The sequence below is a fragment of the Delphinus delphis genome, chromosome 13, assembly GCF_949987515.2.
Source record: "Delphinus delphis chromosome 13, mDelDel1.2, whole genome shotgun sequence".
NCBI classification, from domain to species: Eukaryota; Metazoa; Chordata; class Mammalia; order Artiodactyla; family Delphinidae; genus Delphinus; species Delphinus delphis.
Genome location: NC_082695.1, coordinates 13918791 through 13989755, shown reverse-complemented (window position 1 = coordinate 13989755; position 70965 = coordinate 13918791). Strand labels below are relative to the sequence as shown.

General features: G+C 48.6%; 1 protein-coding gene across 2 annotated transcripts; it reads right to left on the bottom strand.

Annotated features, from left to right (window-relative positions):
- Positions 1–43768: 43768 nt before the first annotated feature.
- Positions 43769–68972, bottom strand: TBX3 (T-box transcription factor 3). 2 transcript variants are annotated; one of them, XM_060028117.1, is made up of 9 exons: positions 68661–68972; positions 56637–57598; positions 54703–54970; positions 53732–53791; positions 53323–53469; positions 51270–51346; positions 49780–49937; positions 47656–48332; positions 43769–45815 (listed from the first exon to the last, which is right to left on the bottom strand). In XM_060028117.1, the coding sequence occupies exons 2-9, from the start codon at positions 57023–57025 to the stop codon at positions 45354–45356; spliced, it is 2238 nt and encodes a 745-aa protein (XP_059884100.1). In that variant the 5' UTR covers positions 57026–57598; positions 68661–68972; the 3' UTR covers positions 43769–45353. The 2 variants fall into 2 exon arrangements, with proteins under 2 accessions (XP_059884100.1, XP_059884101.1); XM_060028118.1 differs by lacking the exons at positions 53732–53791; positions 68661–68972 and having other exon boundaries at positions 56637–57535.
- Positions 68973–70965: the final 1993 nt, after the last annotated feature.

Here is a 70965-nt window from a genome sequence, read left to right as displayed (position 1 = left end):
AGTAAGAACTGCCCCCATGAGCCATCCGGAATACCTGACCCGCAAGGTGGAGAGCAAAATAAAATGGTTGTTCCAAGCCACTATGTGTTGGGCTGCCTTGTTACACACCAAACAAAGTGTGTAAGTAACTGGCTCAAGACATCTGTGGGTAACAGCTGTGGGTAGCAGCAGGACCTGACCTTTAGACGGAGTTTTGCCTGCCTGCTCCGATGCCAAGCTGCACCTGTTTCTCAGGCTTTCCGGAGATGCCTCCCCAGGGAGTATTCTAACCAGGACGGGAGGTGTCGAGCTCTCTGACAGACTTCTGTGCACGATGCCGGGGAACACAGAAGAAAAGCCACATGCCAGGGAGAAGAGGCAAATCTCCCGGCAGAAGAATTCCAAATAATTTATGTAGCTGCGCTGCCATTGAGGCAGTGGAGCACGACTCCGTCCCTTAAGTGTGGTCTGAGCGTAGTGACTTGCTTCCAGAGATGACAGTAAGGGACAGGGAACAAAGGGTGACTCTCCAGGGGAGAACCCGACAAGTAGCACCTCAACCAAGCGATCTGGGTTCATCACCAACAATGGAAGTCGTGGGTGTACTTTTCTTTCTTGTCCACTTTATTTTATTTATTTATTATTATTATTATTATTATTTGCGTTATGCGGGCTCTCACTGTTGTGGCCTCTCCCGTTGCAGAGCACAGGTTCCGGACGCGCAGGCTCAGCGGCCATGGCTCACGGGCCCAGCCGCTCTGCGGCATGTGGGATCTTCCCGGACCGGGGCACGAACCCGTGTCCCCTGCATCGGCAGGCAGACTCTCAACCACTGCGCCACCAGGGAAGCCCTTTATTTTTAATTTTTATTAAAATTAAAAAAAAAATTTTATATAGGGGCTTCCCTGGTGGTTCAGTGGTTAAGACTCTGTGCTCCCAATGCAGGGGGCCCAGGTTTGATCCCTGGTCAGGTAACTAGATCCCACATGCCGCAGCTAAGAGTCCACATGCCGCAACTAAGGGTTCACATGCCACAACTAAGGAGCGTGCGAGCCACAACCAAGACCTGGTGCAACCGAATAGAAAAAAATTTGTATACAATTTAAAGATTACTTTCCATTTACAGTTATTACAGAATATTGGCTCTATTCCCCATGTTGTACAATACCTCCTTGTAGCATATCTTACACCTCCCCCTCCCCCTTCCCTATATTGCCCCTCCCCTTCCATACACCCAATGGTAACCTCTAGTGTGTTCTTTACATCTGTGAGTCTGCTTCTTTTTTGTTATATTCACTAGTTTGCTGCATTTTTTTAGATTCCACTTGTAAGTGATATCATACTGTACACCCTTAAGAAAAAAATCAGCCTTTGCCAACATGGAGCTTGTAGTCTAGTAAAAGAGAACAGACATTAAATAAAGAACTCCATTGAAAAAAAAAAAGAACTCCACAAACATATAAATATATAAATAAGGTTTAAAAATAAATATAGAAACTAGGCCTCAATCAAGGGTGCGTTTGCCTCCCAGGCGACATTCAGCAACGTTTGGAGACATTTTGATTGTCACAGCTAGGGGGAGAGGCAAGTGGTACCAGGATGTAGTGGGCAGAAACCAAGGATGCGGCCAACATCTTAAGATGCACGGAACGGGCCCCACATCATCAAAGAATTATCCAGCCCCAAACGTCAATAGTCCTGATTACACATTAATATTATATTGTCGTATGGAAAAGAAAGAGGTTACAAGACAGTATTACAGCACGATTTCACTGTTTTTAAAAATATTTATTTATTTATTATTATCATAATCTTAGCAATGAAGTCATAAATAACGATCAGGACCAGAGCTGGGCCAACTTGGCTTTCCTGATAACCTCGGCTCCGAGAACGTCAAAGCCCTTCCCACACAAAAGTTTGCTCATCCTTACATCTTTTGGCCGGAACCCGGCTTAGGGCTGCAGAAGCAGCCAGGGCTACCCTGGTTCTTGGGGAATTCTTGTTCTTTTTCTACTCTGCTTCTATTTTCGCAATGTGCTCCCTCATTATCCAGTAAGACCTCCCATTTTCTGGCTAAGGCAAGTCAACATTTAAAAACATTTCCAGATACAAACATCTCGAGACAATGGCAAGGCGCTGAGTTCTGGTCCCAGGAGTCAAATCATACCTAGGTTTGAAAGAGGATCACCAACTCGTCCCAGTTTGCAAGGATCTCTACTGCTTTTAACGTTGAAAACTTGGCATGTGCGGAGAACTCCCTGGCGGTCCAGTGGTTAGGACTCCACGCTTTCCCTGCCAGGGGACCCGGGTTGGATCCCTGGTTGGGGAACTAAGATCCTGCAAGCTGTGTGACGTGGCTAAAAAAAAAAAAAAAAAAAAAAGTTCAGCATGTGGGAAAACTCAGTCTCTGGCAAACCAGGACGACGGGTCACTCCAGCTTTGAATCTGGTCTCTTTCATTTAGGAACACATTTCACCTATTCAAGACTGAGTTATCTCAGTCTTGAAAAGGATACACCTTTCCGGGGCCTCGAGGATATAGCAGGACATAAAAAGACCTGATGTCTTCTTTCCTAGGGTTTTCAGTCTAATGGAAAAGCAGACATTAAACCAATAACTATATAAGCAGGATATCGGTGGGGGGATAGCATTGGGATTGGCGTGGGCAGAGAAGTCAGAAAAATAACACTTCAGCTGGTACTTGAAGGACAGGGGCCAAAGCTAATACTTCCTGGGTGCTTACCACGTTAAACACTTTACACACATTATTGCATGGAAGTATCCCAATGACTCTTTTCGGAGAGATGCTTATATATCCCCATTTTAAAGATTTAGAGGTACTTCCCTGGTGGTCCAGTGGTTAAGACTCAGAGCTTCTACTACAGGGGGCGTGGGTTCGATCCCTGGTCGGGCAACTAAGATCCCGCATGCTGCACAGCTAAAACAAAAACAAAACAAAACTTAAAGAAAAATAAAGATTTAGAAAACTGAGTGTAAGGGTGGGATGAAGTAAATTTCTCAATATCACAGAGCTAGAAAGTGACCGATAGAAGATTTGAAAACAGGCAACCTTACTCCAGTGTTTGTAGAAAAAAAAATTTTAATTTAGTAAAGTAACATATCCGTAAGGTTAAAAAGCTAGAAACAGTGCCGCGAAAAGAGGAGAGAGGCAGTCCCTGCCCACAACTCTCTCACCCCTCTGCTTTTTCCGGGGCAATGACCTTCACAACTTTTAGCTGCTTTTTCATCAACTTTTCACAGTGTTTAGGAAGCACTATTTTAGGCTATATAGAAGGAAACTCAAAGTGAATTTTAGAGAGCCGCAGTTGTGAGTTTGTAATTTGCCTACATGTGCAAGGGCTTGACTTTTGACTCCGTGAGGGCAGGGATAGTTGCCCTATTGGTTTATTGCTCTATTTTCGGTCCTTAGGTGGGTGGCACGTGGTAGGCACTCAAATACTTATTGCATGAATTCGTGAGATAGATGTACCAAAAGCCTGCATTTTTCAATTGAGGTATAGTTGATTTACAATATTGCGTTAGTTTCATGTGTACAGCAAAGAGATTCAGTTATATATTTTTTCTGATTCTTTTCCATTATAGGTTATTACAAGATGTTGAACACAGTTCCCTGTGCTCTACAGTAAACCCTTATTGTTCACCTATTTTATATATAGTGTGTATCTGTTAAAAAGCACCCGTTTTTGAAAAAATAAATCTGACACGAAAAAGCACTTCCTTACAGAAATAGCCAATCATTTCTCAAACATATATGTGTGAACACAGACAACATCCCAGGCTCTATAAATAGTATAGTGATAAATACTCAGTAAAATAGAGCATGGATTTGTTTAATGCTCTCTTTTAAATGTTATTCTCATCTATTCCTTCCAATAATTCCTCCAGGTAGGAATGCCCATCCCCTGCCCCTTATTCCGTCTGATGAGGAAACCTTGACTCTGAGCGTTTGTCCTTTAGCAGTAAGTGGCAGAAATCTCAACCCAGGTACTTTGAGACCAGACAAGAGATAGGGCCTCATTTAGAGCTTTGCTCAGACATCAGGGCGCTGTATGTAGCCAACATCAAATTCATACTCATCACTGTTTTCTTTCGCACAATACAATACAACCCTCCATACAACCTCATGGAATTATCATAAGACACCAGCTGGACAGCTACTAAAGTGTTAGGCGCTGTATGGAAATTCACAGGTAAATAAGACACGACCTGAACTCTTAAGATGACTTATAGACAAGCAGTAGACCCAACAGGTCCAAGTCAAATTTGCCAAAGGCTATACAGACATATCCGTATGCAGAGACAAGTGAATGTTGCTTGGTGTTTCTGAGCAGTGTCTCTGAGGTTAGACAGCTCTGTGACCTCGGGTGAGAAACTCAACCTCTCTGAACCTCAGGAGATGGGGCTTTTCATAATGCATAACCTCTGTGGGTCATTGGGCTGATTCTGTGACCCATTCATTATATGAGCCGATGCATGTGACGTGCTGGACACAGTACCGGCTCTTATAAGCTTCCCAATAAATAGTGTGGGGAAGGAAGTCCTCTTTTTTTTCTCCCCATGAACCTAGTATATAAATATTAGGTTGAACTCTATTTTTTTTTTTTTTTTGCAGTACGCGGACCTCTCACTGTTGTGGCCTCTCCCGTTGCGGAGCACAGGCTCCGGACACGCAGACTCAGCGGCCGTGGCTCACGGGCCCAGCCAGTCCGCGGCATGTGGGATCTTCCTGGACCGGGGCACGAACCCGCGTCCCCTGCATCGGCAGGCGGACTCTCAACCACTGCGCCACCAGGGAAGCCCACACAGCACTGTTTTTAGTGCCACTATAATATTCCTTATAAAAGTACTATAATGTTTCAACTCATCCCCTCCTGCTGGACATATAGGTTATTTTCATGCTGCCCATTTTAAGTCACCCATGAATGAAATTATTCCTCAACTCAATGGTTTCTTCTTACTGTTCCTAAGTAATTCCAGAAGGTTAGGTAGAGTTACAAGGACCCTGTATGGATGTAAATATTGAATGAATTAAGACTTTGGGCTCTGGTCCCACGAGGGCCTCCCTACCATCAGTTTGGAAAGGTTTCCTCCACTCTCTGAGCTCATTGCTGTTGTAAACATGGGAGGTCTTAGGGAATTCCCTGGTGGTCCAGTGGTTAGGACTCAGCGCTTTCACTGCCAGGGCCCAGGTTCAATCCCTGGTAGGGGAAATAAGATCCTACAAGCTGCATGGTGCGGCCAAAAAAAAAAAAAGAAGAAGGGAGGTCAGAAAGAGGTCTTGAGAAGGCATGAGATGATAATATACCTGTAGGGTCCTGTTGACTTCTAAAGAAAAGAGAAGGGGTCATTATTCACCAATAACCTATCATTTCATGGCAATTCCCAGCACCCTGTGGTACGACCCTGGTTCAATGGCCCCTGATATTTCATATAATGAAGAGTCTTATGGCCCCTGAGGTTGCATCACACAGGAAGAAAGCAAACCTGTGTGCAAACAGGAAGATTTTATTTTTCTCAGTGATTCACTCCCCTATTTTCCTCTTGTTTGCTAGGCTCCCAGTGCCAGAAAATCTCCCACCTCCTTGTCGCTGGGTAGCCCTTTGTCAGGTTTCACAGGTTCACGATCACCCAGTGTTGTGCCTTCCACCACTAGAGCTTTCAACGCCCCGCCGCAAACACACTTTGACCCACTTCCCAGGCAGCAGCCTGAGCCAGGAATGAAGTGTCCATCCACGTCAGACACCGAGATGAATGTATTCATCACACGCTAATGTACTAAGTGCCTTACAGAGAACATCTTGGTGGCTTTTTAAAAAAATTTTTATTGGGGTATAATTGCTTTACAGTATTGTGTTAGTTTCTGCTGCACAGCAAAGTGAATCAGCTATACGTATACTATACCCCCTCCTTTTTGGATTTCCTTCCCATTTAGGTCACCACAGAGCACTGAGTAGGGTTCCCTGTGCTGTACAGTAGGTTCTCATTAGTTATCTATTTTATACATAGTAGTGTATATATGTCAATCCCAACCTCCCAATTCATCCCACCACCACCACCCCCCCCGGGTTTTTTGGTTTGTTTTGTTTTTTTCTTTCTTTCTTTCTTTCTTTCTTTTTTTTTTAACCATATGATATCACTTATATGTGGAATCTAAAAAGTACAAAAAACTAGTGAATATAACAAAAAAGAAGCAGACTCTCAGATATAGAGAACAAACCAGTGGTCACCGGGGGGGAAGCAGAAGCGCGGAGGGGCAATATAGGGGGAGGGGAGGAAGAGGTACAAACAATTAGGTATAAAATGATCTACAAGGGGCTTCCCTGGTGGCGCAGTGGTTGAGAGTCCGCCTGCCGATGCAGGGGCCACGAGTTCGTGCCCAGGTCCGGGAAGATCCCACATGCCGTGGAGCGGCTGGGCCCATGAGCCACGGCCGCTGAGCCTGCGCGTCCGAAGCCTGTGCTCCGCAACGGGAGAGACCACAACAGTGAGAGGTCCGCGTACCGCAAAAAAAAAAAAAAAAAAAAAAAAAATATCTACAAGGATATACTGTACAACATGGGGAATATAACCAATATTTTATAACAGAACATCTTGTTTTATGTGCACAAGAATCCCAAGAGGAAAGCATTACTATTCTCGTTTTACAAAAATAGGGGGTGAGGCTCAGAGAGTCCTGATACCCCAACAGTTAGTAAGTGGGGAGTAGGTTTTGAATCCCCAGTCTGCCTGATCCGTCTTTTCTCTTCGTCGGCCTTTTTAATGATGTAAATCTTTCTACTCTCTCTCGACCTCCAGTTTTAACTCCCAGCGATTGTCAAAATCTGAAACTCAAAAGCAGGGAGAGGAAGAAAGCCTGAACCAAACATGTCCTTGGAAGGATTTCCCTGGTGGCGCAGTGGTTAAGAATCCACCTGCCAACACAGGGGACATAGGTTCAAGCCCTGGTCCGGGAAGATCCCACATGCCACGGTGCAACTAAGCCCATGTGCCACAACTACTGAGCAGGCGCTCTAGAGCCAGCAAGCCGCAACTAGTGAGCCCATGTGCCACAACTACTGAAGCCTGAGTGCCTAGAGCCCGTGCTCTGCAACAAGAGAAGCCACTGCAATGAGAAGCCCACGCACAGCAACGAAGAGCAGCCCCCACTCACCTCAACTAGAGAAAGCCCCCGTGCAGCAACAAAGACCCAATGCGGCCAAAAACAAATGAATTAATTAATTAATTTAAAAAAAAGAAAAGGATACTAGGAGAAAATTAGGAAGGGGACATTTTCCAGCACCTCGGGTACAAACAGAGGTATTATTCTCCCTCATAAAATTCCAGTTCTCCGCTGCGCTCCAATTCTGATGAGATAGGTGAGAAATGCTGACCCTTCTGTGGCCCCAGCATCCCCTGCTTCCCGTCCCCCACCCCCTGCCTAAGAGCAGACATCCCGGGCGCTTCTGCTGGACCTCAACAAGCCGTCTGCTCTGTCACAGGACACAGCCACAGACCCCTTCCCGCTCGCGCTGTGGCAGGTTAATTGCTGGTCCCCTGGCAATAATTACACCCACAGTCGGAACATGGAGCAAAGCAACAAGTTTCAACATCACAGGGTGGAGAGGGCAAGGGAACCAAAAAACCTTCCAAACCAAAGGTCTCAGTTCTGGAAATTTATGGTGCAGTGACTGTCTCCGTCTGGAGGGGCTACTGAAGCCTTAGGAGAGAGATGATGGAGACACCAAAGACCTCAGAGGCCTGTTTCTCTCCACATGCGGTCATGGTCCCCAGGAGACCTCTCAAGACGCCTCAGTTCTGGGTATGACCCCCTGTCCCCAGAGATGACTCCAGCCCAGGGATGTTGGTGGTTGAGAATAGCTCTACTCTCTTTCCTTCTGAGCCTGCTGTTGCAGAAAGTTTCCACTATTGTGATTATTATCATTAGTAATAGTAGTAGTAGTATTTAATATCTGTCGAGATTTGCTTCAAAATAATCTGGATGGGAGGGGTTCATCTATTTTTTTTAAACTCTTCTCGACATTTTATTCTATACCTTTCTAACTTTCTCCATATACGCTTATAATTTCTTCTTTTACTAAAATGGGATTTTACTTTTAAAATTTTTTTTAATTTTTATTTTCTATTGGAGTGTAGTTGATTAACAGTGTTCTGTTAGTTTCAGGTGTACAGCAACGTGATTCAGTTATCCACATGCATGTATCTATTCTTTTTCAAATTCTTTTCCCATTTAAGTTATTTCAGAACACTGAGCAGGGTTCTCTGTGCTATACAGTAAGTCCTTGTTGGTCACCTATTTTAAATATAGCAGTGTGTACATGTCAACCCTAAACCCCTTGGTGGAGTTCTAGATAACCACAGGATTGGCCATGAGTTAATAATTTATGACTGGTGGGTACAGTTAAACTTCAGCCTTTGCCTCCCTGGCACCAGGTGCCCATCCAGTCTCAGCTTTTAATCACGTTTTCTACATTGGCTTCTGTTTCTTGCCCCTATAGATTTAGTATTTTCCATTGGGTCACACTGTAAAATTTTGTACTGAGTGGGCAACAACTTCTATCACTAAGAAGCAGTGCCGTGTTACATTTGAAAGCGTTCATGCCCAAGTCACACTGTCTAGGTTTGAATCCTGGAAATCCTACTAACCTACTGTGTGACACTTAGGCAAGTCATTTACCCTCTCTGAGCCACAGTCCCTTTATCTGTAAAATGGAAATAATAGTACCACTTACCTCATAGGGTTGTTGTGAGGATGAAATGAAATAAAACACAATGAAGTGTTCTGAAGGGAGTGCCTGGCACCTGGCAATGGCCGAATTCATATGAGTTAATATTATAATGACCCATTTATTGAACACCTACTACATAGCAGGAAATCTTCATATACCGTTTGCAGTTTTTTCAACTTTTCCACAAAGTAGGAGTCATTTAATCCTGTCTTACAGATTAGAGAATATACATGTAAGGCTCAAAGAGGGAGAGAGCTGAAGACTTGCTCTTTCTTTAGCACTTACTAGATGAGGCAATCTGTATTTGTCCCCCAAAAGCCATAGCAATATTTCTGGTCTCATATTCTCTTCCAGAGTCTTGACATCCCCCTCATCAAGAGGTAGAACTATTTCCCCTCCCCTTGAACCCAAGCAGCCTTTCTTGCTTTTGGAAACCCACCCTTAAAACCTAGCTGTCGTGTTGCAAGGAAGCCCAGGCCACACCAAGAGGACACGTGGAGGTGTCTTGGCCAATGACCTCAGTTACAGAACCAGCCGCAAGCCAGCACCAATCACCAGGGACGTGAATGAGTGAGTCAGCTGATAATCCCAGCCCCCAGACTTCCAACCACCCAACTGATGCTCTGTGGAGCGTAGACAAGCTGTCCCCACCAAGCTCTGCCACACTGCATAGCTGAGAGCAAAATAAATGTTGCTGTTGTTTTAAGGTACTAAGTTTTCAGGTGGTTTGTCCCAAAGCTATACATACCTGGAACACAAGGTATCAAAGCACTTGGCAAAGGTATCATCTAATTTAATCTTTAAACGACAGCTATGAAAGGTATGTATCCCTGTGTTATAGATGTAGAGGTAGGACTTGAGGGGGTAAGATGAGAACTGATATTACATAGCAAGGAAGTGGAGAAGCCAGAATTCCTGCCCAGGTCTCTCTGGCTGCAGAACCCACATGCTTTCGATGAGGATCACCTACCCAAGAAGAGGCTGGGAAGTATCAAAATTATTCAGCAGCCATCAGAGCTGTGGTACCCAAAGGAGAGTCTCCCAATCTAACTAAGCGGACGTGGACGTTTCACGTTATGAAGACTTACCTTCCAAAATAAGAATCCAGCGCAGAGCATCTTGCAAAGTATCCCTCCGCAGTGGGACTCATTCATGTCCTTCCGCCGACAACTGTATTCCTTGGAGAGGCCCAAGATTGTGGGAATGGGATGTGCTGAGTGTGGGAAGATGTCTGTTTGGAGACCTAAGGTTTTATGGGAATTCCTTCATCTCTGGGGATAAATGGGGGCTTACGCTGAGCCTCTGATATATACATGCTGATTAACCTAGATTGAGGTTTATGATGGGAACATTCAAACAGAGTGTTTCTTCCAAACCTCCCCCCCATTGAACCTTGACCACAACCTCAAACACCACCAAGAAATAGCCTCATAAGATAAAGTATTATTAAAGAATTCACTAACAGTTATTGTGAACTTAACACTTGCCATGATTTAATTTGATCACATTAATCTTGTGTAGCCTGTACCACTATTATGCCCAACTTGTGGATGAGAAGTCTGAGGCTCAGGAAGGTAAGGGATTTGACTCTGGTCAAAGAGTCAAATAGAAGGAGGTGGAATTTCTGTCTGATTCGGAAGCTGCTGTCCTTTATAACTGCAGGGCTAACTCCCTCTAAATGGGGAGGAGAGGGCAAACCAGGTGGAAGAAATCGTGAGCAGAAGCAAGAAGACATAAAAGTCAAGGCACATCTGACCTTACAATTCTATAGAATAAAAAACATAATGATGACATAAGATGCATTTATTATAAAGTGACTAATTTCACTTGGGGAATCCAGGAAGGGTTTGCAGAGAGGATGATGTTTACATCTTGAAGACTGTCTGAAACAGCTCAGGCTGCTATAACAAAATCCATAGACTGGGTGGCTTAAATAATAGACATTTGTTTCCTGGAGATCTGGAGGCAGGAAAGTCCAAGATCAAGGTCCTGGCAGAGTCAGATCTTGGCGAGGGCTCTCTTTCTGGCTTGCAGATGGCCACCTTCTCGCTGTGTCCTCACATGGCCTTTCCTGGGTGTGTATGCACGGAGAGAGAAATCTCTCCATCTTCCTCTTCTTAAAAGGGCAAAATTCCCACCATGGGGTCCCACCCTCATGACCTCATCTAAACCTAATTATCTCTCAATAGCATCACATTGGGTGTTAGGGCTTCAAAATACGAATGACACAAAGGGGGCTGGGGAGGGACACATTCAACCCATCACAAAAATGTCAAATACCACCACACACGAAGCCATAAAGATCAATATTATTATATTGGTGGTCATAACTTTTACTATTATTTCTGTATGTGCATTGGGTGAGGACCATTTTGTTGTAAATGACAGAATCCCAACAAATAGCTTAAGAAAAAAATAGGATTCACTGGTTCCTGTACTTGGAAGAGAAAAAGTGGACACAGAAATGCAAACAACATTAGCTGGTCTCAACTCTCTTCCATTGCTCTTCTCTCTGCACTGGCCTCGTTCTCATGCAGTTTACCTGGCTTCTTCCAGGGCAAGCATCACCCACCCCAGACAGCCTTAGGCTGGGCTGACATCACCTCAGCCCTTGGGAGCTAAGAGAATTTTTTCTTTTTCTTCCAGCATCCAGGTACACAATGCCAGGGAAGGAAATGATTGGTTAGACTTGGGTCATATGGTCTTCCCTGAGCCAATCACTGTGGCCGGGATATGGACAACTGTGATTGGCTAGATCTGTATCACATGCCCCCCTCCTCATTCATATCACCAAATAAAACGGCCTCCTTCCTAAAGCTGATGTGAGCATCAAATGGGTCGTTTGTGAGCACAGAGAAGAGTGCTCGGCAAATATTAAGCATTCAGAAAACATTTAGTCATCAGTTTATGTCTTTTTGCTCCCTCAGGAGGTCTCAAGCCCCCTGACTGCTGAGAATCCTCATACGCCCCTTTCATTAACAGAACGTTCACGTAGGTAGCACCAGTGTAGTTGCTGCCTGGTAAGAACACTGTGAAAACTTGTCTATTTCTTGTCTCTGCTTGCGAGGTGAGGAAACTGTGAGGCTCAGCATCAGATTCAAGGCCAAGAGCAGGGGCTGCAAATCGATAAATAGTCTTTGCAAGAATGTCTTGGATGGAGGAGGAAACAGAGTTTCTGAGAGCAAAGGGACTTGCTCCCATCTTGTCAATATCAGAGCTAGGACGTGAATCCAGACTGCCGATTCTCACCATTTCACATCCAGGACTCTGATCCCCGGTCTTTGCACTACTTTGATATAAAGCTCTAATTTATTGACTGCTTCTTAAATACCAGACCTCGAGCTTTACTTGCACTACTCACTCAGTGGGAGGATTAAGATTTAGGATTGTCAGGGCTTCCGTGGTGGCGCAGTGGTTGAGAGTCCGCCTGCCGATGCAGGGGACGCGGGTTCGTGCCCCGGTCCGGGAAGATCCCACATGCCGCAGAGCGGCTGCACCCGTGAGCCATGGCCGCTGAGCCTGCGCGTCCGGAGCCTGTGCTCCGCAATGGGAGAGGCCACAACAGTGAGAGGCCCGCGTACCGCAAAAAAAAAAAAAAAAAAAAAAAAAAAAAAAAAGATTCAGGACTGTCAGACCCTGGAACCCATACTCTAAATCTCTGTACTATACTGCTTTGGGGGCAAATTAAATTTACCAAAGGGTTTCAAGGATGTTGATTTGTACCAGATTGGGAGAAGTACGGGGATCCCTTAAGCACCAGCGAAAACTAGGATTGGATTAGTTTTGTCATTAGAGAGCCACATGACCTTGACCAGTTAACCTCTGAATCCTAGTCCCTTCTCTATGACACGGGGATAATCACCACGTTGCAAGATTGGATTGATAGTGTATGTAAGTCTCAGTGCAGGGTCCTTGAAAATATTTACTTAATGACTATAGTATTGCTAGTGATCTTGTCTAAAGGGTGTGAATTCAACTACAACCGGCCCCGGCTGAGAGACTGACCATCTAAGCAATGAAAGGGCATTGCCACCAGGGGGCAGCAGAGCTCCAGCAGAAGCTGAGGGCCTCGCCACCACCACCATCAGGATTCTGGTCACGCCGGTTTGGGAACGGCAGTCGAATCAGCCTTTCTTTTGCGTGGTTTGATCATAGAAGGAAATTGCAGGTGCATCTTACTTTTAATTTTTTTCTTTTTTTAAAAATTAATTTATTTTATGTATTTATTTTTGGCTGCTTTGGGTCTTCACTGCTGCACGCGGGCTTTCTCTAGCTGCGGCGAGCGGAGGCTACTCTTCCTTGTGGTGCGCGGGCTTCTCATTGCGGTGGCTTCTCTTGCTGCGGAGCACAGACTCTCGGCACGCTGGCTTCAGTAGTTGTAGCACGCAGGCTCCGTAGTTGTGGCTCACGGGCTCTAGAACGCAGGCTCAGTAGTTGTGGCGCAGGGGCTTAGTGACTCTGCGGTAGGTGGGATGTTCCCGGACCAGGGCTCGAACCCGTGTCCCCCGTATTGGCAGGCGGATTCTTAACCACTGCACCACCAGGGAAGTCCCACATCTTCTTTTTAAGTAAAGTCAATTGTTTTAGACACTCAGACTCCTCGAATCAGATAAAGCTGGCTGTGTGACTTTGGATGAGTCATTAACCTTGCTAAACCTTGGTCTCATCTTTAGAATATGCATAATGACAGTACCTACCCCATGGCACTGTTGTAAAAATTAAATGAGACAATGTCAAGTAAAGAGCTTCAGGCAGATTAAGGATGCAAAACCAACAGATAGTCATTCAAAACAGCTAAGCACAGACTATAGTTAACAACACCGTATTGTATATTTGAAAGTTAAGAACATAGATCTTAAAAGTTCTCATCACAAGAAAAAAGAATGTAACTCTGTGAGGTGATGGGTGTTAATCATGTGATAATTTATACATATAGCAAATCATTATGTTGACAACCTAAAACTAATACAATGTTATATGTCAATTATATCTCAAGAAAACAGTTTTAAAATATATTGCAGGGACTTCCCTGGTGGCACAGTGGTTAAGAATCTGCCTACTAATGCAGGGGACACGGGTTTGAGCCCTGGTCCGGGAAGATCCCACATGCTGTGGAGCAACTAAGCCCGTGCACCACAACTACTGAGCCTGAACTCTAGAGCCCGCCTGCCACAACTACTGAGCCTGCGTGCCACAACTGCTGAAGCGCGCAGGCCTAGAGCCCATGCTCCACAACAAGAGAAGCCACTGCAATGAGAAGCCTGTGCACCACAACAAAGAGTAGCCCCTGCTTGCCGCAGCTAGAGAAAGCCCATGCACAGCAACGAAGACCAAACGCAGCCAAAAGTAAATAAGTAAATTAGTTAATTAAAAAATATATATTGCAATAAAAAATTAAAACAAGCACACAATGAAGAATTTGATTCAAAAGTTTTAAAACTTAAGAAAAACAGAACTTGTTTATACTGAAGAACTTACTGGGAAATAGAAGCAAAGATCAATACAAAAGGATGTTCACTGCAGTGTTGTTTATAATAGCGGCAAAACTGGAAAAATTAGAAGTCCAACAAAAGGGAAAACCAACCAAAGAGAATTGGTTAAGTAAACTAAAGAATATTCATATAATAGAACGTGCTGAACAGCCTTTAAGCATGAGGCGGCTGACCTTGACATTAACATGAAGAGAAAACAGTGTATTATTGAATAAAAAGTAATTGTTACAAGCCAGCAAGTGTAGTACAATCTCGTGCATGCAAAATTATGTGTGTGTGGGGCTTCCCTGGTGACAGAGTGGTTGAGAGTCCGCCTGCCGATGCAGGGGACACGAGTTCGAGCCCCGGTCTGGGAAGATCCCACATGCCGCGGAGCAACTAAGCCCGTGTGCCACAACTAATGAGCCTGCGCTCTAGAGCCTGTGAGCCACAACTATTGAGCCCACGTGCCACAACTACTGAAGCCCGCGTGCCTAGAGCCCACGCTCCGCAACAAGAGAGGCCACCGCAGTGAGAAGCACACGCACCGCAACAAAGACTAGCCCCTGCTCACCGCAGCTAGACAAACCCCATGCACAGCAATGAAGACCCAATGCAGCCAAAAATAAATAAAATAAATAAATTTTAAAAACAAACAAACAAAAAAACGAAAACCACAATGAGGTATCACTTCACACCTGTGAGGATGGCTGCTATCAATAAGACAAAAGGTAATAAGTGGGTTCACAGCATCCTCATGTTCATTGCAGCATTATTCACAATAGACACGGTATGGAAACAACCTAAGTGTTCATAAACAGATGAATGGATAAAGAAAATGTGGTATTTATATGCAATGAAACATTATTTAGCCATAAAAAAGGAAGAAAATTCTGCCATTTACAACAACACAGATGGACCTTGGGGGCATTATGCTAAGTGAAATAAGTCAGACAGAGAAAGACAGATACTGTATGATCTCACTCGTATGTGAAATCTTGAAAAAGCCAAACGCATAGCAGAAAGAGAGTAGACTGCTCGTTGCCAGGAGGTGGGAGGGTAGGGGAGATGGGGAGATGTTGGTCAAAAGGTACAAATGTACAGCATGGTGTGTGTAGTTAACAATACTCTGTTGTATACTTGAAAGTTGCCAAGAGAGCAGATCTTCAACGTTCTCGGCACAGACACATACAAATGTAACCATGAGATATGATACATGCATTAACTAACCTCATTATTGTGGTAATTCTTTTGTAATAGATACATGTATCAAATCATCACCTTGTGGGATGTGAGCTTTTACAATGTTATATGTCAATTGTGTCTCGATAAGCCTGGAAGAAAATTCAAATTTGACAGAGAAGCTGTGGGTACAGTGCAAAGAACTCCCATACGCTCTGTAGCCAGATTCAGCACTGATGACGTTTTGCCACATTTGCTTTATATCTATGAGTATGCCTATACTTGTATCTATATTCATACCTACCTCTATGTCCATCCCTGTTATGGTTGTTATTTTTGTGGGACCATTTGAAAGTAAGTTTCTGATATCAGGGTGCCTTACATCTTAATTCTTCATATATCTCCTAAGAGCAAAGATATTCTGTTGCATTATCACGAGAAAGTACTTTCTATTATCTAATATGCCATCCACATGCAAATTTTACCAATAATGTGTATGTATACACACACACACACACACACACACACACACACACATATTTCTAAATGGCAACAATTTTTATTTCCCTTTTTATACTTTTTGGAATTCTGATTTTTTCTTCTTCCTGAGATTGTAAAAATCAACTTCATAATTAGAAAGGACCATCAGTATTTCCATGAGGGAAAAATGATAAAATACAATGCAGAAACTCGATGAGTCCTCTAGTGTTGAAAAAAAGCAGAAGCCCCAAAGCAATCTTCACAGCTAAGTCACCGGAGAAGCCCAAATACCAGTCCAGCCTCCCTCAGATAGGCATCAAAGGTAGGAGAAGCTCCATTCCGCTCCCTTTCCATCTCAACATGCCTCTGGCAGGTCAACAGAAAGCCCCTTGGGCAATTTGAGATTATAGACTAGAAGTCTTCTTTCTCTTTCTTCTTCTTCTTTTTTTTCCTTTATAATAGACCTTTTTGAAGAGATTGAGATAGGCTGCAGAAGAAAACTCCCAACGCCTCCTATTCTGACCCAGGAGAGGAAGAGTGCGGAAGGCTCTTATCATCACATTAGAGGACTGTTTGTTGAGTATATTCATACCCTGCACCCCAGCAGTTTCTCCCTAGAGAAACTCAGGTGCGCGCACACCAGGAGGCATAGCTAGGAAGGCTGTTCACACATCATTTGCATGATGGCTTCAAACTAGAAACGGCCCCAAGGTCCACCAAGAGCGGAATGCAGAAATGTTAGCACATCCATACGGTGAACTACACAGCAATAAAAATGGGTGGTGGGACTTCCCTGGTGGTCCAGTGGTTAGGACTCCGTGCTTCCACTGCAGGGGGCCCGGGGTTTGATCCCTGGTTGGGGAACTAGGATCCTGCAAACTGCACGGCACGGCCAAAAAACAAATACACAAACAAACAAGCCAAAAAATGATGTTACACAGTGACCTGCACACACACGGATGCGTCTCACAGATGGAATGTCGAGGGAGAGAAGGCAGACCCAAGAAACCCATAGAGCACGATTCCATTTATGTAAAGTTCAAAAGCGAAAGAGGCAATATTAAACTACATTGCTTAGGGAGGCATACGTAGGGGTTAGCGCAATAAAAACAAGAGAAGGATTATCCCAAAAGCCAGCGTGGTGGTTACTTGTTCCGGGAGATGCGGGGTGCTATGTCCTGCCTGTTGCTAACACTGGTGTTTCCTTTATGAGAATCTGTTAAACCATGTGTATCCTATGCAGTTATGACTCACAAAACAAACATAAAAACGAAACACATGTTATAAAATAAAAGACATAAAGCGTCCCATGGAGGCTGGTTCTTGCAGCACCACGAGGCTTCACATCAATTGCCCAGCTGTAAGAAGCAGCACTGAAGAGTTCTTTTAAGTTAATTCAACAAACCATTACCGGGTTCCAGATCTAGGGCTAAGTGCCTAAACTTCCATGAATGAGGAAGACATGATTTCTGTCCTCGAGGTGCTTAAAATCTAAAAGGGGACAAGTAAGCAGGCAGGCACCACAGCGTCACGTGATGCGACAAGCTCAAAGGGCTGGAACACTTCCTTGGAGAAGCAGCAGCTAAATGAGAAGCAAAGGTCAGGGAACGTGAATCTGGGGATGGAGAAAAGCAAGCATGTTCCAGGCAGTGAGAATAGAACACGCAAAGCCCCAGGGGCAGGGTGCATACCAGGGAGGGCAAGTCCTTGATAAGGCTGGACCATGGAGTGTGGGCTGCAGTGAAGGAGGGAGATGAGAGATGAAGCCACAGAAGTCAGGATCCAGAACAGGATGTGCTTAACGCAGAGGCCATGTGGAACCATGGATGGATTTAGAGCAGGGGTTTAGAAAGAGCAAGAGGGAGCAGATTAAAGGCTGTTTGGGCGATTCAGATGAGACATGACAGAGGCCTGGTCAAAAGCCGTGGAGATAGGCACGGAGACAGGGGACACGGAACACAGAAAACAAAGCCAGTTCTGAGCACAGTCTATTTCAGTAGGGGAGGCGGGTTGAGAATTTACACATTCACAGACTCCCGGTGAGGTTTACTGCTGGTCTGTGGATTACACTTTGAGCAGCAGCAAGATTCCACAGGGCCCTGGGCCAGGCTGTGTCTGGCTATCCTAAAGGTGTCCTGAATCTCTGTAAATTGTCTGAATTCAATTCATACCCCGGCTGTATCATTGCCCAGCTGGTGGCCCAGGTTAAGTCTCACTGTCACCTTCAGCCTCAGTGTCGTTCCTGTAAAAGTCGTGACGAGGTGCCAGTGTCGGTAAGGTTGCTAGGCAGCTTCAGCTAGGCTAGCAGAACTCGGCCAATGAGAGCTCAGATCTTTATTTCATCTGCTCTGAAGGTCCCATCCCCAGCTGCTTCTTGGCTGCCCTAGTTGCTCCACCAGGGTTGACAAATGGTAGCAGCAGATTTCTTATCAGCCTGAGTCAAATAATTAGGTTATCAAAATATCGTGGAATTGACCTCATATAAATATCGTGGAAAAGACAAAAAATGGATTTCTTTGAGATTTTCGACTACAGGGAGATACGCTGCGGCGCTGTTTTTCCCATGAGTTGCGAGTATATTTGTAAAAGGTCTCTGGGTTTCTTAGAGCTGGCTCTGAGCCTGGGGCTAGGCAGGCTCTTCTGCTTTGGCCACTGGGCTTTCTCAGGACCTCCCCGAGGCACCAGGTGGCCCAGCTGTTGCCTGTGGAGGGGAGAACCGTGAACGGGGGAAGGGTGGTGGGGACTTTCTGATAACCTTCCCCCAGGATTTTTTTAAAGGAACATTGATTGGCTTTGCTCTTCTTTTCATGTTAAAAAGAGAAAGGGCATGTTTGATGAAAAAGATAATGACAATTGCTGCTGGAGCTCTTATTTAAGTTCTTTGTTTTCCAGTCCTTACCTCTGTCAGCCATTCCAAACCCTTATGATGAGGTCTTCCACTAGAAGATGACCTTGCTTGTCCAAGGCCATACAGCTAGTGAGCAATGGAGCCCAAGTATGACGCCGGATTGGTGTCATTCCAGAGCCTGCACAGGTACCTCTAATGCATCCCCTGAGAACCCCTGAGAGGCAGAAAAGCAAAAGGAACCCTCCCCAGGGACAACCCCTGTGACATTTCACTGTATTTTCCCCCATGTCTTTGTGTAGCTATTTTTAAAAAATTAATTTGCAAAATAGAACAAACTAGTGAATATAACAAAAAAGAAGCAGACGCACAGATATAGAGAACAAACTAGAGGTTAACAGTGGGGAGAGTGAAGGGGGAGGGGCAAATGGGGTAGGAGATTAAGAGGTACAAACTCCTATGTATAAAACATAAACTACAAGGATATATTGTACAGCACAGGGAATATAGCCGATATTTTATAATAACTATAAATGGAGTACAGCCTTTAAAAATTGTGAGTCACTGTATTGTACACCTGTAATGTATACAATATTGTACATTGACTGTACTTCAATTTTTTAAAAAATGAACAAAATTAATTTGGGAGCAACCTGTGTATCCAGCCTTATTGAAAATTTTTATGTATTTTTTATGTTATAAAAGTAGCTCATACTTTTTTTTCTTTTCGGTTCAAAGGACACACAAACATATGCAGATGAAAGGGAAAATTCAGTCGTTCCCTAACCCCGCCCTGCCCAGACGTCGTCACTGGTTACTCCCGTGTGCCTTTCTTTCCATGTGCCAAGCCTATGTTTACACCTGTTCTGTGCCAGACCCTGCACTTGGCTTTGGGATCAAAGATGTGTAAGGAGGGGCTTCCCTGGTGGCGCAGTGGTTACGAATCCGCCTGCCAATGCAGGGGACACGGGTTCGAGCCCTGGTCCGGGAAGATCCCACATGCCGCGGAGCAACTAAGCCTGCGCGTCACAACTACTGAGCCTGTGCTTTAGAGCCCACAAGCCACAACTGCTGAGCCTGCATGCCACAACTACTGAAGCCTTCACACCTAGAGCCCGTGATCCGCAACAAGAGAAGCCACCGCAATGAGAAGCCCGCGCACCACAACAAAGAGTAGCCCCCGCTCACCGCAACTAGAGAAAGCCCGTGCGCAGCAACGAAGACCAACACAGCCAAAATTAACAATAAATAAATTAATTTTAAAGAAAAGATTCAATCAATTATTGGCGCATGCTGGCTGAGAACATTTGGATCACAGCTTGGGAATGAGATGTTAGCCTAAAGTGGCCGTTCTCACTTCCCATGGAGACATCCAGCGATGTATGGAGACTTTTTTGGTTGTCAAAATAAAGGTGAGAGGGTGTTACTACTGACACCTAGTGGGTGGAGGCTGGGGGTGCTGCTAAACATGCTACAATGCATAGGACCATCCTCACCCCAAACAGATAAGAATCATCTGATCCAAAATACCGATGGCACAGAGACAGAAATTCTGGCCAGGACAGGAGAGGTGCTCCCTAGATCAGCCACTTGCTAGCTAAGGCATCTGGAGAAAATCGCTTCACCTCTCCCAGCCTCAGTTTCCTTATCTGTATAATGGGAGAGAACAGTGGTACCTACTTCATAGGTTAGTGAGAAGGATAAACTACTTGAAGAAGTGCTTGATAAATGTTAGTAGTTTTTTTTTTAAAAAAAAAAAAGGGCGGGAATTCCCTGGCAGTCCAGTGGTTAGGACTCTGAGATTGCACTGCTGAGGGTGAGGGTTCAATCCTCGGTTGGGGAACTAAGATCCCGCAAGCCGGGTGGTGCGGTCAAAAAAAAAAAAAAGAAAGAAAAAAGAAAGTGGAGGTGAGGGGGGGGTGGTTTGCAGAGGTATAAGCAACGTCTTCAAATGCCGCAGAGAAGAATCTAGGCTTTCTTCTATCTGTACATTCCAGGCCTTCAAGGTATTTGAACATTTGCAAAATTTGATATTTAAGATAATTCACCAGATTAAAAAAAAATTGCTTTAAACACACACACACAACTGTTACTCCTAGGGAGCTGGAGTATGGGAGGACTAAAGGTGGCCTGAGTTGGGGGGACGGGGGTGGATTTATTCTTTTCTTTTCTTTTCTTTCCTTTTTTTTTGGCTGAGCCAAGTGGCATGCAAGATCCTAGTTCCCTGACCAGGGATCAAACCCATGTCCACTGGAAGCGTGGAGTCTAAACCACTGGACCACCAGGGAAGTCCCTAATTTTTTTTTTTTTAACAATAAGATGTATTAGTTTTGCGGTTAAAGAATATAATTTGGAAAGTGTCCAATGATGGGCAAGATATTTAAATGGCAAAACAAAACAAAAAATAAAATAAAATCCGTTGCAAAGAAAATACAAACAGTAAAACAAATTAATCTCTAAGTTGATTCGGGCACTGAATCCATGGTTCATTTTTACAAGTTTCGGCCATTGCAAAATTGACTGGATTGCCATTTAAGAAAAAAAATCTCGCGGTTCCAGATGTTGGATATGTATATGGTGGTAGAGAGGAGAAGTGTGCATCCGTATTTCCTCAATAAACTACTTCTAGGTGGTTCTGGAGTCGCATTTGTCCAATGCAAGCCAACCATCAATGCATATGGATGAGCAGGGACCTGATTTTGCAAACCTCCCCAGGATCACCAGAATCTCTGAGTATGTGCCAAGGCCAAAGAGGCCTGCTGATCCACAAAGAGCTTGGAACCTGTTTACTCCAAGAAGCAGAACAGCTCTTTCCTGAAAGTCATGTTTTCCAGCAGCAGATTTTAAATGTAGGACAATTGGAGGTACGGGATGCCACACAGAAGACTTAGGACCAGAAGTTAGAGTCCATCTGTCATGTAGCAAGTTCTGGGTGTACTTCCTGGTTCCACCACTTAAGTGACCTTGGGTGTGTTACTTAACCTCTCTGAACCTCAGTATCTTCCTCTGTTCCGAGGGGTTTATTGCATGTCAGTCCTGGCAGGCTGTTGGACAGGTATATAGAGAGAATGGAAGCTAGAGAGCTCTGGAAGATGCCTGGTACCTGCTCTTGTAAGAGGTGATCACTGTTAACACCTTCCACCCACTTGGCCTCCTGGGCACACGTTGAGGCTTCTCAGAGGCTACGCCTTATCAGCCAGAATGCTGGGAACACCCACAAGAGCGCTAGTGGAGACTTGCCTTCACTAGCACAGCTGAATCGGCTTTGGAGGTCTGGGATGACTAGCTGATTCCTGGATTTTCTCTTGATGTCTTTGAAAGGGTTAGGAAGGGTCAAGATTAGCTGTCTGGAGCTCTGTCCTTGCATTCACACAGGTGGAAAATCCTGAGACAACCCCAATCAGATAGCTGAAGTCCGTGCCCAGAAGATGTGAGACCGGGGAGAAATCGAGAGAAACAAAGAAAGTGGACCTGGAACGTTTCCCAAGAGGCTCCCAATCCTGAGGGGCAGAGCCACTGAGAGGCTAAGGGGGTCCCAGAACCCCAAAGAGAATGCTATTTCTCAGGCGAGGAAAAGCATTCATGAACCACACTGGGCTTTCTTTATTCGAGCCAGGCCTCTCGGGAGAACCAGCCTGTGGCCTCCTTTAGAATTTGATATTTCTGATGGCTTGTTCAGCTCTACCGCCACCGGCTTTTTCCTTCTCAAAGAGAAAGTTCATCCCGATCCAGAATGGAATTGGATGTAAATATTGTGTAGGTTGGCAGCGTGTTGGAAATTGCCACAGACCAATGCAATGAGCGCTAGTTCTCTAACTAGCTGGGCACGTCCCTTCTCTCAAGACAACAAAAATAAGGAAGGTAATAATACATTTATTCTGAGGTGTCACTATGTTCGGCACATTGGAAACAGAAACAGACTGACGGGGACTTCTCTGGTGGCACACTGGTTAAGAATCCACCTGCCAACACAGGGGACACGGGTTCGAGTTCTGCTCCGGGAAGATGCCACATGCCGTGGAGCAACTAAGCCCACGCACCACAACTACTGAGCCTGCGCACCTAGAGCCCGTGCTCCACAACAAGAGAAGCCACTGCAATCAGAAGCCCGTGCACCGCAACAAAGAGTAGCCCCCGCTCGCCACAACTAGGGAAAGTCACATGCGGCAATGAAGACCCAACGCAGCCAGTAAATAAATAGATAAATAAATAAAAGAAACAGACTCACAGACATAGAGAATGGACTTGTGGTTGCCAAGGGGAGGTGGCGGAGGGATAGACTGGGAGTTTGGGATTAGCAGGTGCAAACTAGTATATATAAGATGGATAAACAAGGTCCTACTGGACAGCACAGGGAACTATATTCAATATCCTGTGAAAAACCATCATGGAAAAGAATATGAAAAAGAATATATATATATATATGTATAACTGAATCACTTTGCTGTACGGCAGAAATCAACACAACATTGTAAATCAACTATACGCTAATAAAATTTAAAAATAAATTAAAGAAATGTATTTTATTATTGAATCCTCATAAAAAAACTTCTGACTTGGTCAGTGTTATTCTCTTCAATTTAGAGATGAGGAAAAGTAGATTTGCTCCTGGAGATACTGGGAAGCCACCATAGGTTACTCAGCAGAGGAGGGGGGTGGGGGTGGGAAGGGAAGCAGGAATGGGAATTCTGGGATATGAGTTTGAACTTGGGGTGCTGGATGGATGGAGTGAGAGGGGGCAGGGGTCCAGAGTCTGGTAGATTGCATCGTGCTGGTGCCAGTGAAGCCGCCCTCTGGGAAGAGAGTTTTAGAGATGAAAAAACTGAGATTTAAACTGAAAATTGAAATGTGTTGCCTGAGGTCATAAAACCGGCAGGGTGAGCAGGAAAGTCTTGACCATTGGAGGGTAATCATCTAACCCAACAATGCAATTAAATAACTCATCTCTTTAATCTCAAGAGGACTTTTGGAGTCAGAAACTACATAAATAAATCCAAGTATTCCTTTCTGATCTCCAGACAAACAGATGGAATGAGCACATCAAAGGCTTGGGTCCCTGTACTGTAAGTAATCCCGCCCCAAGGTAGGAGGTGGGGCAGATAGAAGATCCAGGAGTTCAGAAATGGTTAACTCACTGATTTCTTGGACTTCATTCCTGACCAGCTGTGTGACTCAGGATAAGTTAATTAACATCTCTCTGCCTTAGTTTTCTCATCTCAAAAGGAGGGTAATACTAATACCTACCTCATAAACTTGTTGTCAGGATGAAATGAAAATAATGTTACCACTGTCGAACAGTTCGTATGTGCCGAACGATGTTCCAAGATCATTTTTCACATTCGCTCAACTCTCACAATAACCTATGTCTTAAGCGAGTTATTATACAAGGGAGCGGACTAGTACATAATGATTAAAACGATTATAGGAAATCTATCTAGCAACATGGGAGACACATTATGTTGAGTAATAACAATCAAATTAACAAGTAAACCCTGGCAATCCAGTGGTTGGGACTCTATGCTTTTACTGCCGTGGGCCTGGGTTTGATTCCTGGTTGGGGAACTAAGATCCCACAAGCCCCACGGTGTGGCCAAAAAAAAAAAAACAAGTAAATTTCAAAACACTGTCTGCTCTAAGCCAACGTTCAAATTCCTGAACGCAAGGATGAGAAGAGAAAGCGGAGAAGTGAACGCCAATTTTCTGGTGGAATTGTGCATGGTCCAACATGTCTTTGGTTGCTGTTACATAATTGTTTTTGCCAGAAATGAAAATTCTATATATAATACTTATCTATAAATATACAAGAGCCGTTGAATAAGGTTTGAGAAACAAACATATATACACATACATCTATAGTTATTTAATTACATATAATTGCATATATAGCTATTTCATTACATCTCTATATAAATATAGAGAGATATATGTACGCACATATATTCCTATCTCATTACATTTATTTGTTTATTTATTTATTTATTTATCTCTTAAACCCTGTTCTTATCACTTTGTACTTTGAGGAAAACTTTACCGGGAGGCCAATTCTGTGGGCAAATACTGCTGGAAGGGCTTGAGCCCACATTTCTATGAATCACAGACCCTTTGAAGATCCCAGGAATGCCTGTTATTCTCCACCCAGGGAAATGCACACACCCAGAACCCAGAGAGTAGGTGGCCTCTCATTCATGGGAACACATCGCCAGTCTCGTAACCCATCCCTTGAGCGTCTGGGGTTCACAGGTTAGGAACCCATGCTTTCATTGAAGAATGTATCCCTTTTTATTTTCCCATAAATATTGATTGAGCACCTATTATACACCAAATGGACAATGGGCCAAATCTTGGGGACCCAGTAGTGAAGGTTAAAATGTCACCTGCTAGCATTCACAGAGGATCATGTCCCTGGTTAATCCCCTTTTTATCTATTTCTGGCCTTTCCTTGTGAAAGTAGCAGTAGAGATAGAGGATTAACTCACAGCTAAGGGAGACTTTGCTCATTATAAGGGACTTTGTCACATATTTCCTGATGTACGCCTGTGACCACTGGGTAAGTAGATATTTACTATTATCTTTGTTCAACCAAAAAGAACACTAAAACTTGGAGAAGGTGAAATGGATGACAGATTTATCTGCAAGCAGAGGAGACAAAATTCTGCACCCAGGGGCTGGGTTTTAGATAGCAGAGATCACAAGAGATCTTATCAGCTACTGGATAAGACCAGAGCTTGAATTCAGACTCCAGCAGGTGCTGTGTTACCTTAGGTGAGTTATTTTACCTCTCTGAGCCTGTGTTTCCTTATGAAAACCAGTGACATCAGGGATGTAGAAAACAAACATGGGATAAGGGGGTGGGGAAGATAAATTGGAAGATTGGGACTGACATATATACACTGCTATACATAAAATAGGTAACTAATAAGAACTTGCTGTATAGCACAGGGAACTCTACTCAGTATTCTGTAATGACCTATACAGGAAAAGAATCTTAAAAACAAACAGAAAAACAAACAAGCAAACAAAACCCACAAAAGCCTCCTGACAACTTTTATCGGGATTTTCTGAATCTATATGTCATTTTAGGGAGAATTTACATCTTAACAATATTAAGTCTGCCAGTTTATAATCATGGCATGTTTCCTCATTAATTTACTCTCCTTTCATTTCTCTCAGTCATATTTTGCACTTTCAATGTAGAAGTCTTGCATACCTTTTGTTAAATTCATTTCAAATGATATTCTAGTTTTTGAAGTTGCTGTGTCAAATTTTAATTTCATTTTCCAATTATTTCTTTGTAGCTAATAGAAATTAAGTTGATTTTTGAAGAAAAGAAAAAGAAAATCAGTGACAGGAGTAACATTGACTCATCAATAAAAACAGCAAAAACAATAAGAAAAGTAACACCTACTAGCACTATGATGTTTTATGATGATTGAATGTTAATGGCAAGGACTTTCCACAATCTGGGACACACAGGGAATGCTCAAGACAGGATGGCAAAAATAAACGGGCTTGGGGGGGGGAATCTCACCTTCTTGATTTTTTTTTCCATTGGTAGGGAAATTTTTGACAATTCTTCCTCCAGACCCCCTGGACCTAAAGGCCCATTGTCATAAGAACTGTCATAAGTACAATCACTAGATCACTAGACCTTAAGGTGGTCTTTTAACAGGTGGAATGGCTCCTTTCTCTTGATCCAGGTGTCATTTTGCACATCTAAAGCAGGGCCAGTCTAACCACTGGGCATAATGGCCACCCTTCTTCAGACGAGCCCAGGGGAGTGGTTGAGGGGATGAACTTGCAAAATTAAAATTCATAAATGCTTAATGTTGACAAAATATAATTTTATGTCAACTTGCCAAAGCATAACGCAAAACTGTATTTATACGAAATTATATTTATTATGTAATGTGGGTGCATTTTAAGATATGGGGTGAGGGCTCCCCGAAAGTCAGAATGTTGACAAGGTCCTCGCCGAAAGTTTGGTAATTGTTGAAACTAGATGAGAAGCACAAGAGAGTTCGTTACATTTGGATATTTGATCTAGTTCCAGATTTCTCGAAACATCTATGTAAAGAAGCCCTCAACCCTTGAATTCCAGTTCATCGCCAAGTCATCCCTCTAAAAGACCTTCCACTTAGTAAAGTTTGAAATATTTCATTGAGTTCATTCCTCCGATCGCTAGACCTTAAAGTGGTCTGAGATCTCAGGGGACAAGAAGATGAATAAACAAATATTTGTTTTCTGCTTTTAAAATTCTGGAAGGTACGAGGCAGTACGTGAATAAATTAGTGGATCCTGGATGGGGTTTTTCTGAGACCCTGGTGCTGTGGTCCCCAATCTGTTAAACAGTCAACCCACCCTTGTTTTCAAAGAGAGGTGGTTGCATTTCAATGTCTATCATGAATCTCCCTTCCCCGGGCTGGGAGTCCTGGACCCGGTGGCGTCTAGCTGTCCTCACAAAGACAAGCGATCTTTTTTCCTAATTCCGTCCTCCCCAGCAGGCCAACTGGGATTGCCAAGGAGAGAGAAATGTCTCTTTGGATGTTCTCCTTCTGAGTTGGTGCAAGTGTGAATCGGTGAAGGTCAGTTTGGTGAAATGTATCATAAAACTTAAGAATATACTTATCTCTCCTTCTGCCCTTCCGACTCTTGGAATTTCTCCTGGGGGAAATCTAGGAGATGGGGATGCTAAGGTGAGTGTTACAAAGGTTTAAGGGAAAACAAAAATCACAAATGAAATATCTATTCGTTTGGATAGAATGGTGATATAGCCCTAAAACATAATATTTTCCAGATTTTGCAAGTATTAAAATGATGGCGGGAGAGGGGCCTTGTGGGTAGGGACTTGAAAAAATGTTCTTCCTATTCTAAAAAAATAAATTCAGTTACAAAACAATAATATTTTTGCTAAAGATAAAATTCACCAGGCTTGTGCTAAGCACTTTGGGAGTGCATTCTTCCAAGAAATCTTTTATCTTTAGATTTAAAAAAAAAAAAAAAAAGAGGGGCTTCCCTGGTGGTGCAGTGGTTGGGAGTCCGCCTGCCGATGCAGGGGACACGGGTTCGTGCCCCGGTCCGGGAAGATCCCACTTTTAAAAAAAAAAAAAAAAAAATGAGGCTTATCTACATTTCAATAACAAAGCAGCAAAGTTATTGGGAAGGGGGTCAGAAGGTCAGAAAAAGTGCTGATTTTGAGACCAGCTCTTCCCCTTGTTGTCTATTGTTTTTAGGTTTTGCTTCTAATGTCATCTCTTAGAGAGGGTCTTCTGGTCCCCCTCTTCCTAAGTGGCCCCTCTCTCACATCAGTCTGTTCAGTCTTCAGAGCACTTATCACCATTTTTATGTATCAGGTGCATTTTTTACTTGATTTTTAATCTCCCTGCCCGCTTTAGAATTTGAGCAGTGATCCTGACCATTTTATTCACAGCTGCAAGCCCCAAACAACTGTTGGTAATGTGCAAAGCGTGAGGGGCAAAGTGTTAAATGTAGAAGGAACAAATCAGTAGATGATTACATGGATGACTGAGAGTAGGAGTGAATGAATGAGGGAGTGAGTAAATGAGCAAGTGAATGATTGAGTGAGTGGATGAAGGAGTAAAGAAACGAGTGAGTGAATGAGTGAGTGAGTGAATATCTGCCTAAATGATTAAGTGGTTGAGGAAGTGAGCAAGTTGATGAATGAGTGAGTGAATGAATGGGTTAATGAGTAAAAGAGCAAATGAATGAGTGACCGAATGAGTGCAGGAATGAGTGAATGAATGAGTGAGTGTGCGAATGAAATTTGACGTTAGTGCAAGGCATTTTCTCTGTGCATGACTCAGCTTCATGGGACTCTCCCAAACGTGGTCCCCGTGTACCGTGATGGCCAGAACAGGAGAGTCACATGGGTGTCCCAGGAGTCTGGAGGCCCCACACCAACCCCTCCACTCTTTCAGCCGACCCTGCTCAAGGTTCCAGGAGTGTCAACAGAAGTGCATCTCCACTCCCAGGGGAAGCCCTCCCCTGTGTTAATTTCCTCATGGGTGTTTTGTCCACAAACTTTCCTTTGGCTTCACAACAACCCTTTGGGACCAGTCTTATTATCGCTGTTTGAACTGATGAGGAAACTGAGACCCAGACAGGTGATGTGTTTGTTCTAGTTCAGAGCACTCGGGTCAGAGGGAGAGAAGGGACTGCATTTCACAGCCTGTGTCTCATGTGAATCCCTCAACAGGATTTTCCCTTTCCAACCATATTTACCAGGGGGAGAGGGACAAAGAGGAACCAAAAAAGAAAATCTTCGGAGAAGGAGCCATAGGAAGAGACTCTAGCAATCAGTCTAGAAAATCCTCAGTACAGAATGGAAAATGAATGAATGAATGAATGGGACATGGTGAAGTGGTTAGAAGCACAGATTCCAAACTCCATCCTTCCCGCTCCCCTACTGTGTGATCATAGGCAAATGACTTTCATTTGTCCTAGCCTCAGTTTCTCCAACTGAAGAATGGGAATAAAAGCGTTTCCGGGATCATCAAATACTTCAATGACCGTTAGCGTTTAGTACAACACAGGCCACAGCATAGTGTCTGAAGCGGTTGTCAAAGCCACATCTGGGTCTATAGTAGCTCCCTGCCGTCAGTGAAACGTTTGTTATTCTCTTTAACTTGGAGGCTCTCCGTGGAAGACAGCATTGTTCAGAGATCTTTGGAATCAGGGGAATCTGGGCTCAAATCTCATTTGCTGTGACTCACTCTGTGACCTTGGGGTTGTCACATACCTTCTCCAAGTCTATTTCCTCATCTGCAAAGTGGGGTTTACTTACTCCTGATGGAAAGGGGTGATGTTTCTACGAGAAAATTTCCAAAGGACTCAGCTCGTAACCAGCTCTTAGTTAAAAGGAAGGTGCTGTTAGGTCCTCATTACAACGGAGCTGCCCAAGGGTTTTGCTAGAACCCGGGGTGGAAACATGGCACCATTCTCTAAGGATGATGGTGACGATAGTAAATTGATTGATAACAGATAGAACTGCATGTTCCCGGGAGGGCGTCTCCAGGACCGCATTTTTAATAAGCATGAAGGAAATGTGATGGGTCAGAATGGTAGCCTGTAGCCCTTGAGGGCAGGCCCTGTGGTCCTCATCTCTGAGTGCCTGGAGCAAACCATGTCTGATATTAAAACCCGAATTAATCAGTTGTTTAACAATTGCATCTCTTAGTTGAGGCCTGAAATTTGAGGATTTCAACTTAGTAGATCTAGCCGGCATAATTACCTGCAAATCCCGGAAGACAAAAACGTGATAAAGTTGATTCTGTGCCTTCCTAATGATAAAAGTAACAAACAGTGACCAAATACTAGATGCTAGATGCTCTTCTAGCCACTTTCAATGTGTTAAAGCCTCGAGTCTGTAGATAGGGTTGTAGCATAGTCTCTGCTTTAAGTGTGAAAATGCTAAGCTCAGAGAGGTTAAGTAACTGGCTCAAGGACACACAGCGAGAAAGCTGGGTTTTAGATGCAGACCTTCTGACAGAATCTATATTCTCTAGGCCAGTGTTTCTCAAACTTTTTATTATTGCACCCCTTACGGAAACTTTTTAGACATTGTTTTCCTAATGGCCCCACCCCAGGAAATGTTAATATCACAGATGCTGTGATATTAAACACCGCACATCTATGCATGTACTGCATGTGCAGCTTTGCTTTCGACATAGAGTAAGATTTTCGCCCCCCCCCTCGAATCAATCTTCGCCCCGCTTGAGAATGTTTGCTGTAAACTCCCTCCCTCAGCCAGGGCCTCCCTGCCTTCCTTTATGGTGTTAGGCTGGCTTGAGGGGAGCGGGAGTGGTCGATATTGTGGTTGCCATGTCCCCCTCCAAAATACAGACCCAGGTCATCGAAAGGTCCCATCCTGAATACATACTAAGCCATTTCTGTCCAGAAAAAGGACTCGGTCCCTAATACTGGCCAATTATTATTTCTGAGTCCGTTCCTCAATGCCTCATGTTTTGAGATTTCAAGGGTGGAATCGGGGAGCGGGGGAGGTTTTCCAAAAACAAAGTGGGCATTTTTTTTAAAAGAGTGAACAGTGTGGATGCTTCTCGATTCTGAGTTAAAACCTCATGCCCTAAGCCCTCAGGAGCCCCAGGGGGGAGTGTGCAAGCTCCCACCCACTCCCCACTTGCCTTTCGTTACTCCCTGAAGACTCAGGGGTCTGTCTGAAGTGGTTGTCAAGAGAGCCTCCCGGGAGGGAGCGCCTCACCAGGGACCCACTTGAGTCTCCCAGCCGTGGACAATGGGGCTGCATTCTTCCCTTATTTCCGCTCAGCCCGGCTCTCTATGACCCTCAAACAAGGGACCACAAACAAGGCCCTTACTGGAGGGACTGACATGGTAATGCCAGCTTTTGTGGCCTCCCCGCAGTGTCAGCAGGATCCGCCCCCGCCCCCACTCTCGGCTACTTCCTCCCCACTCCCATGAACTGATGTCAGTCCCAGAAAGAGTGGATTGTTCTCTGAGACCGCCTGGCGGCAGAGCCCATGGGTCCAAGCCTGGGAGAGAGCGGGCGTGGAATCACGGAAGCACCCGCCACCCCGAAGACGGAAAACTCATTAAACTTCTTGCCAAAGACGCCCCCATCTGCGGGCGCCAATCCTGACATTGGACAACAAAGCTGGCATTCCTGATGAGGGAGGGGATGTTTGCAGTCCCTTCTGAGCTTGTAAAACAACGAATACGGCACCGAAAGGAAATGGAACGGGGGTGGTTTTGAAGTCGAGAGGAAAGAGATGATGATGGTTATGGGGTTCCTTGGCTATAAATGTGTGCCTTCCCTATTTTCTCTGAGGTCTCATGGCCTTCAGCCAATGAAACACAGTAGCTCCTTGGGTGAGGCAGGACTTTTGTTCTAAACATGAGGAGTCTTTTAGAAAAAAAGAAGCGAACTGAAGTGGGCAAGACGTTCGGCCTTGATTCTGACTGTGATATGTTGCCGAGGGCCTTGGGAATTCCACTGGTCCATTGTGCCCATTTCACAGTGATGACTAGGGAGGTCCGGAGGAAAAGAAGGGACTTACCTGAAGCTCCTTCCTGGAGCTCACCACCTGGTAGACCCTGGGTTCCTCAGGCACATCTGCTTCCGCAACAGGCTTCTCCTGCCCAGAGCTTTCTATTGCGTGTCACATCTTCTGTGCGGAACAAACAGGGAATTCTGTTCTACAGTGACACCCAGGCATGCCGAGGAGAGCTCTGGGATTTGAATCTGCTTTGTAACCATGCGAGTTGGGACGATCCATCCGGTTGGAAGGCCGCCTGCAAGCCGAGGAGAGAGGCCTCAGAAGAAACTACCCCTGCCAACTCCTTGATCTTGGACCTCCAGCCTCCAGTGCTGAGAGATAATACATTTATGCTGTTGAAGCCCCCCAGTCGGTCCTTTCTATGGCAGCCCGAGCAAATGAAGACCTTCCGTGTTGGGCTCACTTGTCATATAATGTCAGGCTTAATCTTCCCAATGACCCTGCAAGAAGAGGATAGCACTTCTCTCTTCTAAGTGGCAAGACAGAAAATTGGTTGTCTGCCTGGAGAAGGACGGATTTTGAAATTGGCAACATGGTGATGGTTAGGGAACAAGGAAGACGCATGTACAGAGGGGTGAGGGGGACCGAAGGCTGCATCACATACAAATGGGGAAAAAGCAGGAAACTGCAAGGGTGCTGATGGGAAGAAGGCCAGGGATGCAGGGGAAGAACCAGAGGGCCGTGGGGTCATGGGAACTGAGGGGAGAAAGAGACATCGAGGAGGAATGGTCACCAGGGTCAGTGGAGCCAGGAGAACCAAAGAAGATAAGGCCGTGACCTTGAGCAGTTTTAACCCAGGTCTGAACATGACAGCAGCGGATTTAGTGCCTGAGATGGAGTTTGATCCCTCGATGATCTCTTTCCTGGAATATACTTAGTGTGACTTAATATTGCAACAGTGACTTTTAAACATTTGGGAAGAAGGGCAGGGGTACCCGCTTTGAAAATTTGATGAAAACGATGGACCATCTCCCTCGAAAAATGCCCGTCTACGCGTTATCCGTCAGCTCTGCCTACGATGCCTGGGGGTCATGGATTCACTGAAACCAGACCCTGGGGAAGAAACCTAATAACCCAAACTTTAGGCCTGGGGTTCAATGCCTTCCTTCTTGTTCTTTTCAAAGCCTCTTTTGACTCAAAAAGAAGAAAATATTAGTGTTCTTTTCTTCACTGCTAAACACGACTTACGAATGAGATTTGAGTACCCTGGAGGGATTATCAATAGCTCCCTTATCAGGGACTTCCCTGGTGGCACAGTGGTTAAGAATCCTCCTGCCAATGCAAGGGACACGGGTTCGAGCCCTGGTCTGGGAAGAGCCCACATGCCGCGGAGCACCTAAGCCCGTGAGCCACAACTACTGAGCCTGCACTCTAGAGCCTGTGCTCTGCAACAAGAGAAGCCACCGCAATGAGAAGCCCGCACCGCAATGAAGAGTAGCCCCCGCTCGCCGCAGCTAGAGAAAGACCGCACACAGCAGCGAAGACCCAATGCAGCCATAAATAAATTTATTTATTAAAAAAAAAAAGAGCTCCATTATCAGTGGTTTAGTTGTTCTTTGGAATCAGTCAGGGAGTTTTTAAGAAGTACCAAGGCCAGGGCCTGTCCCCCAAACTCTGACTCAGCAAGTCTGAGGTTGGATACAAACCTGATGCGTGTTTGGGGCGAGAACGGCTGTTCCAAATGAAAGGTTGTCATAGACACGAAGTGACTGGAGATAATATACCTGTTTGATGTTTATCGTCCCTGCAAATGTTCTGATCCACACTCAACACTTTTATCCTCCTTTTCGCTCGCTGAGTTGGCCTTGTTTTTACTGAACACTGAGTTCTCTGGCCCTGAAATGGCTTCAGGTCCTAACATAAAACCTTGACCTTCTGGGCCTTCCTTTCCTTATCTCTAACCGAGGGGTAAGCCTGCCAACCTCCTGCTTCCCCGCCTGGCATGATCAGCAGCGATAAATAAATAAGAACAGAGGCAAGAAGCTTATGTACTCGGAGCTCCTGCTTCTCCTTGATGTCATTGGGCCAAGCTTGCTTTTCTCCAGACTCTGTTTCTTTTGAACTAATCTACCACAGCCTATAAAACTTTAATGCATGGATTTCCCATTGTTCGGGTGTCCGTGGGGCACCAGCCTTCCTGTTTCGCTGTGTGTACTAGCCGACCGGGAAAGATACTGGCTGGGGGGTCTGGGAGTAGTTGCCTTGTTTCTGGAAATGTACTGGATTATGTCCACTTTAGCAGACACTATCTCAGACCTCATCCCCGATAATAAGAGCAGGCGGACATCGGACTTACTATATGCCAGTCCTGGGTTCTCCGTGGCATCTATATTATCTCCCACCAACCCCAGAAAGCAAGGGTTATTATCGGCCCTGTTTTAAGGGAGGGAAATGAAGTTTCCAGGAGCTGAAGCTTTTTTTCCTCCTAAGCAGATTGGAAGCCTGGGGGGGTGTGTGTTGGGGGGCGAAGAGAAGGAGGGGACAAAACGACTTCACGATTCACTCTCTTCTTCTAAGAAATTAGAGAAGGTTTATTTTCAGTTTTTAAAAAATTCTCCTTTATTTGCTTAATTTTCTTTTCTAACGGGCGGGCACACACGGAGATGCGCACGTGCGGTTGCTGCTTTGATGTTTGAACGTTGGAAGCAAGAGTTTTTCACTGTAGAATTGCTAGGGGTGGAGTGTGCCTCATGCATGGGGTTTTGATGGAAACACAAAGGTTATTGACCTCAAACACAAATTGGCTTGGCCCTCTAGGCCGGCCTCCTTCCCCCCCCCCCGGGTTTTGTTCTAGCCGGCTCTCCTTAGCTACTGGGCCCTGTTCAACCCGGACAAAACAAACAGGGGCTGTCGGGAGAACTGCCTCTTGAACAGAGCAGTGAGGGGGGAGGAGTGGAAACAATTACACCAATAATTCAGACCTGGATGTTAAAACACTCACAACACAACCCCAACGTTTACCTAAATTATCTGGGTAATTGCCTTCATTTCAGCTTGGATTTGGGTTCTGTACATCCTGGGGCTTCCAAAGGATAAATAAGGAGGCTCTCATGTAGGCCAAAGCTGAGAGGGAGGCGAGGCGTCCTCATAGAAAGAACACAGAAGAGAAGCCCCGTGCTTTGTGATGAAATCACGCCTTGGATGCGGAAACCTGGGCTAATCACTGAAGTTCTCAAAGCCTCAGTTTCCTCCCCTGACCCTCAGAGTGAAGGCTATTATCTGGAATAAGGTGGAAGGAAGGAAGGAAGGAGGGAAGGAGGGAAAGAAGGAAGGAAGGGAGGGAAGAAGGAAGGAGTGAGAAAAAGAGAGAGAGAGAAATGGTTGTAACCTCTTTTGTGTTTGGAATCGCTGCAAGCCTTAGAAAGGAATAAACATGAACTTCTGTCGCCTTCGTTCAGCCCAAAGCAAAGCAAGTCACAAAAAAAGTCATTCATGGCAAGCCTCAGCCTTTGTCTTGCCGCTGTGGGCATTCTGCTTTTCCTTCACTGAGTGAAGAATCTAAAACAAAGCTGATTTCACCTGGAGTCTGCCCAAGCTCGCACCATTCCCTTTCCTTAGACTCCCACAATCTGTTATTTTTGATTTTAGTCAGAGTCTTTTTAAACCGAAGCTGTCTACATCTTGCAACCAGTGCCTTTTCTGCAGGATCCTGTGCTGCTGCCCTGCGGAGGTGATCTTTTGTGAATGGCTATTTTATTGAGAACCTACTAGGTGCTGGGAGTCTTACCGCTCTGTAGCTCATTTCCATTTCAAAGCAACTTTGAAGTTGTTATCCTTAGCTTCATTTAACCCATTCTGAGTCCAACCTTCAAGCAACGGGGCCCCTGGCCTGCATTTTTTGTTTGTTTGTTTTAAAAATAGCTTTGACAATTTCTATGCTTTATTTATTTGGTCTGCATTTTTTTCTTCTCCCAAAGTCCTCCAGACTTTCTCGGGAATTGTAGCACAGTTTTCCATCTTGAAAAATGGGGTGTAGGGACTTCCGTGGTGACGCAGTGGATAAGACTGCGCTCCCAATGCAGGGGGCCCGGGTTCGATCCCTGGTCAGGGAACTAGATCCCACATGCACGCCACAACTAAGGAGCCCGCCTGACACAACTAAGACCCACCCAGTGTAACCAAATAAATAAATAACTGATTTTTAAAAATTGGGTGTAGTAGCCACTCTTTTCTTTAGATGTGAGGCCGGCAAACTTTTTCTGCAGTAGACCACATAACAAAGATTTCTGATTCTGCAAGTCATACCGTCTCTGTCAAAACAACTCACTCTGGCAGCTGGGGAGAATATGTAAGTGAATGGGTGTGGCTGGATTTCCAATACAACTTGATTTCTGAACACTAAAATGTGAGTATCAAGTCTTTTTTGCACGGCACTAAGTATCCTTCTTTTGACTTTTTTTAACCATTTAAAAATGTAAAAACCATTTCTAGCTTACAGGCCACATGAAAAGAGGTGGCAGGCTGAACCTGGCTTTCCTCTGACACCTCGATCCCGCTGTATCTTACCTTCAGGGGATGGCCATGAAACTGGCTTTACTGGACTGCAAATCTCATGAGAACAGAGACTGTGTCTCAGGTACAGTTACCTGCTGAATAAATAAATGGACAATGAATGAGTGAGTGAATGAATGAATGAGTGACCCTCTGTCTTGCCAAGTCTTGAAAAAGCCCCCTTGCAGTTCCCCATAGCACCAGCAGATGGCGGCAAAGGAACGGCCAAGCGAAGGCGAGTGAGGGCGGTTGGAACTGAGCTGCTTTTTTTTTTTCTGTATCCTCCCTCCCGTGAGCTCTGCAAAACAGGTAGCTTGAGTTTTTTTTTTTTTTCTCCCGGGAGAAACCAAGAGTTAGTGCTGATTGACTGCAGTCTCCCCTTCCTGTTTGAGCTTTCTCACCTTAGGTCTCTGTTCTAACTCAGAGACCAGTATGTGTCAAGAAATCGGGGGAAGTAACACCAGGGGGGCTTTTATGTCAAATAAAACCAGCGCAGAAATGGCCTGTTTATCGACAAATGGGGAGGGGGAGGGGGAAGCGCGCTGCGTCCTCAGCTCCCTGAGGCAGGCCCCGGCTGTCGCCAAACGCTGGTCTCACCATCCACGCTTTTCTTGTGATACATCTGCAGGAAAGTCTTGGGGGAAAGTTTGGAGTGAACTTGAGGTCGGTGGGGAATTTGTGGATTTAGGGGGGCCGAGATGGCAGCGGTGGAGAGAAGTTGGGAGCCTCTGCTTACATCACCTCGTATGAAATCCATCTTGTCCTGATGCCAGGATGAAATCCATCTCGAAGTGGCCAAGTACGACCAAAAGGGGTTCATTTAGGCAAGGCCTGGGGGGATGAGGGGCTTCCCCTGGGGTCTTACTTTATCAGAGAGGAGGAAACAAGAGAACCCTTCCCTCTTTCCTCAAACATTCTGCCCTGTTTAGGACGTTTCTTTAAGTGCTGGTAAATGTTCATGTGTGGTTGGTGTGTTTGCTTAAATAAAACAAAAGAGGGAAGCATGACAGAGAAAAACGCAGGCGACGTTTTAAAACATTTCCACTGTAACCTCAGCCTTCCAAGTTAATGGGGTTCCTAAGCATGTTTAGGCTGGCCTCACACACACTTTGGGTAGGTGCCTACTTTGTTCTAGGCTCTGCTGGGCAGTAAAGATAAAGGGAAATTTCTGCATTGGAAGAGATCCCAGCCTTCACCTTGTTCTTTTTTTTTTTTTTTCCGCCCTGGAGAAAAGGCTCAGGTGACCCTCAGACCCCAAACTGTTCCCCCTGCCAACACATACGCGTCTATCTTCCAAAATTCAGGTCCCCAATACCACCAGATGTGGTTTTAATTTTACAAACGAAGTTCTTCAGAAGATGTGAACAAAGATGAAAGCTGCCAGATCCCCATGGTGTACGTGGGGATGGCTGGTGATGCAGGGGAGCCCCTAACCCGGACCCCAAAGGTCTCTCCACAAAGGAGACTCCTCTGTGTTTCCCCTTGCCCTAGATCTTGAGGAGGAGGAGGACGTGTAGTAAAAAGCAATTTTGTTTTATGAAAAGTGGTTTCCTTTGATTACCTGTGCTAGTTGAGTGGGGTTGACCTTAGCAACAGGAAATTAACACAGAAGTCATTGGGCGTGATAATGACTGTTCATAATCATGTGGTTGATAAGTTAATATCATTAATTAGTCATCTAATTAGACAAGGCTTGAGGCTTTCCGGATCTGGAAGCTTAGCTTCAAAATAAGCAAGGAAATTGTGTCCTTGGAGAAGGTGAGAAGGGTAAGGAGAGAGCTGGAGCTAGTCCCTAACCCTAAATTCGACCTGGCCAAGACAAGGGTTTCCAGGACCCACCCTAAACTCTCCCCCCATTTCTTTTCGTCCTCAGAGCAGTGAGTGCACCTTAATTTGGTTGGGTTCAGACATGCCTGAGAAACTGAGGAAAATTGTCAGGTTCCCTCCCCCCAAATCTGCATATATGCACAGTAACAAACTTTTGTGGTTTCTGGGGATCCGCTGAAGCCAAGTGCTCTGGCCTCCAGCTGAGAGCCTTCACCCTAAAGAATGTCCATAGCTAAAGGGTGCAGGCCTTCGGGAGAGGGGCGCCTGGGACAAGGTAGCGTTGGGGTGTGGGTACACCATCCGGCAGACACACTGTAACGCTGGCTCCGTAACAGTAACAGGCTCACACCTCGGGTTGGGAGGATTGGGGCGTGGAGGCGACTAAAGTAACGAGCCGTGACAGCGGGTGCTCCCCTGGAGCTCCTGGGAAGGTGAGGGGTGCCTGGTCCCGGCACAAAAAGAAAAAAAAGTGACGTCAAAGACGCCCGCACTGGGGACTGGGGTGGGCGGCAAGGAGCGAAAGTGGCAAGAAGGAAGTCAGTGCACGAGTGTCAGTTCCGTGCCTGGGTGTCCTTGACGCTTTGGAGACCTTGAAGGGGCAGGGGGCGTACCGTCCTGGGCCCGCTGCGCCGGCGGGAAGAGCGCCTAGACAGGGGCGGGCTGGCGCGGGCCCCGGGGAAGCAGCCCCTCTCCTCCGGGTGCGATCCCCCAACCCGAAACCAGAGCCCGGGCCATTAGCGGGAGACCGAAGTGGCGCGGGGGATCGCATTTCAAAAGCTCAAATAGACTGGCTGACTCGGATCGTTGGGCTGGGGGGATGGGGGGATGGGGGGTGTGGAGAGCCGGACGGCTCGGACGGTACCAATGTCCCTTTTCTAAGTCCCTCCCCCCCTCCCCCCGCCAGGGACTGCCCCGAAGCTGCGCGATCGGACCGGCACAGGCCGCCTGACTTCAGCCCAGCCGCGGGACAGAAAGCGCCTTGCGTCTTGGGCGCAAGGAAGACGGGTCCCTATTCCCTACCCGAGCAATGTGTTGTGTCCTCCCCGTACCCCACAGCCCTCCCCGCCCAGCCTGCAGTCAGACCCGGGCCTCGGCTCCTTGGGTGCATGGGGCCTACAGTTGCCCAGGCTGGGGAACCTGGGACGCGCTGTCTCATAACCAGGCACCCCCTTTCTTGCGTGGGGCTGCGCCCTCCGTATCCCTTCTCCCGCCTCTAGCGGATCTATCTCCCCACTAGCCGAGCGCTCGGCTCCCACCTGGGGCCAAAGAGTTGAGAGAACGAGGGGCCGAGGAAACAAATTTGCTTAAGTTCCTGGAAGCTGAGAAGGGTCGAACCAGGAAGGAATAAACGATTCTTGTGCCGGCAGGGTCCCCACCTGCAGTCTCCGGCCTTCGCGCCCGGGCAGATGGAGCTCAGCAAGTGCTAGGGACGCAGGGGAGGATCGGAGGCCGGTGGTGAAAAGCCTGAGACACCCAAAGCCCGAGCCTCGCTCTCCCACCCGGCGGGAGAGGGCAACTGGAGTTAGCGTGGTCTCCCTGCTGCCCTGGCGCGCGCCCGCGCGGTTGTAACTCCCTGTCCCTAGCGACTCAGATCGGGACGAGAACACTGTATCAGCTTCCGGGCCCCGCCGCAAGTATTTGTAAGTGGGGTTTTGTCACCAGCCAACCTTCGCTTCATCCGCCTGGGAACCAGGGTCCCGAGCGTGCGGTCTCCTCCTCGACGGTACCGCACGGGAGAGAGAGGGCCGGAGAAATGTAAAATGTTCTGTAAGGACGCCGAGATAGAAACTGCACTTTCTCACTGCACGAGAGACGCCCGAAGAAATGTAAAATGTTCTCGTATGAAAAGCGCGTGAGACGCACACCGAAATCCAGAACACGCCCGTAGAGTTCTCTACGTCTTGGATATACACACCGCAGGTACGTACATCTCCACCTGAACTAGAGACAGTGGTTCCACTGGATTCTGGGGCCCACTTGGTCTCGAATCCTGGCTACACAGTGTCCCGGGTGCTCTTGGGTTAGTGATTTCACTGTTCTGAGCCTCAGTTCCCTCCTTTGTAAAACAAGGCATAAAGGTCGTCCTCACACACCATAGGGTTAATTGTGAGGCGGTGTTGAAGGAGATCTCTTTTGTGGGGTGCCTGAACCGAGTACCTAGCTTGTGCACGGGCCCCTGGTATGCTGGTATGCCAGCTCATTTTATTATTGCTGTTCCGTGTACTTTGAACGCCGACATCTGCAACATATACATGTTGATTATACGCATCTTGATTATAAAACAACCAAAGGCATCTACATCCGGAACTGTCTTGCGCAGGAACTTCGAAATACAAATTGAAAGAGACGTCTACTGGTGGAGCACGCACAAGTACGTACACGCGCGCGCACACGCATCTACTTCTAACACCTGTAGCTCCCGGCCCCAGAACGCCCAAAGAGCTACCCATAGGTATGAACTTTCTAGAGCTATGTGTATAAGAGCCAGGTCGCGATCGCGGCCTCGCATCTACACTCGAATAGCCACTCTCTTGGCTGGTTGCCGTGAGGTCAAATTTGGAAACCAGCGAGGCAGAAAAGCGCACGGACGCGAAGCGTTTGAAGCCTCTTGCAGCGCCCAAAGGCGGCTGCCTGTCTGCTGGCTTAGGGGAAAGGTCAGGACAAGGGTTTTCCTTCGTGGATGGAATTTCTGTAAGGGCCTACGCGCCGGGAACTCGCCCCACAAAGGAGGGGTGGGTTCCAGTACAGCGCAGATCCAGAGGGAGGCTCTGCACACACGCGCACTCGCACTCGCAACCCCGCGTGCGCACCCCCGGCTTCTTCGGGCTTGTCGAGACCTGGGAGGAGGGAGCGCAGGGTCGTGACCCCGGCCTCTGCCGAGCGCGCCCTTCGGCCCCTGCAATTAGCGCCGGGAGGTCAGCAGGAACCCGGACGCCTTCACCCGCGGCTCTGAGCACAGCAAAAAAAACGAGCCCGCGCCCTCCCCGCTCCGCCGGTCTCAGACGCCTGGGCGCAGCCCGGCTTGGAGACGACCTTCCCAAAGGGCGGGGGCCGGAGGGCTCAGGCCGGCACCCGCATTTGTCACCTTAAATCTACAAATCACTAAGTCGCTCGGCCCTGCAGGCTGCGGTAGCTGACCCCGGCCCGGGCCCTTTACGGACCGCTGCTCACGAGAGCCATGTGCCCTTCGTCCCTGTAGACGCGGCCAGGGTAGAAACCGAAAAAAACCAAACCAAACCAAAACAGAGTTGTAAAGAAAGAAAGAGAAAGCTAATCAGGCAAAGGGGAGTTGCATCCAGGGTCGAATCTCAGTGGTGTATATTGGGGAGGGGGAATCCTTTCTCTCGCCATCTACCCAGCATGAACTCAGGTTATCCCCTGCCCGACAGGGTCGGGGGAACTGGTAGAGGTTTCTACACGGAGCGGCAAGGTACTTGGGAGAAAATTATGAGAGAGGATCCCCCTCATTGAATTTCCGAAGGCTCTTTGGAAACCCGAAGTCGGGAAGGACTGTTTTTCTCATCTGAGGCCCAAACAGGAGTGAAAGCGATATCCAGGAAAGAGACGACGGCGGCTTCTTCCGACGTTGGGGTGAGAGGTGGGGGGTGGCGCGGGGGGCAGAGGAGGAGGGGAGCCTGGACTGGGGTTGGCGAGGATGAGAAGGGGCAAAGGTGAGACGTCCGAGCTCCGGAACCCGGGAGGCACTGGGGAGCCGAGCAAGCGGCGGCCACCGGGGCGCGTTCGCGAGCCAGACAGATAGGTGGCACTCGAAGCTCGGGGGAAAAAAAAGGCGAAGGCGCCGGCCCCAAGTGGCCTCCGCGGCGGCCGCCGCCACCATAAAGCCCGCGGCGAGATTGCGACCGGCGCCAGGTGAGTAATAGGCAACGAAATCCAGAGAGATTGCGAGCCGCTCACCCCCAGTCCATCAGCGCCACCAGAGTTACTCATTAACATCACTATATACAAATAAGATACACGGGAGATTTAAAAAAAAAAAAAAAAGGCAAGCACTGGGAGAGGCTAGATACATGTCTGAGCACCGTCCCAGAATTTGGGGGGTGAGGTGGGGAGGAGGTGAGCAAATCTGGACCGTGAAAGAAGAGCATTCCTGCCCTCCTTGAGGTTGAGGCTGTTTTCGCCCCCCCATCCCCCACCCCCCGGCTCGGGGAGAGCGCTGCCGAGCACCCCGAGCCGACTGCCACCTTCCCGGGGAGCAGGCACCGCGCGTAATCGTTGGGCCAACAACCAGTCCCAGTCGGCTGCGGCCGCTGCGCGTAGGGCGCACGCCCGGGAAATCTTCGGACCCTCCGGGGAGCTAGCGCCCCAAAGATCCCCAAGCCTTGCAAAGCTCCCCCCCACCCCTCACCTCCGACCCTGAATGTTTTCCCTCCCACCCCGGGAGACAGCGCAGGAGAGGCTATGGGGCTCCCCACGTGCCTGGTTGGAGATGGAAGGGGCTATGCCCCCCTCTCCAAAAGGTCTCGACCTCTATCCCCTTCCAAGTACAGCATGAGGGCGGGGAGGGGGGGGTCCTCCTTGTCGGCCATTCAAGGGGCCCGAAGGTGACAGGGACTTGGGGCCGGGCTGGCGGGCTCCAGGGAAGGGGAGGGAGGGCGGCAGCCGCCAGGCAGGCTCCGGCTGCGTCCTCAAGTCAAGGCCCCTGGGGCAAGCAAAGGCCTGGAGAACCTTCCCGTCCTCCCTAAATCCCCCCCCCCCCGCCCCCAACACACACACACACACACACACACACACCTCCGAGGCGAGGCTGGGGTGGGGAGGGCAGGAGACCAAAGACTGTCATGGCCTCACCATTTTTTATTGAATGTTTCAAAGATAAATCGAACTTCAAAAGGCAACTCCCCAAACAGCCTGGAGGCTGGTTGGAGGGAAGAACTGGAGGAGGGTGTCAGCCTCCTGGGTGACTTTTCCCTCGGAGGGGGTCAACTATGCGCCCTGGAATTACCTTTCCCTTGCGGGGAAAACTGCCCTCCTCCCTCCCGTGACGCAAAGTTTGCGCAGAGCTGGCCGCGCTTCGCACGCACAATTCGGGCTGAGGCCTCTGAGGGGTGTCTTGGGTCAGCCTGGTCCAATCTGAGACACCGGGGACTACAGGGGGGCGTTCGATTTCGTCCCCTTCTCCTGCAGCTTGGAGGGCTGCTGCCTTGCCAAGCCGGGGCTGGCCACGAGGAGATTCTGCTAGTTTTTGTTTGTTTGTTCGTTTTTGTTTTGTTGTTTTTTGCACACTGGGGCAGGGAGAAATTGACTTCAATTTCCCATATCGACGTGCAAAGGGAGAGCGAGCCTAAAACGAAAACGTTCGGATTCGTGCGGGCAACACTGACTTAGGGAGCGAGCATTCTTTTTCCATTAAAACTTAAGTATCTGAAATTGCTATTCTATCCAATTCTAATCAGCCCCCCTTCCGTCTCTCGTTTTGCTTCCTAATTTAAAGGAAAAGTAATTTCAGATTGAAACCGCTCCCTTCGCCGCCGCCGCCGCCGCCGCCGCCGCCACCGCCGAGTAAGGGACTTTTGTTTTTAGTTTTGTAACTTGAGTGACATCTCATTTTGGTTCAGTGGGGGCGGTCTTAATTATTTAAAGGCAAAGAGAAGGGGCTAAAGGAAGCCAGGAGAGAAAGAGGCCCACTCTCCACTTTCAGTAAAGTTCCCTAAAGAAAGCACTTAACACGAGGCCCAAAGACATTTCAATAAAAATTTATTGAAATTTCAATGATATTTTAAAGAGAGGGGGCAAAAATACAGAAAACCAAAGAACTCATCAACAATTATAACACAAAATATACCTTCATGAATATTTGTCTTTAAACCAGCTCTCAGCACCTGACTTTTGAACTGTGAATATATATCTCTATAGGCACCAATTCAAAACACCATCAACACTGAAGACAGTAAGTAGTCAATTCCACTTTGTTTTGAAGAAATCAGACTAGCAAATACAAAAAAAAATCATGAAGTCAAACCACAGCCTCCACACTCCCCACCCCACCCGCAAGCAACCTCAGAACCACTCTTAGGGATTTCAGGTGGGGCTGGGAAGCAGCCCCACCGCCCCAAGTTTTGGTAAAACAGGCAATAGCACTTTTCCCCACTTTTGGACATTAAAAAAATTTTTTTTTCTTTGCAGACGACTCTTTTGAAAAGTGTGTCGGTGTCGGTGCAGAAAGTGTGTTTTCTACTTTTAAAAGCGATCCTGTGACCTTGAAATAAAACTGACTATAGGAAAACAAAACCACAAAACCTGACAGCTGCAATCCTATTTACAGAGAGCTATGTACAATGTCAATAAATTAAAGTTTAATTTTTCGAGCATTCATATTCCACCTATTTACAAGAGTTATCAAATAATTACATAAATACTTTGTCTAATAGTCTCGTTTCTTCTTTATTATTTTTTAAAACCTTGTTATTGCATATACAGGAAAGAGAAAGAACTGTCAGAGGGACGACATGAATCCTGCTACAGAGCTTAGATAAAATAAATTCATTTTTGGTGTTTTCCCCACCCCCTTCCCTTTAAATCATCCCCCTTGGGGTTGTCGAGAATCGAGGAAAAGGGTAAGGGGTAATGTCCTTTTCTCTCTAAAAGCAAGCATTCAAAAATAAAACCCACAAATACATTACTGTGGAACATGCAAAAAGAGACCTATAGCTCTTAAAACATCACAAGAATATTAAAAAGACACAGATTTCCTTAATAGAGACTAAACAAGGATGGCAGGGACTTCCCTCCCCAAACAATGCTACCCAGTAATTTATTTAGAACTGATACGCAGGTCACTAGAAAGTTTTTAATCTTCACAAACAGAATCATATTAATGTATCCATTTGTCCCCGGTACTTTTTTTTTTCAATTTTATTTGTTTCCACTTGACACGGTGAAGGAAAAAAATATATATATATAAATCTGCACTGGGGGAGCTTTTCAACCCCTCCCCTCCTGGGGCCTGGCTACCTCGATCTTCCCACAGCTTCCAGACCAGCCTCGAAGGAGGTGCTCCGGCCGCCAAGGCATTGACTCCCACCCCCAAGAGCTCAGTGCAACCGACGTTTCTGAGCCAGATCCCGGATGTATAAACCACGCCAAGAAGAAAGGGCTTGTTTCTAGCGCATTCTCTCCAGGGAGTCCGGCACCCCTTCCCAGACAGGGCTTCACAAAGAAGGGCTGACCTCACTGCACGCCCGTGGTTTATTTGACATCCAACAAAGTGCACTGCAGACTGGACTGGACTGGACTGGAATGAAGAGACTTTTCTGGGGAGGGGTTTACGGGGACGCGCTGCGGGACCTGTCGGGCTTGGCTTCCAAGCCGCTGACCAGTCGCTGTATGTTCTGCAGTTCGCTGGTGGCCGCCTCCTTCTCCGGGCAGAGTTTGGGCGACAAGGACACGGAGCCGGAGGAGAGCGTGGAGGAGCGGCTGTTGAGTTCCGAGCCTGAGTCCACGGCCACCGAGGCCGGGCTGGCGGCCAGGGCGGCGGCCTTGCCATCGAGGGGCCCCGGGGCTGCGGCCATGGACGGCAGGGCGGTGGTGAGCAGGCTGCTGCTGTCCGGCACCGGCACGGGGATGGAGTAAGGGCTGTAGCGCAGCCGCGGGCGCACGGTGTTCAGGTTCAGGAACGGGTGGCGGTGCACGGAACTGGAGGCCGCTGCCGAGGAGGCGGCCGCCGCCGCGGCCATGTACGTGTAGGGATAAGGGAACAGGCTTCCGAAAGGCGACATGGCCAGGCCCTGGGCGAGGAAGAGAAGGCAGGGGCAGAAGAGTCAGGGCCCAGGCTCTGCGCAGTGGGGAGGAGCCAACCTCATCCCCCACCCCTCCCCCACCCGTCCCCACCTTGGGTGAGTCCTTCACCTCTCTCCCTGGGGGGTAGAGAGCAGGACACTCAAACTTATGTGTCTAGGTCTAAATCTGAGCTGTGTCAACCTAGGCCAAAGTATTCCCTCCCTGTGCCTCAGCTTTCTTATATGGCAAAACCAGGGAAAAGTTTAGTAATTCGCATACTTCTGGGGGACTTTGTGGGTATGAAATGAGCTGCTGCCTGCAATACACTTCACACAGGGTGCCTGGCCAATAGGACGGTTGGAAATTCTCCCATCAGAGTCAGTTGTTCCACCTGTTAAATGGGGCTACAGACAGTCTACCCCACAAAAGTAGCTGGGTGAAAACCAGAGGGCATAAAATATTGGACATGAATTTTTTTTCATTCTTGTCGCTCCACCCCTCCGTCCTCCTACCCCAGTCTAGAAGTTTTAAAAAAAAAAAATCTAGGGAAGATCCTTAAGCAAAAGGAAAACGGGGGTGGGCAGGATGGAGGGGGAAAGAGTAAAGGGTGTTTGCTATGAACCAAGAAATCACATAGCCCCAGATACGCTGGTGTTACAGGTGGAGAGACCGAGTTAAGGTAGGCCCCGGGTGCAGGAATTCACTCAGCTAGCAAGTGGCAGAAGCAGAATAAAAATCCGGGGACCCTGGCCCGGGTTAGTTCTCTCTGACCCACTGCCTTGGATACTATTAGTACCTGTCTGCCCAGGCAGGCCCTCGCCCGCCTATCACCTGCCCACCAATGACAGGAGGGTCTCCAGAAAGGGCTAGCACAGGAGATGGGAGGGATGGAGGAAGGGCAGAAGCCAGCCCTTTTCTCAGTCCCCTCCTCCTTCCAGAGGGGGAGGCCAGGCCTGCCTCTTGGCTCAGGGAAGGGAGATGAATGCGCTCAGACAAAACAAAAGGCAAGGGCATGCAGAAAACCCCATAGAACCTTTTCACCGGGGTTCAGAGCACTTTCAGCAGCCTGAGACTTCTCCCCAGCTGCTGGAGCCCCAACACAGCTGTCTGAGCCATACACAGGCCGCTAAGCCTGCCACAGCCCCAGCCTGTCCTTCTCTGACATTTCCCACGTGTGCACAAGCCATTAACCCTTTGGGGAACAGGCTGGCCTGCAAGGGGTGGGGGAGCAGGAAAATAGCTTCATATTGGAGGTTCAAGAATCAACTCTTCCCCAGGGAGTCACTTCCCTTACCAGGTCATGGTCTCTCCCTCCTCTAAGTCTTGGGGGAGGGTTGGCTGTGAAACATTTAAGAGACATTTCAACTCTGAAGCTAAAATCATAGTCTCTGGAAAAGGCCCTGGAATCTGACTGACTGCCTGGGGTATAGTCTCAGGTCCACCACCTACCAGCTGTGTGTCCTCGGATAAGTTACTCAACATCTCTGATCTCTGTCCTTTCATCTAGAAGGTGGAGGTGATCATAGGATCACTTAAGTCAGAATAGATCGAGTACTTAGAAGAGCACCCGGCACAAAGTAAGCGCTGTGTAGAGTTATTATCTGTTATTACCATCTAGTTACTCTGCTAGAAATAGCCCTTAACTTAGAAAAAAATTTTTTTAAGTTTTGGTGGGGAGTGTGAGGTTATGATGAATCAATAAGTCTTACACCTAGTAATAATAATGATGATGATAATAATAATTATTATTATTGAAAGCTTCTAGGCAGGGGGACTGGGTGAGTGTCTGGAATCTAAGGACAGGCAAACGAGAGTCAACGAGGGGCCGGAGAGGCGGTTGATAAATACCTGAGAGGCCAGGACGTGCTGCTGGAGGTGGAAGGGCAGGGTGGCCGCGGACGCCCCCGACAGTCCCTGCGCCGCGGCAGCCGAGGCCATGGCCGTAGAATCCAGGCCCGAGACGCCAGTGGAGGCCCCGGACACGGTGGCCAGCAGGGGCCCCATGCCGGCGGCCATGCTGGAGAAGGCACCCCCCATGGCGAACTGGCCGGGGTGCAGGAAGAGCGGGTGCCCGTTGAAGAACTGCTGGCCGGCCAGGCCGGGGGCGAAGCCGAGGCCGGGCAGGGGGCCCTGGCCCAGGTGCGCGGCGGCCGCGTCCGTCTGCACGGTGAGCGGCGCGAAGGCCTCCTTGCCCGGCAGCGCGCGCGCCTCCTCGGCCTTGGAAGGGGCTGCGCCCTCGCGGCCCGGGCTCCGGCGCTCCTCGGCTCCCAGGCCGCGGGTGCTGGACGAGATGGTGGCCGGGCTGTGGCGCGAGTCGGGCGACGCCTTGTCCAGCCGCCCGCTGTCCCGGGGCCGGCCGCCGGGCTCGGCTACGAAGAGGTGCGCCTTGATCGCCGGGCTGCCCTTGTCCCGGCACGGATCCTCCGACGTGGTGGTGGAGATTTTGGCCGCGTCGCAGGCCTCCGGGCCGTGCTCCTCTTTGCTCTCGGCCTCGGCATCGCTCTCACCCTCGCTGGGACACAGATCTGCCATAGGAGGGAAACAAAAGCCAAGCAGAAGGGCGTTAGCTCTGAAACCCGGGCCAGCAGAATTCCAGGTCCCCACTTTGAATCCCAGCTCAGCCACTTCGCAGCTGTGTAACCCCAGGAAGCCCCTTAACCTCTCTGCGCCTCAGTTTTCTCATCTGCAAAGTGGGAGTGATGATACCGCAAATTTTAGTGGAAGGATGCAACAAGCTAGTAACGAATTTCCAGTATGTAGACAGAGCGGCACCCCTCCGTCCATGGATCCTTCCCCAAATGGGTAGTGAATTTTACTATTTTACACAAGTGAGGACTGAGCTCCTACCAGGTCAGACAAAGCCTTTACTGGCCTTTTCCCCCATTCGATTGCACATTCAGTTTTTAAAAATTAAAACTGACTTACAATAAAACTCACTGCGGGAACACCTTCCAGTTACCCTCTCTTTGTTCCCTGAGTGATTGAGAGCAGCCCCTTCCACAAATTTGTGGATTTCTCTCAGAAGGATTTGTTTGGAGAGAACCCTGACATTTGAATTGGTAGTGGCAGAATTGAACACTCCTCCCCCAACACGCGTGCACACACACACACACACACTCCACTGAGCCTTCTCTGTTTCTCCTGTCTCTGCAGACAGAGATGGGTGATAAGCGGCCCACTCACTGCCTGAAGACAATCACGGATTCTCTTTTGCTCTCACCACACCCTCTGTGGGTGTCCTACCAGAAAAAAAAAAAAGAAAGAAAAAGGGATCCCGTTTTGTGTTTAAAGCTTGAATGGATTGAAGACATAAAGAACTCTCATTTTATTTCACTTAAAAAACAGGTCTCTTCCTATTGAGAGCATGTGTGTCTTTCCAAATAAATAGTTCTTGCTCTTTAAACACAGGAAACCAACTGGGGATTTGAACAGCTCCTCCTCTCCCACCCCTGCCCTCCCCAACCCAGATTCTCAGTGCTTCATCTTCTCTCACAGGTCCATGGTGGCCCTACCGCTGGATTTCTCTTGGTCACCTTCCCTGTTCCAGGTGGCAGAAAATCCCCTGACTCCTCCCACCCCCAGCCTAACACATTTTAACCTAGAGTTTGAAGATAGAGTGAAAAAAAGTCAGCTGCTGCTTGGTTGGAGGGGTGGGGTGGGGGAGTGTGGGAAAAAGAAAGAGAGAGAGAGGGATGCTCCAGGCGCCCACCCAGAGGGAATACAGGAGCTGGGACCACTCCTTCCTCCCTGCCAACTCAGTGTCTGGGCGAAAGGGGTCTGAGCTCTCAGAGGAACTTAGGGAAGGGGGACACACCTGATCACCCTTTGTGAGATCTGGCTCCTGTTTACAAACTTCTAGAAGGATCTGAAGCTTCGGAGGGGTCAGGTTCCCTGGTGGGCGCCCCCAGCCCCCAACTCTTCAGGCTTCCAAGAGCTGGAGAAATCTGAGAAATCAGAGGTGGCCAGACTTACCTTTGAGGTTGGATGTCCCTACGGTGGAGACGGCCGGAGAGGAGGACTGAGCGAAGCAGCTGAAGGAAGCCTGCTCACTGGAGGACTCGTCGGAGGTGCCGTTCTCCTTTTTGTGTCTGTCGTCGAACACCCTCATGGACTGCAGGGTGAGCTGCTTTCTGTGGCAGAAGCCCACACACACCCAGCGTTACACATCAGAACAGGATTTTCCCCTCGGGCGGCCTCACCCTCTCCAAAGAGGCGCACACACCGCCCAGGGGGACGGGAGGGGGAAAGAAGGCTTTGGGTGTATTTATTCAAGACCAGAGGGATTCATTAGGGAAGGGGTATTGGCTGGGGCAGTGAAATCTTGTTTAAAAGTAAAGAGCAACTTTGGGCCTCACTGGTTCCAGTTCTCACACCTCCCCAGGAGTTACCGATTGCTCCTTTGGGAGCTGCAGGTCCAGGTGATGGCAAGATAATGTCTTCATGAGGGGCAGGACCGTACCTGGTGACCCTGAGCCACTAGATATCAGGTTGGGCCATCTCATGATCATGCATTTGTACCTGGATTTCCCTACCCTCAGAGTTCAACGGGAAGGCAGGAGGGGTTTGAGTCTTTGTTCTTGTGAATTAGACATGAATTATGATGTCATCTTATGAAATAAACCATGATATGAAAAAAAAAAAAGTAAAGAGCAAGACGGGAGATTGGAGCCAGCCAGAGACAGCTGAGCAGCCTGCCTCACAGACTGAGGGGAACAGAGGACTCAAAGCAGTGAACACAAAGGGCGGACCAACTCCGCACGGGTTGCTAAGATTGGGAAGAAGTGGTTATTTCATGGTGCACTTTACTGTAATCGGTTCACCAACACATTAATTGAACTTAAAAAAATCTATTTTGATGTGAGAAATTATTTCTTAATGCCCAGTCCCTCCCCCAGGGGATAGGTTAAAAATTGGGGCTGATTTTCTGGATTTTCGAAATTCTTTGAACGCGGGTGGGGGAGGGGAGAGCTTCTTTTATATACCAGCCAGCTGTCTGCTTAATACAGAATGATACATGTCCCCACAGAAGGAGGGGGCCATAGATGTCTCCAGGGGCTTCAGTTCTGTCTGAGGGTATTTGCCAGACAAGACTGCAAAAATTCCAAGGCATTTTGTGAATGGCTCAGTCCTTTCCTGGGACCTGCCCAGGATGAACTTAAACTAATTAGAAATTAATAGGCATCTGCATATAATCTGTATTCCTGATACTTTTCTTGCAGAGACATCTTTCTATGGGGTGGCCTAGGTAACTTCCTTTAAGGTAACATGGAAGAGGCAGAGAAAGTGGTGTACCGACATCGGTAAGCTCTTGGTCGAGGGGCATCAGACTGTTTTCCACCCTTCCCCCGCCCTTCCCCCACCCTTCTCAAGGTAAGTGTCTGCATTCCACTTCTAACAGTTGAGTGTCCGGACCTAGACAAGCGATCTTCTAAATTATCTGAGAAACAACCGTCTCAGCTCACCTTTTTTCTCTCCTGCCATTTCCAGTGTCCCGGAAACCTTTTGCAAAAGGGTTGTTGTCTATTTTTAACTGAGTTATCTAGAGAAGGAGACACAAGCAAGAAAGAGACACTGGCTTCATTTTCTAGAATGTTCTGGGAGTGTTTCCCCCAACTCATTAAACTACTAGAAATCTGACTTCCAACCACCGGAGGAGAAGTCATTTGGATAGGCCAGGTTGAAGAGAAAGAGAGAGGGGAACACAGAAGAAGTTTGGAGGGGGCCAGGAGGAAAACCAAAGCAAACTGTGTCATGGCTGGCATCTCCCATTGGAGGCCAGGGATTCCAGGCTGAAATCCCTGGAAACCAGGGATTCCAGGCTGAAATGATCCTGCCTGGGCAGCCAACAGCCTGGGCTTAGAAATGGAAAGGCTGTCAAGGGGCAACCTGTAGATCTAAAAATTATGCTTTCCTTTAGATTTTTTATACAGTGCAATGATCATAAAATATGTTATGGTAGATTTCCTGCCCCCAAACACACGCACAAACATACACACAGCACATCCTCCAACCTTTTCTGTAAATCTAATAAAATCATTTATGGGGTTTCACTACCCTTGTGCTGGAGTGGACTTGATTTTTTTTGCTGGGTGTCGGGGGAGCGTGTTTCAGGAATTACGATATTGACAATTATAGATTTAGAAGGACCGAATGACCACTGGAAACATTTGTTTTCATTTATATGCCCTGCCACCGCCATTAGGTGGAGAAGGCCCATGGCCGCTTTGATCAAAAATGCTATCTTTTATTATTCCGTTAACAACTTAGATTCACAGCATTCTGGGTCTAGAGGGTGCGTGCATTTTTACACGCTGAGGAAAAATAGTATGGAATCTTTCAAATCCCTTCCCTGCGGTGGGGTCGGGGATGGGGATGATGTATACAGAGTTCGCTAGAGGTGGGAAAAGGGCCCCTTGGACGGATTCTTGTTCTTGGAATAAATCCTGCTTGCACTTCTTGCAGGGAGAGGAGGTCCTGATGTCCTAGTCTCCAGACCAAGGAAGCAGACCTGGAACACCCCCATCAGCGGGCCACAGAGGACCCACCCATAGTGAGAGTGAATTCAAAATGTAGGGCGGCGTCGTCTAGTGAGCTGGCCTGGCACTGAGGTCCAGGGTTCAGAAGTTGAAGGGCAGAGGTCCTCAGGTGCCCCCCACCCCCCTACCCCCCGCCCCCCTTAACTGCCTGCTAACAGCCAAGCTGGCGCCTGGTGAACCCGCAGCAAGACTCACTTTTCTCTGTGTCTCTCTGTGCACACGCCCATGACCTTCGGGCCACCATAGCGTTACATACCAGGTGCTGCCTGCTGTTCCATTTGGGGGTACTCGTAATCCCCGGCCTCAGGCCCAGGGAGAAAAAAACCCTTCAAATGAAGTGGTGACTTTGGTCATCTCATCTCAAAAGCCTCAGAGAACTCAATTAGCATGACCCTGTGATCAGAGTAGGTTTTTCCAAACACAAACACACACACACACACACACCATAAAAAACACAGCAGCGTAAAAGGTAATAAAAACCAGACCAGCTACTCGGGATTTCTGGCTAGGGGAGAAAATCTGGTCTCTGCTGGGACTCTCCTCCCAAGATCCCGAATGGCTTTTGCCTTCAATTTTAGCTGGTTCCTTTCGAACCTGATTTCTCGACCCTTCTTCCCGAAGGGGAAGAGGATGAACCTTGAAACCAACAGAAGAAAGCCCTGGGTCGGGTGGGGCAGGCAACGGTAAGGACGGGTGGTTACAGGAGCTTCTCACTGACAAAGTTAGTGTGGCATTTTTTTCCACTCAGCATTGGATTCCTAGCTGGTCAAGTTTTTTTTTTTTTTTTTTCCTTCTGCCTCTGCAGTGTGCCAGTGCCCCTTCCCCGCAAAACTCCAGTGAAGGTCAAATCACAAAAGAAAAATCAGAGTCCCATCCCAATGCTCTTGTAACTTTCTTATCCTCTCCCCAGAGCAGCTTACAGGGGGGAGGGGAAGTGGGTGTTAATATCACGATTAAAAAGAAAAGCGACTTCGGTTACCTTATCATTCTGGTATGCGGTCACAGCGATGAATTCGGTTTCCGGGAACAAGTACGTCCGAAAAGTACTATAAGGAAGTTTTAAGATGTCATTGGCCCTCACAATGTGGAAGCGAGGCTGGTATTTATGCATGGAGTTCAGTATAGTCTGCAGGGGCCGGAAGAGGAGAGACACACATCACAAGAGGACTTAGTGGGAAGAACAGGACCCTAGGACCCCTGTCAGGCCGACGTCTACCCCACCGAAGGGCACCACGCTTGTACCGAGCCCACCTCCTTGGAGTACCTCTGTGGGAACATTCAGCTCCCCACGTAATCTTCTGGAGAATCCAAATTGCTCCTCAATTTCCAAAGGGTCCTCCCCCACCCTCACCATCTAAGGTTGATTCGTACCTTGAACCCTAGCCTACCTGAGTACCAAAACTATAATTCCCCTGCCACGTTGCTTGATCACTTGGGAAGGCCAAAGTCTTAAAAGATAGAGAAAAACATGCATTTTAATTTACAAAATGATTCAGTCTTTTAAGTGCCCACTAATTGATGAGCCCAATCCACTTAAAGCCCTGAAAGGCTGAACTCTAGAGAGGAATATTTATGTCTTAATCAAATCAAGGGCTTCAAATGCAATTCCTGCCCCCTGAAGATATTTCCGCGCCATTCACGTCTTCCTGGGCCTAATCTTTCTGCTTATTCCTCACTTATCACTCTGTTTATTTTATTGAAATGTTGGGGAGGCGTAGGGGCAGGGGGCAAAAGGTCCTTTGCTTGACTTTTACAAGCAATCTAAGTCTCCTGAAAGTTTCTAGGAACTCCCTCCCTGAATCCATACATATACTCCCAACACACATGCAATTTTTGTACTGGGAAATCTAAGTCTCATTTCCAGTAAACCTGACTTTCACCTAAGCCCAGTTCTTTTTTAGTCCAAGGGAAGAACATCTTTCAAAATCTGTATTCACACCCTCTCACCAACAGAGTCAAGACTTCGAACCTTAAAACTCCCCTAAGCAACAATATGGCTGGTTTCAAAACAGAAGTTTGATATCGTAAAACAAATCCCTTACGAACGTCTACCTTTGACACTGATTTTACGTCTTCACGATTGCTTTTTAACTTCCCTGTCAGGTCAAACAGTTACCGAGACCTGGACTTGCCACAGAACGTGAGCCTCACTTCTTTCAGAATGCCAGGCCTTCCATTATCTGAAGAGAAACACCCTGGAATTCTCTCTCCATCTCTGTTTGCGGATCGAGCAAGTTTGCTATGCTTGGCAACTGAGAGCGAGGGAGAAACTCTTTGATTTTACATGGAAGGTGGAAGCACTGCCTTTGCTAGAGAGAAGAAAGAGAAAATTTTGTCCAAGGGAAGCAGTGAAACTTACAAATCCGTGTTTGTCCGAAATGTTGTTGGTGAGTTTCAGTTTGTGGAAAGTGACAACTTTGGACATCCACTGTTCCCCGGTGGCAGGGCTGTCCGGGTGAATGTACATTCTCTTTGGCATTTCAGGGTCAGCCTTTCCCGCCACCATCCACCGAGAATTGTGAAATTTATACCGACAGTCATCTGCAGCGATAATGTCCATCAACAAAATATATTTGGCTTTTTTATCCAGCCCTGAACACCTTACTTTAAATGGAGGAAACATTCGCCTACGAGGGGAGAGAAGAGAGAGGAAAAAAAGAAAAAAATATCACTCAGTTTCCCGGGTTTGAGCTTCTACCTAAAATATTTAAATCAAATTTAAAACTTTCAATTACATTTGATGAGCTTGTGCCATTCAGAGTAGGGCGACTGGATGCAAAGTTGTTTCCTTCCACAACAGAAGGATTAAATATGCTCAAATGGCTCTATTTTAAATGTCCCAAGATTCAAAACGAATGAATTGTGGCACTGGATTTCTCCACATCATCTAATAATTTCTTTGTACTTTTTGTGGTCTCTTGTATGACTTCATAGATTGCCCTCCTGAGAGGGAAATTCCTGCCTCTGCCTTTTCCTCTGCCTTTTTTTCTGGGTGTCTATTTGTAAACAGTTTGGGTAGGATTTTAGTCAAGTTCAGTCAGTCGAGGTAGAATTTTCCACCACCCATTGATGAGAAAATGTTAAACGTATCAAGAAAAGAAATGTCAAGTTGCACCCCTCCCTGCTGTGGAACAGCAGTCCCGCTGCTGGCGAAATGAAACTGTACTTTGGTGAGTTCTCAAAACGAATTCTGTAGATTGGGGTGGACGCCCAGGCCTGATCACCAGCCTGACTATCGCGCCGCTAACCACATTCTCCCCACTGCTCGGGGCCAGTCCAAAACGGCAAGACTCCACCACCAAATTGCTTTTTACTTTCCAGAGGCGTTGGCATTCTGTACTTTTGACTTAAAAGGGAGCAGAGAGCGGGTCGCCGTGAAACTGCCTGTGTGTCTTCTGGGAGGATTTTATGGCAAACTTTGGCCTCATTTAGCTTGGAAAGACACAGAAAACTAAAGACCTGAAGAGAGGGATTTTCTTTTTATTCCTTCAACTTTATGCCTTGGTAGACTTCGATGCCATTTGAAAAAAAATCAGTGATTTTAAGTGACAGGCACGTATTGGTCAGGCAAGGACCTCTAAACGTTATGTAAAATGTGGTTGATAATATTCACACATGAAACAGCAGTATGGGGCTTCCTACTGGCTCCTTGGGTCTGCAAACATAATCTTAATTAGTCAAAATTGCCTATTGAACTCTCCCTCGATTACAGACACACGAAGCAGTATGGACAAACCCCAAATGCCCTTCGGTTTCTCTCTGACGCTGGCAGGGGCAGGCTCAGGCCCCCTGCAGACCCAGAGGCTAGGCTGGAGGGCAGAAAAGGCAGGGCAGCTCCTTCCAGGCCTCCTGCTACCACACAAACAAAAAGGGCTGTAAGTGTTTCTCTCCGACAGCAAAATGAACCAGACAAAAATACAACATCTACAAAGACACAAGGATGTTCCAGAAAGGTTTGAAACACTCAACTGCCTGCAGTGGGGTGCTTTTCTTTCTTCCTGCAGAGATGTCTGGGCAGCACTGAAAAAATTCTACCTATCCTGTACGGAACCCGGGATGCAGACCCAGGTAGGAAAAACGGCCGGCTGCAGACGCCCAGGTAAGCTGAAATCTCCTACCACAGGGGCAGGGCCCGGGGAGGTCTCTGTACACAGTCCTGGTACACAGTTCCGGGGGAACTGTGTTTGCCTCTAAGCCGGAATAACTGGCAAACCGACCGTTCTGGGAGGCGAGAGAGAAAAGGAGGAAAGAAACCTTCAGTAGTTGGGGGGAGGGGGCCCGCCGCTTGCTTACCTTCCCGACTTGGTAATGACCATCTCCGTGCCCCGCTTGTGGAACTGATCCCAAAGTTCTTTGGCCTCGAGGTGCACCTTGGGGTCATCCTCCACTTCTTCTTCCGGCTCCATGGTCTTCAGAGGCCTCAGATGTGTCTGCGGCCCCAGGGACGAGAAAGGGATGCCGGTCTCGGCCGCCCCCACCAATTGATCCATGATCGGCTTGGCCAGGGCGCCGGGCAGCGAGAGCGCCGCCGCGCCGTTGGGCGGCAGAGTCAGCGCGGGGAAGAAGGGCGGCTGGTGACCCAGCACCGCGCTCATGGCGAAGTCCGGCGCCCGGTGAGGTAGGAACGGATGGTAGGCCATGCTTGTCCCAGGGATGACCGGATCTCTCATGGAGAGGCTCATCCACTCCAGGCGGGGCGCTGGGCTCCAGCCGGGGACGAGTCCGCAGCTGCTGTTCTGTTTTGTTTTTGTTTTTTAACAGCAGCGCATAGTTTGGAGGGGGGGAAAAAAAACGAAAGAACAAAAAAGGGGGGGATCACAACTAAAGCACCTCAAAGTGAGGGGAGGGGGAAGTGTCTTTTCGGGAGGGGAATGCCGCTTTTAAAGAGGGCAAGGCGAGAAATCAGGAGACATAGTCGCTCGGATGACTGTCCTTGTGTCTTGCGTTTTCAAAAAGCCGCTCCTGGAAGTCGGTTGACGAGGCGAGAGGAACGAGCAGGGTCTGGACTCGTGCCGGAGCCCTGCTGCTTGGCTCGAAATAGACACGCCAGCCCTCGGTCCCGGCAGTCCCCCTCCAGCCCCCAGTTCTTTGTTGTAAATGCGAACGGTTCTCCTAGGAGACTTTTTACCTTTTCTTCTCCTTCTTCTTCCCCCGCCCCCCTATCTCTCTGCCTCTCCCTCTGGCTCGCAGGAGGCGTCTGCAGTTGCGCTAGACCGGCTTGAACTGCGAGCGAGAGAGCGGAAAAAGTCTCCCTCCTTTAAAAAAAAAAAACAACAACTCTGATTGAAGCCCTCTTCTGCCAGCGCTATCAAAACTTGAACTGCAAACGGGCTTCCGTTCGCCCTCCTCCTCCTTCCTCCGCTCCGAGCCTGGTGTCTGGGTTTCAATCCGAATCTTGGTGTGCTCTTCTCCCGCGCCTCTCTTCCTTGTCCTAAAACGTGAGCGAATTCGCTTCCTAAATCTGCGTCCAGACGCGCAGGGCAGGGAGGATTTAGGGGGGAGGAGGGGAATGAAAAGAAGGGAGAGAGAGAGAGAGGGAGAGAGAGAGAGAGAGAGAGGAGAGAGAGACAGAGTGGGAGAGGGAGCGCGAGGAGAGGGAGGGAGCGAGAGAAAGCCAGAGAGAGCTCCTCGCCACCCTCCTCCGCCTCTAGAATTCCCCGGGCGTCTGCTCGGCGGTCTAGAAGGTCGGGCTCTGCTGTGGGCTGCGGAGAGCCGGAGGCCTCTTGATTGGCTCTTTGACGCTTTCGGACCAATTGTGTTGCTGCATAGGCGTGGTTTTCACAGGTCGAGTGCTGGGGGATAGAGCCGAGTTATAAAAAGAAGGTGTCGGAAACTGTAACGTCGCAGCGCCGCATCGGTACTACTGCCTGTCCTGTGAATATGTCAACATGATCAGAGGGAGGGCGGGGAGCCACTGGGGAGCGCGCGCACCGAGTCGCCTCTAGGTGGCTTATCGAGAGATCGCTGCAGCCTCAGAGCTCGCTCGCTCTGGCTCAGCCCACGTCTGAAATGCCCCAGTCATCCAGCCCGGGATAGAGGGAGGAGGCCGGGCAAGGAGCACGGGGGAGGGAGGCGGGAGCGAGCGAGCCGGGCCAGGAAGGCGGAGAGCGCGCCCGGCGCCGGGCAGGGGCGCTCGCCTCTCGCGCGCTCGGCTCGCCTCTGGCCGCCGCGGCCGTTTCTCTCTCCCGCTCACCCTCTTAGCCCGGCCCCGGGCGAGCCGAGCGGACGGCCCAGGCTCCCGCGAGCTGTCCTCCGGCCGCCGGGCGCAACAAAAGCCGACCGCCGGGCGCAACAAAAGCCGACCGCCGCGGAGAGGCGAGCGCCGCCGAGTCTCCAGGCTTGCACACCCTCCAGCCCCACGTGGAGCCAAGCTCCTCCCGGCCGCCACTAAAGGGCTCCCGAGCTCGGGTGTCTCTCGGTGCCGGTCTCCCTGCAGCAGGGCTCAAGGGCTCCCGAGCACACGGATGCGGGCAGATCTCAGCCCGCGCTGGTGGGGGCTCGCGCTCCACCGTGCCCCACCCGAAACTATGCGCGGAGACACAAACACTCCTAGCACATCTGTACGCGAATACGCGCCGGCCCACTGGGACCCAGCCACCCGCGAAAACGACGTACACGCAAACACTTAGCCTGCGCGGCTGCCCGGGTCTGCGCTCAACTGACTCCGGGAGGCGGACTCGGGCTTTTCTGAAATACATTTACCAGCCCTTTTAGATCTCGTCTTCCATTTGGAATCGGGCTCCCGGTTTTCCACCTGAATGTGTGTGTGAGTGCAGAGGGGAGAGGGGAGTTCTGAACAAAGTGAGCGCAGCGAGGGACTAGGTTCTGGGCCTGTCCCCATCCAGCCGCCTCCCTCCCTTCGGCGGCCGGCTCGGTGAGGAGCTGGTAGGGGGAGGTGCGCCAGCCCTGTATCTTCTCCAGGCATCGCACTTATCTCTCGGTGCCTCAGTTCTTTCTCCACCCGGGGACTTATCTCGCCAGAAGTCGGGGGGTGAATTTGTAAAACAAATCGTGAAACGCCCCCATCCCAGAGGCGAGGTGACCGGCTCCAATTCAGGTAGGGTGGGGGGCCTCAGCAAGGGTGAAGGGGAGGGAGGTAACCGGATCTTAGCTATCAGACCTGTCGCCGAATTGGTAACTGTTACCGCAGGTCCCTGTCCGGGTCAGAGGATTCCCCAGATCCACATTTCCCATTTCTGGGGGCCAATGAGTTGGGCCGTCCCTGCTTGGATGGAGGGAAATCTTGGGGACAATATTCTTTTACCCTTCGTGAGTTGGGAGCTTCCTCCAGTGGAACGAAGGAACGGTTGATTGCGCGGCCTAGGGGGTTAAGAAACCCCAGGCTTGGGATATGTGTGTGTGTGTGTCGACAGCCAGTACCGTCCTCTCTTACATTTTGCCTCGTGTACCCCCTAAGCCCCCAGCTCCCAGACTCCGAAGCGAGAGCAAGTGGGGGGTGAAAATGCAGTTCCGTTGTGGGCCAACCGCGCCGAGATAGGGGCGGAACTTTTGAGGCGACAAGATTTTCCAGCCTCGCATTTTTGACGCACATGGTTAAGAGCGCTTGGCGCCAGCGCTAAGAATTCCCTGAAGTCACCAGAGAGAATAGAGTGGTTCTGCGAACTCCGTCTGGCTCGCCACCTCGCCCCTTTCTTTCCCTTTCGGTCTTTCTCTGGCGTCCTCTCGGCCTCTCTCTGCAGTGGTGGAGCAAGAGGCGGCGGGGGCCAGGGTGTCGGCTCACAACGCCCCCCTCCCGCGTCCCTGGCGGCCCGATCCCGAAGGGTGCGAGAAGCCAGGCCTTCCCCCTTCTTACACCGACCGCGGAGGTCACCACTGGGTTTCAAGAATCTCTGGAGGCTGAAACCCGCCCCTCCCCCACACTGCTGGCCGCCAGAGCCCGGGGCCTCACCGCTGCGCTTTCAGGAGCGGCCCCAAACCCCCGGTCTGGTTTTGCCTGCACTCGCCGGCCAATCTCTGCCCCGACGCTCCGACTAGAAGGAAAGTAATTCTGCAGCCACGAGATGACTGACCCACCCCCTAGCTCGGTGCCCCAAGCGTCCAGATGCCCAGGAGAGAGACATTTTACTCGGTCCTCCGCATTCTGGCCTCCCTTAGGTTTGGACGTGGGAGGGGAGCTTGCTGATTCCACTTGTAAATTCTCGACTTGCCTTTGGCCTCAACGGCGGAGGTGGACCTAGCCTTGATTTCAGCCTCTCATACGGCCCTCTCCCTCACGTGCCTATTTTTGCCCGTAGCTCTAACTTAACCCTGAGGTCACCCCAGTTGCCACTCCTGACCCCCACTCCCACTCCAGCGCGCAAGGGAGGAGGGGGGAGAGGAAAGTTTGCGGGGTTCTGAATCGAAAATGTCGACATCTTGCTAATGGTCTGCAAACTTCCGCCAATTATGACTGACCTCCCAGACTCGGCCCCAGGAGGCTCGTATTTTGCAGGGAGGCCGCAGTAACTTGGGATCAAAAGCGGGAAGGTGCGAACTCCTCTTTGTCTCTGCGGGGCCGCCGCGCCCCCCTCCCGGTGGGTGATAAACCCACTCTGGCGCCGGCCGTGCGCTGGGTGATTAATTTGCGAACAAACAAAAGCGGCCTGGTGGCCACCGCATTCGGGTTAAACATTGGCTAGCGCGTTCCGAAGACTTGTGCCAGGCCTGGCGGCCGGGAGAACTCGCAGGCCAGCGCGTCCTGGGCCCGGGCTTTTAGGCTCTAGCCGCGGGCTCTACACGGTCTTTTTTTTTTTTTTCTCCACGCAGACCCCCTCGATCTTCTCCCCGCCTCACGTTCAAAAAAAGGCAGACGGGAAACACTGAAGGAGCCTGCCCCTGGGCAGAGCCTGAGAAACGGTGCTTTAAAAGAGCGGGAGAAGGGGGCCAAATTTTGAATCCGAGAGGACGCGCGGAACTTCTGGTGTCCCCCCAGCATTCCTCCATCTTTTGCAAAGAGTATTCACATAATTGTAGGCCTGAATTTTTTTTAATTAACAAAAAAAACCAACACACACCTCTCCAAATCTGTGACGTCTGCAGAGTTTAAAGTGAAGTAGTATGAGTGCGGATTTTAAAGTGGAAGGGCAGGAGGAGCCTCAGAATAAATGGCGTATGTGCACGCGCGCGCGCGCGCAACCATGTCACCTATCCTCAGACCAGGCCAAGGATGCGGCAGAGAATGCTTAGTCTTGCCGAAGAATTCCCTGGGAAGCCTCTGCTGATCCCACTTTTCCCTATGACACAGCCTGCCTCAAACTATAAGGGGGCAAATCGACCCTTTTGTGACCGAATGGTGTTTATCTGAAGTTTACAAAAGGAGGGGGGGGCGGTGGAAGGGGAAAGGATGGTGGGTAGGCGGGGTCGTTTACTTTGGCAAGTTTGCTGTAAATATTCTCTTCAGCATGTGTGAGGTCTGGCGAGGGACTATTACACGCTTATTCCCTCTTAAACTTTCACCCACCGTTTGCCGCGGAGCTTTTCTTCGGTCCGAGGTGTGCCTAAACGGGGAACTCTGTTGACATAAGGACATCCAGGGGTTTCTCCGGAGGTCTCAGGCTTAATTAAGAAGTTTACTACGGGAGTCGGTCAAGACGTAAACTTTTTCTGGGGAGGGGCTTTCTGGGTAGAGACGGTTCCTTGTTTTTGCCCAGTGCCCCTCGCTCAGGGGATACCAGGCTTTTTTTTTTTTTTTTTTAATATTGACAAGCGTTGAAACTGACTAGGTGCCCGCTACAGGACTCCCATCCTCCTTTGCGCTCAATTCCCCTAAGCCGGGACCTGATTTTCTTATCGCGGACCTCAGGGAGGCAGCTCCCTTGGGAGTGCCTAGGTTACTGCTCTTGTTTCCTCTCGCAAATCGCCGCTAGCCCCCTCCTCCCCACATTAGCACTCCTCTGCTACCCCAAACCCTGACTCTCCCACACGCAGCTCTGAAGCCAAAGGAGGACTTCACAGACCTGGGAGGCTTGACCTTCCTCCTGGAGTTTCGCATCTTCCCTCGGCGCGCCCTGCCCGCCCCCCGCCCCCAACTTGCTTTAAGAGCCTAGTTCTTCTCAGGTCTGGAGGCTTCAGAATCAATCTCTTTGGTCAGTTTCCCCATCTTTCTTCCCTCCGGGGGTAGGCACAATCCTCTTGGTTACATCAGACAGGGCACCCATTTCTGTTTCCCTTCCTTTTTTTTTCTTTTGGCTCTCCTGTCTCTCTGTCTTTCAAGATTCTGTGACTGCAGATCTGTGGTCTTTCCTGTGTTTTCTTTTACTTTCTCTTCCCTGCCTGGCATCTATCCTGTTCTTGGCTTCTATATGTCTCCTCAGTCGCTACCTCCCAGCCTTTACTTCTCTTATTCTTTCTGTTTTTGATTTACTCTTTTCTATTCTTTCTTCTTCTCCCTTTCTATTTTCTCTGGCTTTCTTGGTCCTCTCTGAATTCTCTCCTACCTTTCTGGATTTCTGGGTTGCCTCTGTATTTCCTCCCTCTCTCCCTCCCTCCTCTTCTCCAGGAACCATGACAGGCTGGTGATACCTCTTCCCGGGATTCAAGTAAACAACTTCCCCTCACACCCCTGGCTGGGAAGATAATGTGTCCTAAGAGATAGAAGGGCACTGGGCCCATTTGTGTAGGTTGGAAGTATCACTTTCTGCTTTTGGTATCCCCAAAGTCACCCTTTTCCCCAGAGCTGGCTCTCACCCCTGTTCCAATGCTCTGATCTCCCATCCTCTCTCTCTCTTTCTCTCTCTCCCTCCTTTCCAAGGCAGGAGCCCAGGGTGAAGGGCAGCATGTTGGGTTCTAAACCCCAGCTTCTAGCCTCTGTCTCGCCCCAGCAGCACAGGGCTTTCCTGTAAGGCACATTTCCCTGTCCTCTGACAGCCCTCTAAATTATTGATTAGGGCGATTCAGTACAAGAGTCTGAAGTGTGTGTGTGTGTGTGTGTGTGTGTGTGTGAGAGAGAGAGAGAGAGAGAGAGAGAGAGAGAGAGAGAGAGAGAGAGAGAGAAGATTGTCAAAGTTGTCTAGCTTGGGTAAGCAGTATTTTTAGTACAGAGGCTCACTTTGGCGCCAGTTGGTTTATGCTGTTTCTAGAGCATCATTCGTTATACACTTAATCCATGCTTATCATACCTCCCTTTAATGTAAATATGTTTTTGGCAGAGGCAAAATGAAAAGATTTCACCCTCTGCATTATTCTTATTAGCACCCACCTTTCATCAAAGCCGATCACTCTGCAAAATGGCAAATTTGTAAACGGCTAGTGATTTAGAGAAGTTGGAAGGGAAGCAGGGAGGCAAGGATGCAGGAAGTGTGTGTGTGTCTGGGGAGCACGCCTCTTATACATCTGTGAAGGTTTTTTACCCCTCTCTCTCTCTGTCGGGAAAAGGAACTAATTGTGGGTTCCTAATTTCAAACCAATCTACATCTTCAATGCTCTCTTTGTGTGTTTTACCCAATTACTTTAAAGAAAAAAAACCCAAGATAATGCAATGGACATTTCTTAGTCCAGCAGAAATGAATTCACTAGGAAGAGGCCGGGAATTTTTCCTCTCATCTTATCTGACCCAGAATCTGCAAGACACAGAGGCAGAGCTGACTTTGGCCTCAGGCACCAGGCACCGTTCACCACCCAAAATCTTTCTTCCTTCAATGTCCTGTTCCAGATTTTCAGTCGAGACAGGTAAGGGTATAAATGGCCCTTCAGCGATGTGTCCCAAGAATGTGGCCTGGGGGTGTGGTGGAGATCTCTGGGACAGAATACTTTAAAAAGGGTGAAGGGAAATATATTCTCCAGTCCCCAACTGCAGATTGAGGGTGTCAACTGTACAGGAGCCCTTAATTCTGTGACTTCCTGCTTTTGCTTCTATGCATTATTTCTGGTGTTGTTGTTAGGTGCCGGGGCACCGGGGCAGTGGGGTCTTGCCCTGTGAGAGCCGACGGGGCGGAGGGAACAGGGTGATCTGTAAGTGAGAGGCCATGGCAAATCAGATGACCGCTACTGTCAGGGAGGTTGACAGGGCAAAGAAAGATCAGCTCCTCCAAATCTGCTGAACTAACTGTCCCCCGGTAGCCACAGACACGTTTTCTCAATTTGAGCACAATATCCATTACTGTTTCCCCTACTGGGTTTCAATTAAAAAGGGTGAGAGCAGAGAGGGAAGACAGGAGATAAATGAAAGGGACCAGTGAGCACCGAAGTTGTGTGTGTGTGTGTGTGTGTGTGTGTGTGTTTCCTCTCTTCTTTTCATTTCTTTCTTGTAGCCTCGCCACTGCTCCTTGCCAGCCAGACAATCTTCCTGTGTTCCCAAAGTTAATGTTTTCATGTCTCCCAAATCCAGTAGGGCGAAGAGATAGGAAAGGAGGTAACCCTGACAGAGATTCTTTCATATCCACTGAACCCGCAAGAGATATAGCTGTCTCTCGGGGAGCAATGGCTTTGGGGAGGAATTTGTCTTGCCTGTGTGGTCAAGGGGTTTTGGGGATTGGAGGGGTGTGGGCATTTCGTGTTCCAGGCTTTACTGTCATATTGGAAACTGATCAAATTCCTCCTCCCTTGTACAATCTTATAGACAATATACCCTTTTGTGGTTCTAAGACACGGGGTGTTTGGAAGGTGGTTTCACCTGCTCCTCTGGCAGGCTTGGCAGGTAGGGGGCTTACAGACCTGCTTCCAAGGCCAGGATCTGGGTTGCAGATGCAGGATCCTGACTCCAGGCCTAGCCTGTCTGTCACCGAACGGCTGCCAGCTCTCCGGCCAAACACACCTCTCACAATTTGGAATCAGGCACCAGCTCCTTTACTCGCTCTGCGTTCTGTGATCACTGAGCCTCTACCACGGCCACTCAGATAACTGCACAGGGGTCGCTGCACCTCTGTGTGTTAATTACCTGGCAACCTGGGGAGCCTCTTCCTCTGTGTCAGTGAAAGAAATGAGAGGCCTCAACAATGTGATTTCATTTTAAGTCAGAGATGCCTTGCTCCCGACCCAATCGTCCTTGTCTGCAAATAATACATAAATCCTGTTGGAGTCTTGTGGGATATCCAGGGAGTGATTGGTACAAGCCAGCTGAAGGCTTGGGTGAAAGTTTTGGCCTTAGAGATCCCAGAAGCCTTTTAAAAAGTCTCCAGCTTGGGCTTGGAATACAGGAGGGCTCGAGAAGTTTCCTTTCTTTTTAAATTTGTATTTATGTTTTAGAGGAAGAAGAGAGAGGGAGGCAGAGACACACACTGACATAGAAAGAGGGACTGTTTGGAATTGTGAGAGAGCCTCTCCTGAGAGCTGGCGCCCAGGCCTCAGTTCATTTCATCTCCAAGCCAAATATTAAAAATCCTTCTGGTGGGCGGGCGGGAGGACAGAGAGGAGCGGCCTTACAGATCTCGGAACCAACCTGCCCCCTGCGTTCCCTCCTAATGCCCTTTCCTCCTTTCACTTGGGAAAGGAAAACTTCAGGCCCCGGAAGGAGTGGGAGACAGCGACAGCCCTGTACTCCTCCTAAGGTCCTTTTGGCGAAGGTTTCCGCCCGGGGCGGGGGAGCGGGGGGCGGCTTCACCTACCGCTGCCCTCTCCCCCTCCCCCGGTTCCCAGTACGGAAGCTGGACGTGCCTCAGTGCGGCTCCAGGCCTGGCCCAGCGCGGAACCAGAGAAGACGCTCGCGGCCTCGGATTACACCCGCACCCGGGGGTGGAGGGGACCGGTGCTCGGATCGGGGAACCCCCCCACACCGCCCCAACGTCCGCACTGGCCCGCAGGGAAGCAAAGGGGTCTCGGACAGGCTGGCCTGCCCCGGCTCTCAGTCGCGACAAGGTCCCTCCAGGCCCGGGAACCCGCGACCGCGGGCACTGGCTCCCTGCGCGGGTTACCTGCCTTCCGTCTGCGGCTGCCGGGGCGGGGCGAGGCGGGCATCCCGGGTGGGAGCGCGGTCGGCCCTGCCCGCGGAACTCACGTCTTTTCCCTAAAACTGGGATCACGGGGGGGATTGAGTTAGGAGCTCCTGACCTCCCCCGGACGTCCGATGTGTCTTTCTGCAGCCTCGATTCCTAACTCCCGCCCCACTCCGGTGGCAAAGGACTAATGGGGCGGGGGCTGGGCGGGGGAGTGGGGGGGACAGTAAAGACCTTGGGGAGGGGGTACCCGACAGAAAAGAGTCATGTAGCACCCTCTGTCTCTCAAAGTGGTGGAAAAATAATTGCAAGGAATTGCAATTGCCATTCTCCGAGGGAACCAGGCTGAGCCCGGGGAGGTTTTCTGCGTGCAGAGAGAGGGTGGGGTGGAGGAAGCCATCTCCTCTCCCACCGCGGGGGTGTGTTTTTACATGTTTTCTTAGCAGCAAGTTCTACGAACAGGTCAGCCTTACGCTGCCAGCCTGGGGAGTCTGAGGCTATTTCTGGCTTCCAGTGTAGACGCCTCTCTTTCCCCACTCGGCCCCGGTGCAAGTCAAACACTCAGGAGATGGGGGTGAGGGTGCGGGAGGGGGGAGAGCGCCACCTCCCACTTCTGACTTGGAGGGTATATTTGCTTTTGAAATAACTTCTCTTGTCTTCAGACGGTAAAATACGAGTTCCCCACAAGTCTGAGTCTGGTCTTCTGGTACCTCAAGCAGGGTTTGGGTTGGGAGGGGGGGAAGGGGTCTGCTATAATGACCTCTGAGCTGAGTGGGCGTGGGGCGGGGGATTCTGTCTTTGCAGCTCAGCGCTGCTGGGGTACCCGGGCGCATTATTAAACCCAGACGCTCCGTCCAGGAGTTGGGGCCATGCGGAAAAGATTTACAATTAAGCCAATTGGGGCCGAATACAACCGTCCAGAGTTTGCAGGTGTAAATAATGCCTTGCTTTTTTTTTTCCCATTCCAAGCGGCTTCATTTCAATCCCCCCTTCTACCCCACCCACCCATCCACGGCTGGACCCTAATTCTTTTGGGGTGTTGGGGGGAGGACGGTGCAGCAGAGTTAGGATTTTTCTATTAGACAAGTAAATATATGATGTTGCACTCACTTTTATGTCCCTGTATTAATACCATGGATAACCAGGACAGGCTCCTCTATTTCATTCCTCCGTCTAGAACTGAGAATTGCTGGAGTCCATGAAAGCCCTTTTGAGTGTGGGTTATGAATTCTTCTTTTAAGGGAATGGGACAGATTTCTATATAACAGGGATATTGGAGTTGAATCAGTATAAAGTTTTTGAGTTGTAGAGATTGGGTGAGAGAGGGATAAGAAAAAAAAATAAATAAATTCCCTTTAGTTGGGGTATCAGAACATTGCCCCCAGCTGAATCTGGAGAAGAGGTGGGCTTTCAGAGAGTAGAGCCAGATGCTTTTTGAGCTTCAGTTTAGATCTTCCTAATGTTTGGAGAGCTAGCTGAGCGGTTTATGGGCCCAACTTCAAGGCTATACTTCACTGCGTTATTTAAACATAATAGAATATGCATGTGTGTTTCTAAGATGTTCTATGTGGGTACAAGTGTGTATATATGGACTTGCAAGTAGCCCCAAATATGAAATTAAATCTCAGATTTAAAAGTGCATTGTAATCACACCTCACGGGGCTGACTCCCATTTGATCAATATAGACAGAGTGAAATTTGTTTTGCCGCACCGCAGTTACTCCTTTTCTCTCGGAGCAATAAAGTCTGTCTGTTACAAATTAGCAGGGAATTGGAGAATACGCCCCCACCCCACCCCAAGCGTTGTTCGCTGTTTTCAGTCTTGAGCTATAGCCCGCTCAATAATATATGTAAAATGTGTGTACACAGGCACTTTTCCAAAAAATTAGCGATAACATTCCGGGTGTATCAAGAGGGGTGTTTTTCACCCTCTGCGTGTAGCGCTCTGTCCGCATATGAGTTGCCACTCTGGAGACCCAACACCGGGGGGTTGGCACCTACGGGGATCACGGGGGAGGAGGCTTTCCAGCCCAGGTTGCATGCAAGGGCAGGGAATCAAGGCGCCTGACTCCAGCCAGTATCAGGTCATGGGTGTAGAATTAGGAAGGCAGGATTTAACATGTCCGCAACAAAAAGAGGCAAAGCGTCAACCCAGCCTGGGATGAAACCTCCGAGCTGCCACAGGAAAGTTTCTAAGCAGCGGAGCAAACACTGTTTTCCCCACTTTTCTTTCTTTTCCTTTTCCCCCTTCCTTTAAAAACTTCCCTGTCCAGTGCATATGTTGGGCATAAATAAAAGGGGGTGGGAGGGGATTGAACGCTGGGTGAACCCGAATCAGCCTTAAGCAACGCGGGGAGTACTTGGGGAGGGTAGGAGATAGATGTGCCCTAAGTTGGAGGTGGGGGGTGGCTGGAGGAAGGGACCGCTTCCCGCTTGGAAACCTCCGTACCTCGTTTCGGGAGGGACTCGCCAGGAACCTCTGCCCAGGGTGCCCTTGCCGTCTCGCCCGCTGGATGGCGCTGGGGGGAGACGAGGCTGGCGGACAGTTGTCCTCCTGTACCCCGCAAGGCCTGAGCGAATCTCCGCCGACGCGCGGGATTGGGACCTCGGTTTTGAGCGATCACAGTGGCAGTCCCGATGCACCAGGAGACCGGAGCTGTTCCTGGAGTCTGGAGCGGGAGAGGGTCACCCAGAGCCCCGCCAGATCAGGGAGCTGGACCAAGAGAGGCTGGACAAGAACGGGGATGTGGGGAAAGATGGTTCTCGGGGCAAACTAGTGCCTCGTTTCTTAGGTGTCACCTGCACTAGCTCCTGTTTACTGGGAAAGGGGTGTGTGTGTGCGTGCGTGCGTGCGTGTGTGTGTGCGCGCGCGCGCGCGCGCTCGCATTTGGGGGGAGTGGTCTGGAAAGGAGGACAGCCAGATAGGTAATGGAGATGCAGAAAGGGTACACGGTTTGCAGAACCTCACCGTCCAATGTCCCTTTTTGCAAAGGCCAATCTAGTGGTCCCCCGGCCCAGGTATGCTCCGTCTAATCTGAGTGGCTGGCCTTACCAACCAGAATTGCATCTGGAATTGGGAATCTCAGGGCTGGGATGATCTCTGGCTCCTTGGGGACTTGGGGCACTGCACATTGCCAGAGTCCTCATTTGGGAGTGTCTCTCTGAAGGCACTTAAGACCTCAGGCTGGCCCTTGCACAGCCAAAGGAGGAGCTGTGGGCTACAATTTGGGGAAGAATAAATTCACGCCACACTTACTGAGTGCTTTCTGTGTGCCAGGCACTGTGTTAGACATTGCCATCTTGTCCAAAGTTTCTTATAGAGCTAGAAAGGAGAAAAAAATAATCAACCTTAACCAAAGAAGTTAATCGGCTACATGGCCTGGGTAGGAGAGTCTAGTATTAGTTCTCCACCTTGTAAGCTCCTGGAGGGATGGGACTCATCACATCTCCAGCTCTGATCCCACTGCTTGGCACTTAGTAGGTGCTCAGTAAATAATCTTTTGATATAGGAATGAAAGTCAGTGAAGAAAGGGAAAGAAGGCATCAAACTACAGGGGATTCTCTGTGCACATGAAAAAACAAGTGACCACTTCCAAAGAGTACTTTTTAAAAAACGGCATTAAATTTGTTAGCTGCTCCCCCAGACAGATTCTGACACGAGACAGTGCAAAGTTGGTAGTGGGAAGAGAAATTTGGTGTAGTGGATAGAAACATCCACTTGGTCATCCCACAAAATACTGACTGAGAGGCTTATTTGCCCCCGTCCTCTGCTGAACACCGGAGACACGTGGGTGAAGAGATGGGTCCTCACCAGCTTGATGCTTACGGTCCTGAGCTTTGTTCACTGCAGTTTTAAAAAAAAGAGAGAATTCCCATTTTAAAGATGAGGAAAGTCAAGGCCCAGGAAAGGTGGTGTGGGAGAGGGCTTAAGCTCCAGGTCTTAGGGCAGGAAGGCTGAACTAAAGTCAGCCCCCAGCTCTTCTGCGCTCTGGGGAGAGGGAAGGCTGGGTGAATTTTCGCTCCCAGGAAGAGGCTGAGTCTGGGAGCCCTGGAAATCCTGGTGGCGCTACTGACCTGGCCGGGCGTGGTCATCCTGGGCCGGCTTAGGGGGAACAGAAGTTTATACCCACTGAGGTTGCAAAGGCCATCCCCAGATCTGCTCGTCCCAGCTCCGACCTTGCCTTGGGGCTGTGATGAGGGATCTAACCTCTAGACTCTCCGATCCGTTTTTTTTCCTTTCAGCAGGTACACCTAGCCTAGGACTGAGCAGCATGGCTGCTCTCTACAGACCAGAAGTTGTGGGACAGAGAGCTAGGGAGTCTCCTCCAAGGTCGCATTGCTAAAAAGTGACCGCAGAGAAGATTCTACAACCCCCCCCCACCAGGGTTTTATGTTTCTGTGCAGACTCCTCCCCTCAGTACCCCAGTGCCCGGCGCAGTCTGGCACGTGCGGTGTGTTCATCAAATGTTGTTTGATTGAATAAACTTAATTCTTGTTTGGTTTCTATGTTTTAAAAATAGAACAAACTAAAAAATGAATCAGTGATCGAATAAAGGGCAGTGGGGTGAGAAGCTCATTCCCCCGACTCGCTGCGAGGGGGTGGGACAGCCTTGAGTCACCCACGCGCCCTCGCACAGCGGCAAGCCCACTTCCCACCAGCTTTCCAAAGACGGCTGTGATTTCCTTCCGTCTATATTTTTGTCCTAGACTTCGTTGGGTTGATCGATAGAAGAGACAAGCTGACCCACGGCGAG

What these genes read in the sequence shown, in the direction of transcription:
- TBX3 (XM_060028117.1), bottom strand. Translation starts at nt 57,025, where the DNA reads ATGAGCCTCTCCATGAGAGATCCGGTCATCCCTGGGACAAGCATGGCC. An exon ending in GTCATTACCAAGTCGGGAAG is followed by an intron (nt 54,971 to 56,636) that starts GTAAGCAAGCGG and finishes CTCCCCTCGTAG; the next exon opens with GCGAATGTTTCCTCCATTTA. An exon ending in ATTATAGTTTTGGTACTCAG is followed by an intron (nt 53,470 to 53,731) that starts GTAGGCTAGGGT and finishes CGGCCCCTGCAG; the next exon opens with ACTATACTGAACTCCATGCA.